Source organism: Elephas maximus, chromosome 1 (assembly GCF_024166365.1).
Source record: "Elephas maximus indicus isolate mEleMax1 chromosome 1, mEleMax1 primary haplotype, whole genome shotgun sequence".
NCBI classification, from domain to species: domain Eukaryota; kingdom Metazoa; phylum Chordata; class Mammalia; order Proboscidea; family Elephantidae; genus Elephas; species Elephas maximus.
Window position 1 is genome coordinate 155,062,472 of NC_064819.1, and position 72,089 is coordinate 155,134,560.

Below are 72,089 nucleotides of genomic sequence, written 5' to 3' on the forward strand. Positions count from 1 at the left end.
CCGGACGGAATTCTACCCAATGTGTGATTTATCATTGTCAGAAATAAAAATTGCCTTTGCATATCATTCTACCTCCTTATTCTATCACATCAGCTAAACTCACAATCCCTCTTTTACTCTTCCCACTTCTATGCTTTATAAAAACTATAGTGGGTAAGCATTTTTCTCTATGCTGGCCCCCAGTAAGTTGAGAATATATATGGCAGTTGGGATAAAAAAAATACACAATTCCATAATGCTAGCAACATCTGCACATCTCAGCATCTTTGCGGTGACATTGAGCTACCCAAGGACCTGCCTTTGTTCACCCAGCTGTGGATTCCTTGCCAGGAGGACATTCCACCACATTAATCCCACTGACGGCCTGTCTCCGTAGATGGATTTTTAATCCATTGATTTTTTAAATTACTTAATAGCTCCATTGATAACCATTATATAATTCCATATTTGATAGCTCTACATAGTTTATATTCTTTAAGAGGTACTAAAGTTAGAGACAGTTGTAATCATAACTTTATAAATTAATAAAAATATATATGTGTTAACACCTTTCAAGATATACCACACATTAATTGAACAATATTCATGTTAATAAAGTGGTTAGGGTACGTTTAAACTCATTAAAACTCAGGTTAACTGCTGAAACAATTTTATGTCTTATCAAATAAGATAATGCTTTCTCAGTACACAATGACTATTAGACGTTATGAAACATCTACTCCTAATCATATCTGTTAGCAAATATTGGTTATGTCTTTAGTATGACCGTATACTAACAGACAGAGCCCTGGTGGCAGAGTGGTTAAGAGCTATAGCTGCTAACCATACTGTTGGCAGTTTGAATCCACCAGCTGATACTTCGAGATTCTATAGGACAGTTCTACTCTATCCTATAAGGTTGCTATGAATTGGAATCGACTTGATGGTACTGCATTCTGTTTTTTTATTAATAGACTAGAGAAACCTATGTCGCCTAAGACAAAATCTATATACATGACTCTGGCTTCTCTTAGTAGAAAACTTGGAGGGAAGAAGAGTAGTAATAGAAAATGCATTCTGAGCAGATGCTGTAGCTGTGAATAACAAAGAGACTCTTTTGAATGCAAACATATTTTCTTTCAAATGTGGTAAAAAATGTCACAGTTGGACTGAAGTCTTGTTAGCTGTTGTGTCAAATTGGAATAATGTTCCTATCAGACACATCTTATTTTTTAAAATATGTATTTTAACTGTAAATGTTGACAGCCCATATTTTCAATTGGGCAATAGACTAGTTTCACAAAAGAATTTTAAGATTCTTCAGTAACACAATTTTTATTGCCTCTAATTTCTAGATATCTAGTAACAGATTTTCTGTATGTTTCTTCAATGCCTGTTTAATTAATATTCCTATTTTTCAATTAACCAGAAGGAACCAAAGTTTTGACACATATCTGGCTCATGATGATGGTAGAAAACCTCATAGGTGAGAGATAACACATGTGAGAAAAAGTGGGAACCAAGCATTATTTATTCTGCCACCAGTTCCATATGCGATGACTCAAAATTTATTAAATTTTGATGTAAAGAGTGAAAATTGGAACCACTGATTGTTATTTTAAATTTTGGAAGCAATTGCATGAAGAGAAGAAATTGAGATTTGTTAAGTATTTACAAAGTACCAGAGCTGTTCTATGTGCTGTGGGTACATTCTCTCTCTTCATAAATTTAAGTATCATGTGATTGATCTCTATGGTAACATCAAACATGGACATGCATATTGAGTTCAGGGAGTAATTCTCGATGGTAAACCTAATGTGAGAGTGTATCTCAATGAATCAGCTGTATCCTTGCTACAGCCTTCCTTTATTATCTTAATTTTGTGTGAAATTTGTCATTTATTCTTTTTAACTTTGGTTTCCTTTCTAGTTATGAGACAGTTTTGTTCTTTCAAACTATGACTAACAACATGGCAATATAAGCCTTTATAAAGGCTATGCCTTTATGCGCAAAGAACTGAAAATGTTCTAAAATAATTTTTTACTGTTTACTTATTCAGTGTTGCATGGGCTAGTGGTCAGAAAGTCCTGGAGGACACAGGTAGTAAGTTTCCTTCTGCTGGTCCTGAGTTATCAGAAGAAGGCCGCTGGGGAGGTATTTTCCTAAGCACTTTTTCAGAGCTGAAACAGTTTTTATTGAATGATTAGAACAAGATCAGCTGATACTGAATGAAGTAGTTCTAGTGCCTTTCATTGCTTCTTCAAAATTCCTTTGCTTGACTTTACTGACACCAAAGCTGAGAACGCAACTCCCTGCCCATTCTTTTGTTCAGCATACAGATTGAATAGGTATGGTGAAAGGACACAATGCTGACGCATACCTTCCCTGACTTGAAACCACTCAGTATCCCCTTGCTCTCTTCAAATGACTACCTCTTAATCTGTGTACATTTTCCCCACGAGCACAGTGAAAGAGTTCTGGAATTTCCATTCTTCTCAATGTTATCCATAATTTGCTCTGATCCACACAGTTGAATGCCTTTGCATAGTCAATAAAACACAGGTAAACATCTTTCTGATATTCTCTGCTTTCAGCAAGGATCCATCTGTATATATATATTTTATATATATGTGTGTGTATACATATACACACACACACATATATATATATACATATTATATACACGTATATATACACATGGAAACCCTGGTGGCATAGTGGTTAAGTGCTATGGCTGCTAGCCAAGAGATCGGCAGTTTGAATCCACTAGGCGCTCCTTGGAAACTCTACAGGGCAGTTCTACTTTGTCCTATAGGGTCGCTATGAGTCAGAATCTACTCGATGGCAGTGGGTTTGGTTTGGTATATATTCACATATTTGAAGCATCAAATTTTATATACATACATATATATACATATATATGTGTATACATATATACATGTAAGCCTTGATGCGTCAAATGAAATAAATACGATGCTTTAGAATTAAATACTTAAAAGGCATATATTTCCATTACTCTTCAGGTTTTCTCTGTGAGACAAATCCTTCTCAAGGATTATGAGACTGTCTTGAAGCCAAACGCAACGAAGTATAGAGTTGTTAAAAGGAGCTCTGGTGATGCAGTGGTTAAGTTCTTGGCTGTTAACTTAGAGGTCAAAGGTTTGAATCCACCTGCCGCTATGTGGGAGAAAGATATGGCAGTTTGCTTCCTTAAAGATTACAGACTTGCAAACCCTATGTGGCAATTCTATTCTGTCCTATAGGGTCACTATGAGTCAGAACCAACTTGATGCCTTGAATAAAAATTTAAATTAATAAGGAGTCAAAACTTAAGCCTGGTTTTCTGATTTTATTCCTTATAATCAACTTTTAGGGCATCTGATATTTATTATTCTGGGATTTGAAAAGAGGAATAATGAGAGGTATTGTTATTACTATTATTACCACAATTATTATTTGTGGAAGCAAGGTATATTGCACTGTTAGGTCAATGTTTTTTCGCCAAATCTGCCTAATTTTTGATTCTCAAATGCTTATGTGTCTTGAAAAAAACTTTGCATTGCTTCGATTCTTAGTTTCCTCATCCGTAGGGCTTTTAGGATTTATTAATTACATAGAGATTTTATGTTTTAGTAAGATAGGCCATTTTATAAGTACATCACGGCCCATTTTATAATTATTAAATAAAGCAATAGGTGTAAAATGACCCTCAAACTCTAAAGGGTTATACAAATTAAAGATCGTATTTTTGAAGGTAGATTGTAGCCAGAGTAGAGAGGACGTTAAATATTTGGCTTGCAACTGTTGACTTAATTTGTTGGGCAATGGTGAACCCCTGAATATTTTAGAGAAGGCAATTTAAAAAACAAAGAATTAAATGTATGACCTTTAAAACCATAAAACTGTTAGAAGAAAACATAGGGGTAATGTTTTGGGACCTAGACTTTATTAATATTTTCTTAAGGACTGTTGATGAATGATTTTCCAAAAAAGAAGTCACTTGAAGAACCTGTATTGAGTTCATATATAAGGGATTTGGTTTACAATTTTAACTATCAAGGTTGGGATCTGACTGGTAACAGAAGACAGCATATTTTCTGCTGTGATTTGAAAGGCTCTATAATAATCTTTCAGGTATTCTATTCAAATGAAACTCCCCTAGAAATTATTGCCTTGCTGCAGAACTACTTCAAGGTCTAACTTAGAAAAACAAGTTGTTCTTTCTATTGCTCTGAAGTGTCTTCCAATGTTTCCTGCATGAGATGACCACATTTAACCTATAGGTATAGCCACAGGATTGTGGAGTATAGTAAGAAATGTAGCAAAGGTTAGTAGTAGCTACAGCAGAAATGATGTCACCTCACTGCCAGTGACAACTGTGTTCAAGATTCATCGTTCTTACAGGTTGAGTTTCCCCCCTTTTACCCACACAGATTCACACATACCCTCTCTTCGATGAATCTTCTCTTCAAAATTGCGACATTTTTCTAAGGCAGGCTGCATATCAAGAGGCATGTATGACCCAGTGAGCTATAAAACATAATTCCTCTGTAATGGGAGATGTTTCTTTAGACTCTGATTTATTGCTGGCTCAGTAAGTTAGGGAAAGTGGTAATAAAAGGCAAAAATGAGCCACGTTTTCACATATCAGATAGTCAACTTCCATAGACTTCTGTGTCCCTCTTCAGAGATTTTTCCCCCTCTTTGAAACTCTTGCAGATACAGTTTTTAACTGTGTTGTATTAGCTTCAGTGGTAACCCAGTGAGGGTCGGTCTGGAACTGCCTTTTGGATTGCAAGAGAACAGAAGTTAGAGTCAGACTAATAGCATGCAGGAGTTCAGTGTTTTCACTGCTTTGAAGCCTAGCTGTCAATTTTTCTTAAAATACACACGTACATATACTGCCTTGGGTCCTTTCGCTGCCTGATTAATCTGACTCTGTTCCTTGAGGCCAACACATGCCGCACTTACCCTGTTTCTAGCAGCCAAGCCCCTCTGGTGTTACCAGAACGATACCTGCTTCTTTCCTGCAAACGATTGTGATGATTGAGAAAGTTTTATAATAGATGATTTTTGGGTTCCAGACCTCCTGTCAGATAATGGAGTCAGGAGTGTGGGGCTGCTGCAGTTATTCCGTATCAATGCTCTGAGTTCAAATAAAGTGTCAGGATGACTAAGTACAAGGGATTTGTGGAATGCTTTAATGTTGCCTCATTTCAAATCACTTCATAAGCAGCCTGGTAATGAGCTCAATAAATTCCGTTGGAGAAGGGGGAAAAAAAAAAGAGCCCTGTATTCACTACAGAAAAAGTAGGTTGCTATTTTATAATTAGGCCTCTGGGCTGGTGGGAAGGAGCCTTATTTCCTGTTTGAAATCCACTTTGTTAGCTCTGTGATGTGGAGATGGCTAAATGAGTATGAAATATTATAATTAAAGACATCACAAGCTGTTTATCTTATCAGCAGTGTTTTTCCTTAAAGGCTGCCTCCTTGACCACTTGTGTATTAGAACCGCTTTTTTCCTGTGCTTTGCCAATTGTAACAGACAGAGGTTTATCTGGCTCTAAGGGGGAAAAGGAAAGCTATGAACAGCAGCTCAGCAACCAGAAGTTGCGTGAGAGCCCTCAAATTGCCTTTATTTTGCCTGGATCAGGTATTCTTTTCATTAGCTGTTATAATTTGTTTGTTTATGGAAATAAATGAGTTTATAAAACTTGACTGCACCTGGTGAGAGCGTCAGCCACATGCCGTCCAGGGCCAGGCTGTGGGGTGCTATCTGGGACTTCTTGCCAAGCACTGTGTTTTTGTTTCAAGGCTAACACAGAAAACCAATCCCCCTTTGGAAAATGAAAACTGGTTTATTATCGATTGGCTGGAAAGCAAGTGGCCAGATCTCTAATCTCAGCTGTGATTTGAAAGGCTGTATATTATGATAATCTTTTGACCTGCCAACTTTCTTGTTTTCATTCAGTAGTAGGATGGTGAGTCCTGCTCTTCTATAATAGACTGAAATGATGATTCTCACCAGGTTCTGCTGAAAAGGTCTGGATAGTAGTTTTTTGCCTGGTAAGCCATTTGGCTGAGCTGAAAGATCAAATCATATATTTACAACACCTTGCCTAAGTGTTGGTTTTTTAAAAATCCCTGCTCTCTTAAAAAAAAAAAGTAAAAATGCAGTACGCACGCTAATACATGCATAAGGATGGACTGAATAAGTCTGGACATTCAGCATTGGTTGGCCCTTGGCACGATGGTAGAGGATAACAAGGTTATTCTTCTGAATTCATTGACAAAACTGCCTTGATCCTAGAATCTAGAAGTCCTTTCTATATTCACGCTGTCTGCACAATTTCCGCATCAAAATGCTTTTAAGAAAAAAACCAAACTCTTTGTCATCAAGCCAATTCTGACTCATAGTGACTGTATAGGACAGAGTAGAACTGCCCCACAGAGTTTCCAAGTTGCAGTTGGTGGATTAAAACTGCCAACCTTTTGGTTAGCAGCTGAGCTTTTAACCACTGCACCACCAGGGCTCCACTTTTAAGAAAGTATGTGATAAACTGTTTAGGAAATAGCGGTAAGCTCAGTCACACTGGAAGTGTTGTGGTTGTCTGTTAGGTGGTGCCCAGGGCCGGTGCTTATGTTGTACTCTTTTTGTAGTGCCCCAAAACATAAAGGGTGAGTGGAGAGGAAAATTCAGCCTTGCTCAGTTCAGAGTCCCTGAGTGGCACAGATGGTTAAGTACTCGACTACTAATTGAGAGGTTGATGGTTTGAACCTACCTAGAGGCGCCTCGGAAGGAAGCCATGATGGTCTGCTTCCAAATGGTGACAGCCTTGAAAACCCTATTGAAGTACAGTTCTGCTGTGCTACACATGAGACTGTCATGAGTTGGAATCAAGTTGACGACAACTAGAATACCTGGTTCACCAGAACTTGGACCTTAGGACGGGTTTGGATTTGCCTGGAGGCATTGATGGCTTTTTCTAATTCACTGGGCATAGAAGATACCTTTGCAGAATATGCTCAAAAGTACCACATGGGTTACGGCTAGGTTCTGATTTATCTCCCTCAAAGAAAAAAAAAAAGAATTTTGAATCAAAACCTTTCTGTTATTATAGTGGTTATTTGAATACTCGAGCTCCTGCAATAACCTTATGCAGGCCCAAACTATCTTTGCTTGCACACGTATTAAACAAACATTTACACTGTTTGTACAAAAACCCAACATGTAAGCCAATGAACTATAGCAATATTCCTTTACAAGCGTCAGCAAATTTCTCTGTAAAGAGCTGGATCGTAAATATTTCAGGGTTTGCAGGCCATGTGGTCATTGAGGCCAGTACAGCTCTGTCTTTGTAGCACAAAAGCAGCCACAGACAATATGTAAATAAATAAGCATGGCTGTGTTCCAATAAAACTTTATTTAAGAACGCTGAAATTTGAATTTCATATAATCTTCACATGTCACTATTTGAAAACATAAAAACCATTAATAGATTGCAGGCCATACCAAAACAGGCTGCGGGCCAGATCTGGCCCGTGGGCAATAGTTTCCCAATCTGTTCTACAGTAACTTTCAAGAAAGGCCTCTTCCCTTTCTGGGGATCAGGCGAGGGCAGGGGCCTGGATTTCTACTCAATGAGCCTTGTAATCCCACCAACATATTTTAAGACATCATCAAATTATCAAAGGAGGAAATAATGAAGATATGGTATGTTGAAAAGCTTAGATTTCTTTAAATTTTATACCTATAGAGTTGTTTTTAGAGGTCAGTGCTAGTTCAGTGGTAGAATTCTCAGCTTCCACGTAGGAGACCTGGGTTTGATTCCCAGCCAATGTACCTCGGGCACAGCCACCACTCCTCCATCAGTGGAGGCTTGAGTGTTGCTAGGGTGCTGAACAGATTTCACGGGAGCTTCCAGACTAAGACAGACTAGGAAAAAAAATCTGATGATCTACTTCGGAAAATCAGTCAGTGAAAACCCTATGGATCACAATGGTATGTTCCTGTTGTGCGTGAGGTTACCACGAGTTGGGGCCAACTCAACAGTGGCTAACAACAGAGTTGTTTTAGGAAGTAAAGCATGTTGAATATTACCATTGAAATGCAAGACAAAATGACCACCAATGGAGGTCTACCTATTCAGAAATCATGCTTATTGCCATACTACTGTTGAGTCCTGCTTGATGTCAGCAGGATCCTTTTACTCATTCACTCGCTAATTGATTGAGCAAGTATATACTGAGCTTTTATTTGCAAAGGATCCATGAGATGCTGAAAATGGGGGAAAATACAAATCAAGGGAGGCAGGGATGAACCAAAGAATTCCCTGGAGCAGGGCGTGTCAGAGGAGGAGTGGTACAGCTGCAGAAGGCTGTGGAACCGCCACCCACAGATGACCCTGCTTGTGGGTTTGCTCTGTGCGCAAATGTGGCGTGTACCTTAGGAGGAGTAGAGGCAGAGCCCCAAGTGACTGCAGAATCTAAGCACCAGCTCAAAGCCACCCACAAAACAGAGCTTTCAGCTGTGCACGTGGGCCTTTAGCCACAGAAACTGAGTTCTTAGTAGTTCCATCTTCCAGGATACTTTATATGCATATTTGTGGATGAACATAGACTCACATCTTTTTCTCTTTCCTCCCGAGATTTTTATATTTTTAACAAGTGCCTCTTTCCATCTGTAGTTGATTCATTACTTTTTCTGCCATGCTTGATGCATTCTTTATTAGTTCCAAGACAGCTCCTCTAAAAGAACACCCTCATTACCCCCACCCCATCACTGCCACCACCTCACATGTGGGAGAACTCTCTGAAAGAGAAATTTATAATTGCACCTTAATTTTCCAATGGAAACATTAATTGAACTGAAAAAAAGATAAAAGCTAATGTGACTTATCGTAGTCATCAGGAACTCTGGCAGTTCTAACAGAAACGAAATGCATCAGGAAGAAAAAGTTATTCTGGCTCCAAAGTGCCAAAGCATCTGGATGAAACACGAGACATAAAACATGCAGCCAACTGTCCAGATATTTTGTCTTCTAAATGACAAATGTGTTGTAATTATTAATTTAGCTGCCTTAAAACCTACTTTAAAATCTGTTAGAATAAAGCAGTGACATAAATGTATTAACTTCCTTTAAAATTTGTAGAGGTCTTTACGTTTTCAAGTATTATATTCTATATTTTACCCAAATCTTGCCACTACCCAGTGCAATGGTCACATTGATTCCATTTTACAGGTGTGATGACTGAGGATCGACCCATGAAGCTCAATTAGCAGGCAGGCTCCATGGAAGCTGAGATATCAGTCCACGATTCCAGCTGTAGGTAACAGATTCTTTCAGTTATACTGTATCATCTTTACATTTGGCAAAATTGCACTAAGGCTGCCATCAACTCCCCATGTGAGTGCGGCTAAAGAAACTAAGCTGCGTAATCTATAGTCTTTGGGGAATTGCTTTTATCTGCAGATCCTTTTGTTGAGAGTCTTACCTCCTCACTTCCTCTAGTTGCTGCCTGATGTTTCTTTCTCCCAAGAACTCCAATGATAAGGCATGTGTTTAAAGTTTTCAAATATCAAAATGTTCAGCAAAGCCAAATGTCTGGTATGGTGTTAAACGGACACTAGCCTTTGCATTAGTTGTAATAATTCATCTTTATGGGCAAATGGATAATTATCGTGATTCCTAATCAGACAGATAGACCAGCTTCATATTTGATGTCCATGTGCCAAATAAGTTAACATGACACAGTTAAAAATCTGTCACAGATCATGTATTTGGTTAGTGGCCTGTGAGGGAAACCAAGTGGAGCTGATCAAGACCCCTTCAGAATGGGGTACCCTATGCACCCTGTGTGAGAATGTTTATTTTAAAGGAGGAAAACATGTTCGTGAGAATGTGGTGATGCTTAATTGCTTTCCAAATCTAGAACAAATATTTACCTAGAGAAATTCTCTAAGACGTTAAGACGACTGTTCTTTCTCATGAACCAGAGAAACACATCAAACCACAGCCATTTGTAGGCTGTCAGAGCGCCCCAGCTGATTAGCACTGGCGCTTTCATGGACCTTGGTGAACCTCTACTGACACCCTCCATGCTAATATTCTACAGCCTTTCTTTCCTCTCCTTTACAAACTTAGACAAACAAGATAAAAAACTTAATTTAAAACAATGGCAAACCAGGTCCAGGGATAATGCAACATGGGGTTTTCTCTGTTTCCCCATCTTGGACTCTACTTCCTCTACTGGAAGCCCAAGAGATTATGGCTGGTGAAGGCATGAAGTTAGATAGACATTTCTGTTTAAGTGGAGAGGTTTTCTGAGGAAAGTTGATATTTTATTTGTTTAGTCATTGGTTTGTTCAACATATGTCTGCCTGATTATTACATTGTAGCCATCGTGCTAAGAGCTGGTGGTGTGTCTACCTCCACCTACCACCATATCCCCTAAACTGAGCAAGCAAATCATAGACTAGTGGGACAGACAAAGATAAGTTAAACAGTTAAGATAGAGTGTGACAAGGACTGTGATCAAGGCATGTAGTGGGCATTCTTAAACCGTTACCAGTTACCAGTTGCCATCCAGTCCATTCCAACTCATGGTGACCCCAGGTATGCCAGAGTAGAACTCTGCTCCATAGGGTTTTCAGTAGGTGATTTTTCAAAATTAGATAACCAGGCCTTTCTTCCAAGGCTCTTCTGAGTGGACTCAAACCTCCAACGTTTTGGTTAGCAGCCAAGCACATTAACTGTTTGTGCTACCCAGCAACTCCTATTAAATCATTCGGGGCGGGGGGGTGGGGTGGGAATCTAACCTGACAGAGAGCAGACAAGTCTTCTTGGAAGAGAGAAACACCTATACTCTCAGTTTGGGAATTCTAAAAGTCAATGCTTGTGCTTTAAGCCTCTCACTCTTAATCTAGGGCTTCCCAGTAAGAGTGGCACATATGCTTTTTCTCTCCTCTGTTGTTCCATCCCGGCTCTCTCAGATGCTGTGACCCTTTGCTCTCGATCCTGCCCATGGAGCGGCAATGCCTCCAAGTTGTCACTACCGATGTTGGTCGAGGGTGCAGTCACTATGGCGGTGACTCATGCTAGAGCTGTTGCCTATGCAAATGACCAAAAACACCCTTTCTGGCCCAGACGGACACCGATATTGATCTAGCACACACTTCAGCAGTGAATAAAGCCTGCAGAATTGAATTGCTCAAACCACTTTGTTCTGTGTTTGAGCCTGCTGCAACGTTAGCTCCAAACGACCCCCCCCCCCGCCCCCCCGCGCCAGTCACGCTGCAGCTATGCATAGGCAACAAGTCGGAGAAGCTGTGTGCTCTGGCTTTTCTGGCTTTCTCACAGAGGAAAGGACTCCCTGCGTTTTTGGCGAGATGTTTCTTCTCCTTCGTATCCCGCGGCACCTGGGCAGTGCAATCTCCTCCTGTTGCCGTCAGAAGAAAAGGCAATAAATACAACCCTCAGTTCTGACCCTAAATTATGTCTTTGGACATAATTTGTGTGGCCTGATGCCCCCTTTCCAAGACTAAATTCTTTCTCAAGACTGCGCCTTAGTCTCTCACGTAAATAAAAAGCTAAGGGCTCTGTGAGCCAGTCCTCTAGATCTGCCCAGCCATATCATAATCCTCCTGAGAACACAGCTTAGAATGAAGGAGATGTGACAAAAAAAAAAAAAAAAAAAGGAGAAAAAGCGCGGGTGGCAGACACACGAAAAAGTTTGCATTGATGGCGGAGGATTCACACCCTCCTTCCCTAACTTAACCCTCACACACCCCACCATTCCAGTTCCCTGGCTCAGCTTCTATAACGCTCTTTTTATCCCAAGGAAAGAGATACAGAACTTCTAGAGGAAACCCATTCGTTTATAATCTTTTTGTCCCCGTGGGTCCGAGCTGCCTTTAACCTCATGAACAAAAAGAAGGCTGTGTGGGATTCCAGCTGGCAACGCATCCTGAAGAGTGATAAGAAAAGCCAAGGGCTAGTTTGATGAAGACACACACTGCTATGTTGATACTTTGAAAAAAGAGAGCTGTCCCAGGACTAGAAAGGAAACCAAACTTAAAATGAATAAATGATAAATTACCCACAAAATTAAGGTAATAATGCAAGGCTTTAGCAAGAGGGATAGAAATGATTTACTGAGATGGGTGCTTGCATTAGATTTACTGCAAAGAATGATAATGGAATTTAGAATAGCTCAATAGTTAGCAATACATTTTTCCTTTTACCATAAAACAGGCTTGTAACTCAGCATCAGTGATTTCTTTTATATATTTATATGTTTTTGTTCCTGGTCCTTTCTACTTCCAAATATCTAGAACACCTGGCTTGAGTGACTCCTCTCCTATTAGAAATGACTTCTTTTAGATTCAACTGAAAGTAATTCGGCACATTTTGGGTGTACAATAAGGATTTGTTAAATTATACTGAACGGTGTGTGGAATTATATCAGTTACTTAGCTTAAAGCCTTGGACTTGAAAAAGGAACAACACAACAATGACTCTGTTCCTTGAAAAAGGAACGGATCATTGTAGCTAAGCAATATTTTAGTTGTTAAATAGGGGTATCAAGCTTGGTCATAGTTGCTGTCTTTCCATTAGTTCTCATTTTGATGCTTCTTTTATGCTGTGGGTTATCTTTTTAATACCTCCTCTGGGGAGAGACTTTTCTTTAGCATAGTATCATAATAACCATCGAGGTGGCTTACCCAGGATTTCTTAATGCTCAGCTTACCCAGGAATCGTAATGTGGCAAGTATCACTTGGGAAAAGCAACTGCATTTAGAAATAATCTACTATTACATTTTTAAACCTGTTATTAAGGTATATTGATAATATTGTGTCATAGTCTTCCTTGGGAACTGTAATTTCTGATAAACAGAAAGATCATTTCTTTTATATAATTTGGAATTTTTTTAAGTTTTTTAAAAATTATATCTAAATTTCAAAGGCATAGTTTTATAATCGCAAAACTATTTGTCCATTTTCAGCAGTATCCTGTTTGATTAAGCTCATTAGCTTTATGGGCTAAAGTCATTGTAACTGAATTAATATTGTATAAATATTTATTATTTCTTATCAGCTTCCCTTTCAATGTATTCTCTCTCTCTAACTGAATACTTCACTATTAAAGAAACAAATCCAAACACAGTTTTCATCATGTGAAGTATATTGCACGGCAGACTATGTATTTTTGTTGTACTTCAAGTTACGTTTTTATTCTTCGTTTATTCCCAATATGATTTTTCTTTATACCACCATTCTTTAAACAATATATACTTTTATTTTTTTTCACCTTCCTCTCATTCTTCAAAAGCTTTGAAGCAGCTTACAATAATACATACTTCAATAGGTGATACATACTCCGTCACTTTGCAAAGTCATTAAGAATCAGCCAAATTAATTCAATGCTGATAAATTTTGAGAAGATAACAAATGCCTTTTATACTTGTGAATTTCAGCCATCAATCATTTTGAGTTTTTCGGTCACTATGCCATTGCCCCCATTTTTTTTTTTTTTTGCCACTGAGATAAGAAATCACGGTGGCAGGCAAGAGGTTTGCAAATGGCTAATTAGAGCCAATTCCTGATTATCCATGGGGGAGTCCTTGCTGGTTATCTTCTGGAAATCTTGCTTTCCAGTTCTACTGACATTCAGACAGAATGGGCTATAAAGTCATTTGCAGTTATTACTCAATACCTTTTGTCTAATTTCCCTTCCCCATGTAGCCTATCACCCAGCAGGAGATCTTTTATAACAAAACACTTAATTAATACCTCCCCCAAATCAGTGAAGGTGAAAAACAAAACAGCGAAAAATAAATTAAAAAATTAAAAAAACAAAAACAAATGTGGCATGCTTATAGCCTTTCACCTTGATTCATGATTTATTTTTCCTTGTTTAACTTGAAGCTTCTTGCAAAGCACACTGAAAGCTGTGGCTGTTTTCTAGGCACAGCAAAATCAAGCTGCTATATTCAGTCCTGTTCTTGGGGTCCCACTGTCCTGGCAGGATCAGGAGACAGTGACTTTGGGAAGAGATACTGTGGCTGCCGCCTGTGCCACAAAATCCTGATGTCCGTGAGAGTGTTTAGCTGAACGTGTGTGTATGTAAGAGTATCCATTAAAGAGAGCAAACATACCTTATTAGTGTATGTGTGCATGTGTATATGGATGTGTGAAATAGATAAAATACAAGAATCCAGTTCAGTGCAATCCATGCCCCACGTAGGCAAATGATGAAGACCTACATTTTCCTGTATCCTCACCCACTACATGATGCTTGTGTCTTTACAGAAGTAGAGCAGATAAAGCCCACTGGATAAGTGTAAATCTGTATTCCCTGATGCCAGAATACGATTCCTCAGATGAATTCTATTTTTTCCGTGCAGCTGTTAAGCTTTTCTGAATAAGTCACGAGGACATTCTCATGACTAAAAGATAAGCTTTTTATTTTTAAACGACTATTTGTACCCCTAACTCCGCCCATGACAAAACCAGACTGTTTTGTGTTTCCCATCTTGACAATATTGCAGAGTGGCAATCAGGAATTTCCCTCCTGTCCCCGTGGAAGCTTTTACTCGCAGGACACATTGTTGGTTTGGATGCTGTTATGGCTGCTGACCTCCTCCCCCTTGTTTTGAGAAGCACCATGTGACCCTAGAAAGGCAAGGCTTTAAGTATGTTTCTACTTCACCTGTGAGAAGATCTAATGCATTTCATCATTAGAGTCCTCTGGATATATACAATGAAAGTAGGGGATCTGGTTAGCGCTGGAGGCAAAGTACTACTAACTCATCCCAAAAGATTGCTTTTTGATTAAGGGCCTCTTGCTATAAGGAGCTCAGGCTTTCTTGCTGCAGATATGAACTGCTATTCTTGTCTGTATAACCTAACTTGAACATCTGATTTTTTTTAAAGAAACAGCAATTATATTAAGGAGTCCCAATGTGAGGTAGAATTCCTTAAAAATTTCAAATAGAATTCAGTAAGTAGACTGAAGGTTATGCCGTAAGTATTAGGCAGAAATTCATATGGGCAATGGTGGTGGTGGTGGTGGGGTAGTTAGGGATAATTCTGCCCAAAACGTTTCACAGGTATATAGGACCTGTTAAAGATAATTCGGACTTGAAGTCTGTTCTGCTTTAAGAAAATGAAAGGTAGTCAAATGTGTAGCTGGGCTTAAAAAATAGATATATTTTTCTTCCTTTTCACATACTGTCAAGAGTTAAAATAGCTTGCCCTTAGGTTTGTTAGGGGAGGAGGAGAAAGTGAAAGGGAGTAAGGGTAAGCCTAGGGCAACTATGTAATTTATTGTCCAAACTAGGACATTTTTGGATTTAAAGGTGCTCTATTAATAATTACGCTGGATAGAAGGCATAAATCGGGACTCTCGCAAGCAAACTGGGCTCTTTGGTGACCCCTGGGAAGTACAATTAATAGGGCTTTATGTCTCTAGTCTTGTAGCCTTGCTGTGACCAGGAACTCACAGTGGAAGCACCATTTCTATTGATGGCTCTTTTATTTTTTTCAAGGTTTCTGATCATCAACTGTCTGTGGTGTAGGCAATCTCAGTTACGCTTTGTGGTAGGATAGGATTTCTGTTCTGGGCATTCTGTTATTAGATTAACAAGCATTTTATTGTTTCTTTTGTACATGGGCTTTTCATGTTTGGTATAATTGGAATGTGAAAAAAGAAAATGTACTTAAAAGGACAGCTAAAAAAGATAATCAAAGCCCATTATTTGAATTATCTTTAACTCTTGGCTATCTTTTGTTGTTCCGAGCCCATCTATCTATGAATCCTAACCCTTTTCTTAATATAATGATATTATTTTCTCATTTTTACTGGAAAGGAAAAAAGGCAGAAAGAAATTTGTTGTGACTGTTTTATAAAAATCCTAGTGATTTCTCTTTCATAGTAAGGCTTTTTCAAGAATGGAATGTTTGATAACTTTAGTACATAATCTTGGTTTAACATGATAGTCTTTGATGCTTCTCAAACAAAGTTTGAATTGGTAGAGATCAGATTTGAAATAGGTTGATTGTGTACTAACATTAGGAAAATACACTTTTTAGTTTCATTCATCATTTCTAAGTGCTTTCGGATGGCAGCTTCTGTCATGCCTTTATTAAAATAAGACTGCTTTGTAAATGACAAAAATGTTCACTTGAGGAAAGAGATCAGGCTAAATTGCTGATTTGAAATATCATATAGTCAGATTTCCTGCAGGCATTTTGGACATATCATTCTTGGTAGGAGAGCAAGGAAGCCAACCAACAAACCCAAACAACTAGTGATATCTACCACTTATTAAGAGTTTACACAATGTCATGCCCTGTGCTAAGTGTTTCATGTACATTGCCTCATTTAGTCCTCACAGAAATTCTGTTACAGGTATGTAAGGGATGGAAAAAAAAAAAAAAATTGAAACTCCCACAAGGTAAGATACCTGACCAAGTTCACAGAGCTAGTCAGTGAGTAAATGAAAATCAGACCGAGACTATTTTAAAGTGGTACAACTATTTACTATTTATAAGTGAGAGGATGTAAGTAAGATTTTTTAAAGGCTAAAGAATGCCTTTTATAAATAATTTTCTGTTGATATTATTTAATACAAAATTTATACTTTAAGTATTGGCTTTTTAGCAATTTTTAAAAATCATTAAGTGAAAGACGAGCTATATCACTAAAAATTGCACTTTTAGCTCATTCTTTAATTGCACAAACCTCTCCTCACTTCCATTACATAAGACATCTCCCTGTGATACTCCAAGACTAGGTTTAAAAAATACCTCTCAGTTCATTCTTTCCTCCAAAATGGCAATTCACTATTCATCATCCCAGTCATCTGTCTTTTTTCATAGGATCCTGAAAATTCCTCTTTCTTCAAAATCGATCAGCTTGGTAACTTCCATGAATACGTGAGTGTTGAAGTACGTTGACTGAACTGGATCATACCCATCCAGACACTGGTCTAACAACCAATGCACCATCTCCTATGTCTCATGTCTGCCCTGCCTGAAAGAAAACTGGAAATCAGAAAGAAAAGTAAACGTTTGATAAATTTCTAAGTCCTATTATAGAAAACGGAACCCTGCTGGGATAGTGGTTAAGAGCTCGGCTGCTAACCAAAAGGTCAGCAGCTCGAATCTACCAGCCACTCCTTGGAAACCCTGTGGAGCACTTCTACTCTGTCCTATAGGGTCACTATGAGTCAGAACCAGCTTGACGGCATCTAACAACAACATTATAGAAAATAATAAAAATGTATTGATGGCACTTGGCACCATGGCTCATGCATGTAATGCCTTTCTGTGAACTGCAAAAGGTGCCCCTTCTGGGCAGGATAATTACAGAATGATGCTTCCTCTCCAAGATGGGGACCTGATGTGTTTCCATGACTCCTCTCTCTGCCCTACAGAGGGAGAAGCCCTGAGTCATGTGCTCCTTGGTGATTGTTCTGAGGGCCCTGGTGTCTGTGAGGAGAACATTTTTAGATTTTATATATTAAATAAGGAAGATACAGAAGAAACCATTTGTCATACAACATCAAAGAATGTTTATTTTTAAAGCCACCTTTTGCATTATTTGTATTTTGGAGAATAGTTGACAAACAGAGTTACAGCGTTGCTAACAAGCATTAGCAACAGAACTGGCATCATTCAGACCTATGTTCAAATCCCACCTCTACTACCATTAACCACGGGAACTTGGATGTGTTTCTTAACTTCTCTGGCCTTGATTTAATAATCTAGGAATGGGATAATAAAATTCTACCACGGGGATTGTTGGAAAGGATTAAATACATGAATGTAAGTTTGTGGAGAATGCATTCAGCTTAGAATGTGAATATGCCCAGCTTCTGGTTTTTAAGAATGTGATTATATTTAGCATATCAATAAGCATGATTAAGGAATGACTGGGAATAGCACTATTATACAATAACCAAAAAAAAAAAAAAAACCCCAACCCACTGCCACTGAGTCGATTCTGACTCATAGCGACCCTATACGACAGAGTAGAACTGCCTCATCGAGTTCCCAAGGAGTGCCTGGTGGATTCCAGCTGCCAAACTTTTGGTTAGCAGCCGTAGTAGCACTTACCCACTGCACCATAAGGTGGTGAAAATATTTTCTAAATTCTAGCTTGACAGTTTATATCACTTCATGGTTTGTATCATTTTTTTTTCTCCTTTTAGAAACTGAAGAATGTGAGTCCTAATATTTCTTTATGATGAATGTGGTTTGTTGCCTTTCTTCATGTTTGGAGTAAAGATATTTAGGTGGAAACTGTATTGCCTATGTCGGAATTGAATCTAGCATGTCAGTTACACTTAATAAAAGAAACCCTTTTAATAAATATCTTCAGTGGACATTGTGTTTTAAAATGTAAAGGTATTGGAACATTTGCTGGGGAATCTGCTTTTTGCTTGTAAAATTCAATTCTGTTTGTGGTGGGCACTTTACTGGGAAAGTAAAGTTTCTGTTACATCCTTCCTACGGGAAAGCCTTCCGATGGCTTGTGGAGCTAATGACATGGCCGAGTTACACACGGAGTTAAATGATTGGAAATTTTTCTAAAAGACTGCCTTTATGAAGCTGCTAATAAGCTAATGCCTGTTTTCCATTAATGACCCGAAAAACAAGAGAAGTCTGTGGCATTTCAAACAAAACCATGTTAATTACAGTGTTTCTTCTCTCTTTTACGTAGAAGAAACTACCTCTACGATTAGGGTATGTACATCTCTATTTTATGTGTACAAAATACCATGAGGATTATTTTCTGGGTCTTCTTTTGAAATTAAGAAATACACTAATAGAGTAAAATTATTTAACATTGATTATGAATAACATATTAGATAAATGGGGAAACTCACTGAAACTAGCAATGCAATTCTTTTATTAAAATAACGGGAATAAATTTTGCAGTAGTGTCCTATAACCTGGGTATAGTTAATGCTGACAGTATTATTTTATAAATACTATAGTTTGCTTATAGTATAGTAACCATAGTATTATTTTATAAATATTATTGTTTTACATTTAACCATATTATTTTATAAATAGTATTGTTTCACATTTGGCATTAGAGAGCGTGTGGGTTGGAGTTTTAATATCAAAGGCATTTCTTACCTTCTACACATACATTTTCCTACATTCACGATTCTAGTATAAATGGTGTGTAAATGCAAGAATAAAAGACACTGTTGGGTTTGCAGGAGACTGAATTAGATTTGCCTGGATGACTGGGATGGGGCTGTCTCCGCAGTTCTCTGTAGCACAGCTTGCCACTCAGGGAACCTCTGTCAAGGGATTATGGAGCTTTTTTCAAGCTGTCTGATGAGGGACTTTTGACTTACAACATCTAGGTATTGCAATGCCTTCTTCTCGTCACGGTTGCTAAGAACACACAGCCTTTTGTCAGGCTACTGAATGTTTTAATTCCCAATGCAAATCTGGGTGACATGTTTGTTACCTTAGCGGGTATACCTGACAGATCCTATTCTGAGTTTTCCAGGAGAAAAACACACGGCAACACATTTGTAGGATATCAGTCCTTTTATGTGAGCATGCCTTTTAGTAATTGGAAAAACCATTTCAACTGGAGTTGACTTGATATCAGAATAACTTGCAAGTTGTTTGTATAATTCCTAGGGTAAGACCATTTTAACAGATACAGCTGTGAGTTATAAGAAAGGTTTTATGGGTTGCATGAAGCAGTAAATAATAGCAAAGGCAAATAAAAATAAAACTTTCATCACGCCTTTGTTAACCTTTAGAAATATATTCATTGAGAGTCTGAGTTACTTACACATATGTGTACAAAATGTGTAAAGAATTACCGTGCATTCATTCAAATAACCTATAAAACAGAACGATTACATACACATGTTTCTGAAACCATAAGCCATAGATGTTCATAAAAATACCCTGAAGTATATTTAGTATTCGGTGCAAAAATAGATATTATAAAAGCTTTGCCTGAGATTTAAACTTCATCTTTTATTTATAATGAGACATTGCCTTTAGCCACCAATATACAGGTTCAAATTCACGTTACTTGGAAGTGAGGAACTTACCTGAAATGAATTGTTGGTCACAGTTCTTAATGATGTTATAGGCTTGACTGTATACAAAATGTCTCCAGATAATAAAGTTCCTTGAGCCTAAAAACAGATTTTTAGATCATATTACACTGTGCCCAGGATTACCCATTTCTGTTTCTAGAGTTAAAGGAAATGGAGATGTGCATTAAACTGTTTTTAAAACTGTTTTAAAATTTTGTTTAGTACCACAACAAAAATTCTAAAAACATGTTTCCCAACTACAAAGTGCTAGTATTTGCAAATATTCAGCGGTATCCTTAATTCCTTTTCTTTTTTCATTCCTTACATCCTTTGCTTGTTTTTGTTTCATTCTTATGTGCCTTTGTTTTGAATTTATTATCCCCAATTTAATATTTACTATCTGGGAATGTTCTATATATATAAATGTAGGAAGAGTTAGTAGTATAGAATTTCCAGGCAGGAATAGATCAGAATACATGTATCATTTTAATCCTTTCATTGAAAATGTAAGAACCCTACTGAATTTTTAGAGCATTTTCATCTTAATTTGAAGAAATTGTCATCGGCTCAAATAATATGTTTAAATTTTTCTACTCAGGAGCAAAATTGTGATAAAGTATTTAAATTTCTATTTGCAGCCCTTACTGCTGCCTGTAAAAAGGAGCTTGCCTTCTTTCAATTTGCAGGATATGAGAATCTATTTTTCTTTTAATACACGCTCGAGAAAGACTAAGTACCTTGCCTGATTGCTATAGGAAAGAAGGATCTAAACTGTATACATTTATTGAAAGAGTTCTGAATGGTGAATTGACTAGGGGTATTTTCCTTTTTTTGACTGTAAAATATTAAGATGTATTATTCTATCAAATTATTTGCCATTGTGAAGATTTAATGAGTCACTGAAGAAACACCTTTTGAGTTATTAGTTTTTTCTTTCTTATTACGGGGTCACTATGAGTCAGAATCGACTCAAGGGCAATGGGTTTGGCTTAGTATAATGTAACTGCGGAAGGGTTCAGGTATATCTCGATTAATGTGTTTCTATTTCAGTACCTAAAAACAAATGTGAGATATTGGAAGGGTCATGTTCACATTCTGGTTGACAATAATTGCATAGGAGTGATACCTGCTGAAGAGGTGTGGGCTCCACCCCAGAGCAAGGAGAAGTGGGGGCTGGGGGGAGGGAGAAGCTTTAAACAAAAACTTTAACTGTAAGAGAAACAAGGTTTCCTTTGGGAAATTACTCAGAATGCAATACAAGCATATTTTTCTAATTAAATAGATTAGTTTATGCCTTTGGCACATAAAAGAAAGTCCTTAGATTCACAGCCTCCTGAGTTATAAGTATTTCCCAGGTTAATTCTCTGGAAATTAAATTTGGCCCTGTTTCTTGCCATTTCGTTCTCTTTTTGTCTACCCCCTTTTCTCTTTTCACCTCCAGTTTATTTCCTTCTCTCTCTTTATAATCCGTTCACCTTTTTCTTTCTCTTCCTCAGATGCTCTACCGATGGGAATGTGACTAACGCTAACATTCCCCATTCCATTTTTGCCCCCTGCCCCCACAGCCAGAATGTGTCACGTCCATAGTCTGTGTTCTTGTAAGATTCATTTTAGCCCATTTCATATGCAAAGCCCTTAACTGTCTGCCTTGAATGACAGCTGATTGTCCATATACCCATCCCGCTGACTGCACTGTGAGCATCTTGAAGGCAAACGGAACATTTTCTTTCCTGTCTTCCAACCCCTGACAAAGGGCTTTGCACAGAGAATCCTCTCTAAAGGGGCTGAACTTAATGTTTGTGGTTAAAGTCTTAACAGGACGTAAACCCTTAAAATCTGGGAATAATCATCTTTCTTTTTTAATTCACAGCCTTTTTCTTTTACTTTCATCTTTTTACACCCACCTCCTAATATCCTGTTCACTCACTGAGATACAGAAGTGCCACTACAGAGAGGAGTAGAGCCTTCCGTGTGTTTGGAATGCGTCTCCAAACTGCGTTATGCACAGCGTGTTGCAGACGCAGGGGGATTCGCTGGTCTCCAGAAGAGAGCTGAAGAGAGACCAGGGCTGAGAAAGAAATTGTATTGTACTAACAAGCAATCACTGGGAAATCATTTTAAGATTTAGACAATAATTTCCCAGCGGTTGGCTGTCTAAAAAGAGGAAAAAAAAAAGTGTTTTATACAGAATACCAAATAATTCCGTATGACAATGCAAATCAAGTTTGAATGCCAGAAGCGTAGAAATTAAAGCCCACTCAGCCATTAGGTTGTCTGTCTTGATCAAGAAGGCGTGGAGATTTGTTGCCTCAGAAAAGCAACGTGGAGGAAACATAGAAAAGGAATTTGAAGGTGAGAGGCTTAAAATAAGAGCATCTTGCAGTTTGTTCCAAATGACAGCCACTGCAAGTCAGTAATGTAGTGTTAATGTATGACTAAAATGGGATAAGGTAGACAAACTGTTAGATCAGGTTTTGCTATTTAATATTGGAGGAAATCATCTTATTAAAAAGACTAAAAGAAGGCGCCATTAGGGTCCTGAATAACATGGCTTTATGAAATGCATCACTTAGAAGCGTGGTTTGTGGCTTGATTTTGGATGACGCTTTGGCATACATAAAACAAATTGCTTTGAGTATTGTAACACACAGTTCCAAGGTCTCCTTTCTTTGGTTTGGATTTTACATAAGTGGTTTCTATATTTGTGCCTTTACTGGTGGGAATTCATTTATAAACGACTGCAGTGGACTTTTTGACTGTCATTTTTGATGAACTTCTTTTCAGTTCATGCATTTTTTTTCTGTGTCATGAAAAGTTTCTTTAAATGCATATTGTAACAGAAAATTGCATCAAGGAAGTAGGCTTGAATTAAGGTTAGATACAGAAAAAAAAAAAAAAAAAAACCCTTTATTTCCTCCTATATTTCTTAACCCAGTTGGTAATAGATACTGGTTTCTTTGGTAATATTGCAAAATAGTCTGAGTTCAAAGGAAATTCTACTGAGAAAAAGTAAATGGAAACTTGTACCTTATAAAAGAATAGTGCGCTTTCCTAAAAGATACACATTGACTAGAGGCTGAGCAATTGGCTAGACATCAAGGCCAAAGTCAGAGACTCACATCCTGTACTATCGGTTGACCATTTTTAGAAATAAGATGACCATAAGGGGTATCTTCTAGTGTCCTTGTTTATCACCAAGGGGCATAGGAGCTACTTGGAAAAAAAAATAATTGGCTCTTCCCCACCCGCCCCCCACCTCTCTACCCTCACTGGACATCAGGAACCAATCACCTTGCGTTTGCAATGATCTTTTTCTTCCACAGCTGATTCTATTTATACCTTTGCTTAAGCTCATTTCTGGCTAAGCTTGGACACACTACACCAGCCTCTCAGCAAATTCAAGACTCATCTCGAGTCAAAGAAACTTTAGCATTGTGGGTAGACTATTTATTTTGAGTAGATCAATAAGGCAATATATCATGTATACAGCTCTACATAGCTACTTACTTTCCATAGGCTCCATAAACAACCTATTTGCCACTAAGGCTGTAGCAGATATCTGTGCACATCAACCCAGGGGTGGGGAGGGGGGAGCTATTCAAGTCTCACTTCTTCCCTGAAGTCTTCCCCGGCTTCTCTGTTTCATGAGATTTCTTCCCGTACTGAAAGCCTATGGTAACGCATTTGTTTTCTGTAGCCCACAATTTAACATAAATAGCAACACATCCTTCAGCCAGAGGTTTGACTTGTAGCACAAAGACATATCTCACAGAGCTCAGTAGCTTGATTCCAGAGGAGAGGTGCATATTGTATACAACTCAAGGCAGTATTTATTCAGTGCACGTATTTATTGAGCATCTACTATATACCACAGCAAAAGTCCTGGGGATGTAAAAGTGGATAAGACTTTTAAAGACCTCACTGTTCAGTGAGGGGAATGGATTTATAAATAAAAAATGACCTTCTCTACAAAGTGATATGTTGAGCCATGTATGTATATGTGTATATGTATGTACACATCTGTATATGGTGCAGAAACCCTGGTGGTGTAGTGGTTAAGTGCTATAGCTGCTAACCAAAAAGGTCAGCAGTTCGAATCTGTCAGGCACTCCTTGGAAGCTCTATGGGGCAGTTCTACTCTGTACTATAGGGTCACTATGAGTTGGAATTGACTTGAATGCAAAGGGTTTAGCTTTTTGGATGTATGGTGCAGGGGTAGCCCAGAAACCAGTCTGATGGATTCTTGCTGGATTGAGAAAATAGTGTCAGGGATTCTCTCTGAATAGTCTTATTTCTAGGTTGGGCTTGGAGAATGACAAGGGCATTTGTTGTCTTGTTTTTAAGTCAGCAAGTAAAGGAAAAGACATTCAGTGCATAACCACACTGGTGTGAAACAGCAGATTGTGTATGGAATCTATGTGGGCCTCTAAATTGATGAAATGCAATTGCAAGCCTTAGAATTGATGGGAGAGAAAAACCAGGAGATGAAGCTAAACAGACCAGTGTGGCCACGAAAAGCCTTGCTTGTCATGCCAGGAAACAGCGGTTTAGAATTAGCATACTCACAATGAGAGCAGCCAGGGATGACTTCTGACAAGGTGGAAGAATGCAAAACCCCTGTACAAAGTGAGTAAAGGAACCTTGGAAGTCCTGAAGCCTGGGGCACTTAGGGTTGGTGATCCTGCTTCATTAAGAAAAGGAAAAATTGTGCGCAACAAGCTATGTTTGTAAAGTTAGGGAAGTGTGTAATAGAGTTTAGAGTTCCATCAAAGAGTGAATATTAGAAAAAATGTTTTTTGATGTTAAAAGAAGTAAGTTTTAGTTTATAGTTGTATGTATTACCTTACACTTCGACAAAGCCAGCTACATTATGCATCCCTATAATGAACGCTATTTTTTCATGTCTATGTTTAAAAAAAAAAAAAAAATTTTTTTTTTTTTTATGTTTGGCTGGTTTCACCATTTAGAACTTAAGTTTCGTGTTGACATGTACCTCACCTAATACTTGCCTACATCACTGAAGACAATGTTAAAAATATTTTAGATCTTCAATAAAGATTTAAGGGTTGTTTCTAGAACATGGTCCAGCACCTGTGTACTGCCTCCTGGTTCTGTGCTGAGTTATTTTTGGAAAGTCTGGGGACTTCACTGAAACCTTCTGTGGATTTTCCTACAAGGAATAAACCCATTAACTGTCATTATTTTGCACAATAATTAGTTCCAAGGAAGCTAACTGGAAGAAGATGACTTGGTATAGGGGAAAGGGAAGGAGTGTCAATTTATGACTCAGAGAGCCTCAGGTTGGAATGCCAGCCTCCACTCACAAATTGGGTGGCCTCCGCCAAAATGCAACCTCCATGGGCCTCAGTTTCTCCTTGTGTAAACAGACACTAATTATATCGACTCTGCAGAACACTTACTTACAATAAAGATTATTTTTGTAAAGTGCAAAGGGTACTGCCTAACACAAAGTAAGCATTTAATGAATATAGCTGTTATTGGTATTTTAAAATGACACTTAAAACTATTATGTTTTTAATAACATCTCAATGGCACATGAGAGACTTTTGAGAAAAGATGAATAACATTAAAAATAATTCACAAATTTTGGACCCAGAATACCTCCATTATTTTCCTTTTCATCAGTAACATTCTATACCAGTGACATTTCACTTTGCCCTTAGTCAACAGTCCCCCAGAATATTCTGAAATAAGATAGGATGCATTTTTACATTTTTTTTTTTTTGGAGTTTTTTTAGACTTTCGATTATGGCAAGGCTGGTGTAAAGTGAAGAAACAAAAGACAAAACTAGCATAGTAACACTTTAAAGTACAACAATGGAAACCAGTGGAGAAGCAGATAGCTTAGAACACAGAGAGCTGATGGAGAATGCAAGATCTGAGTGAGAAAGTATTGACTGCAGAATCAGTTCCTGGAATCTACATACTAGAACAGCAAATTTAAATATATTTCTTATTTTCATTATTCTTTTTATAAATTCAAAATTTTATAATCATGTTTTCCCTCTTTTGTTCCTACGCCCCGCCCCACCGCATGTTCATGTAGGAACACAAGGCACTGTTTGTGAGCAAGATTTACCTTTTTTAAATTTTTTGGGGGGGGCAGATCTTATCAGTCTAAATGTATTTTTATGTCGCATTTCTAGAAGTTTTTTTTTTTTTTTTTTTTTTGGCACTGATGATTAAGAAATGGCAAAATGACACCTGAAATTCTTTCTCCTGGTCAAAAGGAGCAAAGCACATATTAGTAGCAACGGCCTATTTTAAATCCCCTTTTTCTTTGTCTGTCGAGCTGTCTGTAATCATCAGAGTGGAAAATAACTTTGAAAGCTCCAGCTCAGAGGAAAAAAAAAGGAGTTTTAGTGCCTCAATATGGCCAAAGGACTGGCAGTCAGGAAGGCTGCCTTTTTAAAAAATAAGTTTTACCCCATGTCTGCAAAGTTCTGCAAAATGTATAACCACATGGTGTAAATCCCTGCTTGGTCTGCTTGACCTGCAGCTTTTCAGACAAGTCACATGGATAGCTAGGGAGAGAGGAGGTGTTCATCAGGAGACAGGGAGGGTGAGAGAGAGAGAGAGAAGGGAAGGGGTGAGAAGGAGAGGAGAGGGGAGATGATGGGAGGGGAGGGGAGGAGAGGAGAGGGGAGGGGAGGAGAAGGGAGGGGAGGAGAGGGGAGGGGAGGAGAGGGGAGGGGAGGGGAGGGGAGGGGAGGGGAGGAGAGGGGAGGGGAGGGGAGGGGAGGGGAGGAGAGGATTGTTAGAGGAAGAGAGGTTTATTCTAAGCCAAAAAATATGAAATGCTTCTGGTCTAGGGTGGACTCAGTTTCATCAATGACCCTGGTCTATTTGCCTCAGCAAATTCACCATGTATATTTTGTACATGAAAAATGGTGCTTCATGTTTGCCCTGGTTTACAATTTCCCTTCATGGTGTTCATTCTGTCGCCTATGCCAGACACTGTGAAAATGCCTTAAAATTCTTTACGGGCTTTGAAAACTTTTTTTACATGTTGAACTTAATCTTTTCCAGCTTCTTTTCTATTAAGGTTGTGTGGGGGTTTCAGTTATTTTTCTTTCCCTTTCTTTTCTCCTGCTGCTACATTTGTAGACACACTGTCTTGCTAGTTTCTAAGATGTGATGTATTATGCATGTCATTTCTAGTGGATTGGGCTGGGAAAAGCAAAAATGAGATGGTGAGCTATGAGAGGTCATATACACTGTGGAACGCCCACTGATGACAATGCTGACTGACTGCAATAGACGGTCTAGAAGGGGGTGGCGGGGGTGGGATTTAGAAAAGAATGTTCCTTTTCTTTTATCCAGGAGCCTGAATGAAGTGCAATCTTTCTGTTTGTTACCGTGATGGGTAATTTGAAGCACTTCCCTTTGCCTGAAGAAATTTGCCATTCTAATCAAAATCTCGTCTTTTTTCTACAAACCATTATAAGATACTTATGAAAATAGGCAGATTCAGATTTCCTGTTTGAATTTTTGTCAGCTTTCACTTTTATGCTCATTTGCAGAATCACATAACTATGAAAGGCCAATTAGCTCTCAGTCCCCAGAAAGCGACAGAATAAATTGCTTTCTTCCGAGCAAATCAAGAATAATATTGTGGGTACAGTGCAAAAGTGTCCACCCAGAGATTTTGGTTCATTTTATCAGTCTAATAGAGTGCTTTGCAGCCTGTCTTCAGTGACTCATACCCCTAGTATCCACTTTCCTGTCAGAGATCTTATATAACACTTCTCTACTTCCATGCTAAGATAGGATAAATCTGTAAATTTGACCAGTGTATAATTGGTCAAGATACTTAGTATGGAATGGATCTCCTACCCCAGCCAAAATTTCTTTAAGTCCGATCACGGAATTCATAGAATTCTCTTTAGCAGAGTTGACTGTCACCAAGTTAATATCCCTTATTTTGTCATAATTGGTATCTGAGTTTTCTTTCCCAAAGAGTGTGGCTAGGATGATATTGCTGTTACTTGTGATAAAAAAAAAAGTTGCTGTTGAGTCAATCCTGACTCATAGAGACCCTATAGGACAGCATAGAACTGCCTTATAGGGTTTCCAAGGAGCAGCTGCTGGATTCAAACTGCCAGCCTTTTGGTTAACTGTCGTAGCTATTAACCACTACACCACCAGGGCTCTGTTAATTGCAATTAGCATACCAAAACCAAATCAGTTGCTGTCAAGTCAGTTCTGACTCATGGTGACCCCATGTATTGCAGAGTAGAACAGTAGAGCTATTTTCAAGTATGTGACCTTTCAGAAGCAGATTGCCAGGCCTTTCCCCTGAGGTACATCTGGGTGGATTTGAACCAACAAACTTTTGGTTAGTAGTTGAGCATTTAATCTTTTGCAACCCATGTTGTTGTTGTTGTTAGGTGCTGTCAAGTCGGTTCCAACTCATAGCGACCCTATGCACAACGGAACAAAACACTGCCCGGTCCTGCACCATCCTTACAATCGTTGTCATGCTTGAGCTCATTGTTGCGGCCACTGTGTCAATCCACCTCGTTCAGGGTCTTCCTCTTTTCCGCTGACCCTTTACTTTGCCAAGCGTGATGTCCTTCTTCAGGGACTAATCCCTCCTGACAACATGTCCAAAGTATGTAAGTATGTTTTCCTTCCTTCTAAGGCTGTACTTCTTCATTCATTCTTTTGGCAGTCCATGATATAGTCAATATTCTTCACCAAAACCACAATTCAAAGGTACCGATTCTTCATCGGTCTTCTTGTTCATTGTTCAGCTTTCACATGCATATAATGTGATAGAAAATACCAAAGCTTGGGTTAGGCGCATCTTAGTCTTCAAGGTGACATCTTTGCTCTTCAACACTTTAAAGAGGTCCTTTGCAGCAGATTTACCCAATGCAAAGAGTCTTTTGATTTCTTGACTGCTGCTTCCATGGCTGTTGATTGTGGATCCAAGTAAAATGAAGTCCTTGACAACTTCAGTCTTTTCTCCATTTATCATGATGTTGCTCATTGGTCAAGTTGTGAGGATTTTTGTTTTCTTTATGTTGAGGTGTAATCCATACTGAATGCTGTGGTCTTTGATCTTCCTTAGTAAGTGCTTCAAGTCCTCTTTCAGCAAGCAAGGTTGTGTCATCTGCATAACGCAGATTGGTAACGAGTCTTCCTCCAATCCTAATGCCCCGTTCTTCTTCATGTAGTCCAGTTTCTCAGATTATTTGCTCAGCATACAGATTAAATAGGTATGGTGAAAGAATAAAACCCTAATGCACACCTTTCCTGACTTTAAACCAATCAGTATCCCCTTGTTCTGTCTGAACAACTGCCTCTTGTTCTATGTACAGGTTCCTCATGAGCACAATTAAGTGTTCTGGAATTCCCATTCTTCGCAATGTTATCCATAATTTGTTATGATCCACACAGTCAAATGCCTTTGCATGTCAATAAAACACAGGTAAACATCCTTCTGGTATTCTCTGCTTCCAGTCAGGATCCATCTGACATTAGCAATGATATCTCTGGTTCCACATCCTCTTCTGAAACCAGCCTGAATTTCTGGCAGTTCTCTGTTGATATACTGCTGCAGCCTTTTTTGAATGATCTTCAGCAAAATTTTGCTTGTGTGTGATATTAATGATATTGTTCTATAATTTCCACGTTCAGTTGGATCAACTTTCTTGGGAATAGACATAAATATAGATCTCTTCCAGTCAGTTGACCAGGAAGCTGTCTTCCATATTTCTTGGCATAGATAAGTGAGCACCTCCAGCACTGCATCTGTTTGTTGAAACATCTCAATTGATACTCCATCAATTCCTGGAGCCTTGTTTTTTGCCAGTGCCTCCAGAGCAACTTGGACTTCTTCCTTCAGTACCATCAGTTCCTGATCATATGCTACCTCTTGAAGTGGTTGAACATCAACTAATTTTTTTTTTTTTTTGGTATAATGACTCTGTGTATTCCGTCCATCTTCTTTTGATGCTTCCTGCATCGTTTAATATTTTCCCCATAGGATCCTTCACTATTGCAACTCGAGGCTTGAATTTTTTCCTCAGTTCTTTCAGCTTGAGAAACGTTGAGTGTATTCTTCCCTTCTGGTTTTCTATCTCCAGCTCTTTGCACATGTCATTATAATACTTTACTCTGTCTTCTTGAGATGCCCTTTGAAATCTTCTGTTCAGTTCTTTTGTTTCATCAATTCTTTCTTTTGCTTTAGCTGCTCAATGTTCGAGAGCAAGTTTCAGAGTCCTCTCTGACATCCATCTTGGTCTTTTCTTTTTTTCCTGTCTTTTCAATGACCTCTTGCTTTCCTTCTGTATGATGTCCTTGATGTCATTCCACAACTCATCTAGTGTTCAATGCATCAAATCTATTCTTGAGATGGTCTCTAAGTTCAGGTGGGATATACTCAAGGTCATATTTTGACTCTCGTAGACTTGCTCTGATTTTCTTCAGTTTCAGCTTGAAATTGCATATAAGCAATTGATGGTCTGTTCCACAGTCCGCATTTGGCATTGTTCTGACTCATGGTATTAAGCTTTTCCACCGTCTCTTTCCACAGATGTAGTCAATTTGATTTCTGTATGTTCCATCTGGTAAGGTCCATGTGTATAGTCACCATTTATGTTGGTGAAAGAAGGTATTTGAAATGAAGAAGTTGTTGGTCTTGCAAAATTCTATCATTCAATCTCCGGCATTGTTTCTATCATCAAGGCCGTATTTTCCAACTACTGATCCTTCTTTGTTTCCAACTTTCACATTTCAATCACCAGTAATTATCAATGCATCTTGATTGCACGTTTAATCAATTTCAGACTGCAGCAGCTGATAAAAATCTTTTATTTCTTCATCTTTGGTCCTAGTGTTTGGTGCGTATATTTGAATAATAGTCGTATTAAATGGTCTTCCTTGTAGGTGTATGGGTATTATCCTATCACTGACAGGGTTGTACTTCAGGATAGATCTTGAAATGTTCTTTTCGATGATGAATGCAACACCACTCCTCTTCAAGTTGTCATTCCCAGCATAGTAGGCTATATGATTGTCTGATTCAAAATGGCCAATACCAGTCCATTTCAGCTCACTGATGCCTAGGATATCAATGTTTATGCATTCCATTTCATTTTTGACGATTTCCAATTTTCCTAGATTCATACTTCATACATTCCAGGTTCAGATTATTAATGGATGTTTGTGGCTGTTTCTTCTCATTTTGAGTTGTGCCACATCAGCACAGTTTGTTTTACTGTGGGGGCTTGTGTGTTGCTATAGTGCTGGAAACTATGCCACCGGTGTTCAGATACCAGCATGGCCACCCATGGAGGACAGGTTTCAGCTGAGCTTCCAGACTAAGACAGGCTAGGAAGAAGGACCCGGCAGCCTACTTCTGAAAAGTATTAGCCAGTGAAAACCTTATGAATAGCAGTGGAACATTGTCTGATATAGTGCTGGAAGATGAGCCCCCCAGGTGGGAAGGCACTCAAAAGATGACTGGGGAAGAGCTGCCTCCTCAAAGTAGAGCAGACCTTAATGACATGGATGGAGTAAAGCTTTCAGGACCTTTCATTTGCTGATGTGGCAAGACTCAAAATGAGAGGAAACAGCTGCAAATATCACAACTTCTAGGGACTTCTAAGTAGGTATACGAATATATTTAAATGTCATCTGGCTGGAGAGCACAACATAACTGCAATTTTTAGAATTAAGCCACCTCAAAAATGATTCAACGAATTATAACTTCTTCAAGGTACTGCTCCTCTTGGACATGCATACATGATGAGAGTGGGATGCTGTACAGTGATGGGTTAAGTCAGAAGGCTTGGAGTGCTCAAACTCTGCACGTTCCAAAGAATGGAGTGGCTCTTGTCTGGTTCCTGGGAGAGAGCCTGGAAGCCCTTGGGTTATTCTGCCTGATAAGAGTATCTTGGTATACTGCGGACTTTGGACCACAACAGATAGTTTATGCTAATGATGTGAATTATGGCAAAAGCTTATGTCTGTTCTCCTGGGGCCCTGGGTCATGCTGTGTCAGTTTGACCTCTAGAGGAACTGGGGCCTGCTTACCTAGGGTCAGTCACGTGAGTGTTCTATGACAACGTAACTAATCTCTAATAAAAACTCAGGACGCCAAGGCTTGGGTGAGGTCCCCTGGTTGGCAATACTCCATACATGTTGTCACACAGCATTATTGGGAGAATTACATGCTGCTTGTGTGACTCCACTGGGGGAGGACAACTGGAAGCCAGAGTCTGATTTCCTCTAGTTTTTGCCCTATGTGCTTTTTTCCTTTGCTGGTTTTAATCTATATTCTTTTACTGTAATAAACCATAATTATGAATAGAACAGCATTTTTAAGCTCTCTGAGTACTTCTTGTAAGTCATCCAAACTGAGGGTGGCCTTGAGGATCCCCGACACAGATGTGAAAGTTGCTGTCTTTCTCCATATTTCTCTGTTACTGTTCTCCATTTCTTGAGCACTTCTCCCTCAAGTTTCCCAACTCTACTATGTGTGGGAAGCTCAGGGCACCCCAAGAAAAATAAACACAATTTTTCTTCTGTTGTGATGCAACCACTGGGAACAGGGCTGTTAAAGCAGCTCAAGAAGAAGGCAATACTCAGTCACAATCAGGTCTAGATTCAAGGTAAACTGTATTACTGAAGAAACAATGCATTTCTCTTGTTTCTTACTCTCAGGGTTTTCTCTGAAAGAATCCTTGCTGCATATTCATCGTTACCAGCAGTCTTACTCTTGGTGCCTTAGATGCAGAATAACAAGGGGCTAGACTTAGAATTCATGCCCAATCATTTTGTTTTAAGTCCATTTGATCTAACTGAAGGACAATGAATTGCTAATTATTTCATGTTCACATGTGGCATAAATAAATTGTACTCAGTCAACGCTATTAAAATGAGTAACATATTTATTTACTATAACTGGGTACTTAGGCTACAAACCAATTTTTGTTGTTCAGGAGAATGGATGCAGGATATTTGAGGAGTTTTCTTCCATATTCCTCTGGTGTTACACACAACCTTTGTATTAATATCCAATGAGTTTGACATGATTAGCGCCATTAAAATGAATTCCAAAGGGATTAATGAGGACTTGCTACTTGTATGGAACAGTTGCTGTGCAGAGACTGCCATTGAACAATTCCAGGGTGGCCTTGTTTTGTCAGAACTTCAGGATTAGAGATATTAAATAAAAACATATGTAAACTGTTATTAGATTTACATTCTTCCCACTGTTGGAGATGACATTGCTAACTCTACAGTACTACTGGGGCTCACTTAATCTAGCAGTCGTTTCAGACAGCACTTCATAAAAAAACAATTATTGAATTAATTATGATGTTTCCAGTCCAGTGTTCCACCTGTAAACTCCTCTCCCAGTTGCCTTGTAGAGGTAAAACGGAATGATTTCACAACCTATAAAATATGTGGGCCTCTTTTTGCTGTTGTTATTATTAAATTTCTGACAAGAACTCTACTGGTAGAGAACATATAGTGTTGGTGTCATTATGTTCTGCTCTGGGGAAATAAAACCTTGTCAACACACCAGGAGATAAGTTCATTCAAACTCAGTGCCTACCTTTCAGCTGTCCTTCCTTGAAAGGGCTCCTTCGCATACCCTCCCACATAAATTCAAAAATTCACTGAATGTTTTCTTCCTCAAGTTATTTTTAACTACATCAGAAAAGGAAAAAAAAAAAGAACTCTGAAACTTGAGCATGTTTATAAAAAAGAGAAAAGTGTTTAATCTTCTCAAATTCTTACCGGTTTTTTTTGTTGCTGTTGTTGTTGGGGGGAAATGAAGGTTTTAAGTTATATTTTCCTTTGGTTTGTTTGTGCTATTTTTCAAAACTCCACAAGGTTGATCTGGGCACCTTCATTTCTAAAGTTTATATTTAAGCAGATTTCTAAGAAGTGCAGTACAAATGATGAGAGAAAAGAGCCACAAAGATGGGCCAGTCTAGCAAAGAGCAGTTTTGAGACTGAAATATATGAGACTGGGGCACAGTAAGTTTAGGCACACACAAATAAGTGTCTTTATTTTTTATTTTTATGCAGTGGAGAGCCTGCAGCAGCTAAGATGCTGTATCAAGCAGCTCAGGGTTTTGATGTCTGAGTTTTTCTCTTGCACTTGCAGACCCAGAGAGCAATCACAATTCAGTTTTATAGCTACAATATGGTTAACACTTACCCTACTTACCTGACAGCTTAAGGTGTAGATCAAGTATCCATTCATCCTAAAAGAATGTGTTACTTATTTTAATAGCATGGGTTGAATGAAAATAAATTGTTCCAATGCGGGGACTGCATCTGAGGGTAAGTCACACATACTTGTGGGAATGTGATGGGGAAGGTGTGTGTAAGGAAACTTCAGGAGCTAGAAGAATCACACAGTGAATGAAGAGTTGTATTTTCATTTCAAAAAAGACAGTAGGGATCAATACTTTGAGTGACTTTTTGAAGAATTCAGTTCAAGGTAACCTTTGAATAATAAATGACTTAGTGGACAGCAACCCTTCGAAAATGAGACTTACTACAGTATAGGAACAACAATCACACGTATCCTGGCCAGCAACAGTTATCAATTATAGTTGGGATCCACAGCCACAGTTCTCTTGCGTTATAGAGGGATGCAGCGAGGCAACATTACGGATTCCTCACACCATTCTTAATGAAGTCCAGTTAAAAAAAAAAGTCATGGCATGAGGGGTGTTTTTTTTTTTTTTTTGGCAGGGAGGGGGTGTGATAGAGCTGTTCTATGTCCTGATTGTGGTGGTGATTCTACCAATCTTGACATGTGTTAAGACTTGTGGAAAAAAATTCACACCAAAAGAATCAAGTTTACTGTATGCATAAATCAAAAATGAGAGCATTGATGGTTCAGTGGTAGAATTTTCACTTTCCATGAAGGAGGCCAGGTTTTGATTCCCAGCCAATGCACCTCATGTGCAGTCACCTTCTGTCAGTAAGCCTGCATGTTACTGTGGTGCTGAACAGGTTTCAGTAGAGCTTCCAGACCAAGATGGACTAGGGAGGAAGGCCTGTTGACCCACTTCCAAAAATCAGCCAACGAAAACCCTATGGATCACAATGGTCAGATCCACATCCAATCATGGGGATGGCGCAGGACCAGGCAGTGCTTTGTTCTGTTGTGCACGGAGTGGCCATGAGTGGGGGCTGATCCTATGACATCTAACAACCACAAAATAAAAACTAATATTGCCAACAGTTATAATTAAGTTACAGTTTAGTTCTGTTGAATGTCATAGGATTAAAAGAGGGACTTGATTAACACATTAATATAAAAGCTAAAAGAAAAAATTCAAGTCATAAGATGGCAAAAAAAAAAAAAAATGTTAATTGAGTCCGTAAAGTTATTTGTAAGGATACTACATCCCCCTTGAATGGAAACTGACTCCCCAGCCAACCACTCAAACTCTTATAATGTGATTTCAACCCACCTTTTTTTCAGGCTGCAGCTCCCACTACAGGCCCCAAATCTTTCATCCACAATCCAGAGCTGTCCAAAATTCCGAGCACTTAGTTTTTCTTTTCCGTAAATTATTTGGTGACAAAACCTGATCTGAAGTGACATGCATGCTATGCTTTTTATGTCCTTTTGTATGTGGCTTAGTGTGAATATTTGCATGTTTGTTATTAAAATACTACTGTTGTGTGTGGTTACTAGGTACTCCTCAGAGCTCACAGGGTTTGTTTGAATATGTGCTATGTTTTTTTTTTTTTATGTGAATCATACTCCTTTTCTAAAACTTGAAAAACTCTGAATCCCAAAATATACCTAGCCCCAAGGGTTTCCCATTAAGGATTATGGATTGTACTTTCAAAACATTGGTTCTGAACAAAACAGATGGCACTACCTATTTCTACTGGCATTTTTCACGTGTTTATTATGCTTTAGCACGTTTGTTAATATCGCTGCCTGCACCCTGGATGTACGATTCTCTTACCTCAGCCATGTGAAAGCCACATTTTAATGTTACAGCCTCCAAGATGCCTTCGTTATATACCTCAGCTGGGTTTGCCAATGTGCCTTCTCTGATTCTAACCCTCTTATACCTCTTTCTAGGTTATAATTTTTATGTAGTTTTATTATTATTATACTTTAGGTGAAGCTGTACAGAACAAACTAATTTCTCATTAAACAATTAGTATACATATTGTTTCATAACATTGGTTACCAACCTCAAGACATGTCAACACTCTCCTCTTCTCAACCTTGGGCTCTCTATTGCCAGCTTTCCTGTCCCCTCCTGCCTTCTAGCCCTTGTCTCTGGGCTGGAGTGCCACTTTAGTCTCGTTTTGTTTTATGGGCCTCTCTAATCTTTGGCTGAAGGGTGAACCTCAGGAGTGACTTCATTACTGAGCTGAAAGAGTGTCCAGGGGCCATACTCTCAGGGTTTCTCCAGTCTCTGCGAGCCAGTAAGACTGGTCTTTTTTTGTGAGTTAGAATTTTGTTCCACATTTTTCTCCAGCTCTGTCTGGGACCCTCTGTTGTGATTCCTGTCAGAGCAGACTGGGGAATTTCTAATGTATTGAATCCAGTGGCGTAAGATCCCAATAGCGTCAAAAAAAGAAAAAAAAAAAAAAAAAGAAACCCTGACATTCTATATTCTGCTCAGTTCAGCCTTTTGTTCTGAATCCTAACAATGCAATCAGCAACTTTCACTCCAGGAAGGGAGATTGTAGATAAATTAATGAGAACGAAGTTAGTATAGGTCCTTCTTAACAATTTATGGCAAGTAAATTAAAATCACCTGTTGGTCCAGAGAGTTAGCATTGCTGGCTCTTTACTCAAATCCTTCAGGATTAGTTTAAGCTTGGAAGAATAATAGGTATAAATAAAAATGCATTTTTTCATCTCTCATTACACAAAGCAAAGTTATAGAAATAGTTGAGAATTCTCCTTTTTTATTATATTTGTTATTTTACTATTCTTGAGAAGTGGGGAAAAGTAAAATATAAGTAAAGAGGGTATGAAACTCCTACTGCTATTGCTCTATAATATGTGCACATGTTCAAACATGGACTGTCCCATTATCAATCAATGAAAAAATTGACAGTCGAATGTATTTTTTGGTAACGATTTATTTTTTACTCTGTACTTAGAAAGTTGACTTCAGATCTCAACTGAATTCTACTCTAGGAACCAGCTAGATAAGAATTCCAGTGTACCAGATGGTGTACCAATCGCTGTAGTTAAGACACTTTAGTGGTCTCTGAGAATGGACCAAAACAGTTGATCTTCCCAGCCTGTCTTTAAAGAATTAGGGATTGCACCAAGAGCTCTCAGTGCAGCCTAGGTTGCTCTGATGAAAAGTCAGAGACATGGAGTCGCAGGAATAGAAGATCCTTGACTTGTGTTTGGGCCCAGCTATTCCTAGATGGAACCACTTAATCAGAAATATTTGGGAAGTTTGCTTCTAAGGAGCAGTCTGGTTGTACCTCCTCCGAGACAGATTTGTTCATTCATTTGGCAGTTCATGGTATGTTCAATATTCTTTCCCAACACCACAATTCAAAGGCGTCAATTCTTCTTCACCCTTATTCATCATCCAGCTTTCATATGCATGTGAGATGATTGAAAACGCCATGGCTTGGGTTAAGCACACCTTAGTCCTCAAGGTGACATCTTTGCTCTTCAACACCTTAAAGCAGATTTTCCCAATGCAGTGTTTTTTTTTTTTTTTTTTTTTTTATTTCTTCACTACTGCTTCCAAGGGTGTTGATTGTGGATCCAAGTAAAATGAAATCCTTGACCACTTCAATCTTTTCTCCGTTTACCATGATGTTGCTTATTGGTCCAGTTGTGTGGATTTTTGTTTTGTTTTTGTTGAGGTATAATCCATACTGAAGGCTGTGGTCTTTGTTCTTCACCAGCAAGTGCTTCAATTTCTCTTTACTTTCAGCAAGCAAGTTTGTGTCATCTGCATAACACAAGTTGTTAATGAGTTTTAGAATTACAACCATTGAAAACCCCATGGAGCACAATTCTACTCTGACAAAGATGAGGTCGCCTTGAGTTGGAATCAACTCAGTTGCAATGGGTCTGGTTTTGTGGATTGGGACATATATGAAGGTTCTGCTTCTCCACTAGCCTGTCAGTGCTCCCAGACTTATTTTATTTCTCACTTGTCATGATTTCTAAAACTTTTACCACAAAATGTGGTTAGTCTAGGTCCCATACAAGACTGTGGGTGTTCAGTTTACTGAAGAATAGATAGAATTCTACACTTTGAGTGTTTTGAAGCCACACTTTCACCATAGTCTTGTAATTTTGTATAGTCTTGCATGGTCATTGAGGGCTTCTCGCTCTAGAACTCTGTTTATACAACAGGATATGCCTTATCTTTAAGGAAATATCTTGGACGTGGGTTTTTATATAGGGAATAGAGATGGGAACAGTTGTCTGACAGATCAAGCAAGGACATATGGAGAGGAATACCAGCTGGTGATTGGTACCAGCAGTGGGACTATGTTTTAGCTCTGTTTTCTTCTTCTCAGGCAAGCCTTGCAGTCCTGGGTAGACTGACATAGAAGAGAGGGTCTGAGCAAAAGAAATTCGATGGAATGAGAGGAAGGGTAGAACCATTCCAGAAAAAGATTGTTATTATTATTGTTAGGTGCAAAAGAGTCAATTTTGACTAACAGTAACCCCATGTAACTGCCCCATAGGGTTTTCTAGGCTGTAATCTTTATGCTATTAGATTGCCAGGTCTTTATCCGGCAGAGTCACTGTGTAGATTAGAATCACTGACCTTTCAGATAGCAGCTCAGAGCTTAACCACTGTGAAAGATTAACTGTGCTAAATCTCCTGAGACATTTAACTTGGGATTCCAAATTCTGCCTGTGTGAGGACAGGGCTGATCTAAGAGCTGAATATTTAAGACAAGTGTAAACTGACAACAAATTGCACTGTCACTAGCCACTCACTGAGCACTTGACATGTGGTTAGTCTGAACTGAGGTGTGCTGTGTGTGTAAAATCACACCATGTTTTGATGATTAAAAGAAAAAACAATGTGAATATCTCACTAACAATATTTTTGATGGATTATATGTTGAAATGATATTTTGGATATATTAGATTAAAATATATGAATTAATTTCACTTCTTTCTATTTTTTAATGTGGCCACTAAAATTTTTAAATTACATGTGTGTTTTGCACTCTGTTTCTATTGGACAGTGCTATTCTATATTATGGAAACCCTGGTGGTGCAGGGGTTAAAAGCTACAGCTGCTAAACAAAATGTCGGCAGTTTGAATCCACCAGAGGCTTCTTGGAAACTCTACAGGGCAGTTCTACTCTGTCCTATAGGGTTGCTATGAGTCAGAATCTACTTGACGGCAACGGGTAATGGGTTATTCTATATTATGCAGAGTTGAAGCCACAAAAAATCAGATACAGCATTCAATTTCTTTTAATCACTATTTAAATTCTCCTGAGTCACGAAAATATGCATAGTTACCATTTGTTCAGCATCAAGTATTTTCCAGGTTTTTTATAAACGCTATTTCTAATCTTCATAAGAAGCCTCACAATAGATATTATTATACTCATTCTTCAGATGAGAAAGCTGCTGCTTAAAAAAAAAGCAATAAAATATAAGAGTGACTATGTATTGACTGTTTACTCTGTGCCAGTCATTGTATTTATTACCTATCAATAAATTTGTATATTATGCCAATTTTACAAATGAGAAAAATGAGGTTCAAAGAGGTCAGGCAATTTGCCAAGGTCACACAGCTACATGTAACTAAGCCAGGTTCCAGTGTGGGTCTGACTCCAGAGCAGGGCTTCGAACTGATTCATTCTGGTTTCACCCCCTTCTGAGAATTTGCATTTCCAGCCCAGATATACTGAGTCAGAATCTACATTTTACCAAGACCCCCAGGTAATTCTTATAGATCTTCAGGTGATTCTTAATGTATACATAAGAGTCATCTGAGGAATCTAGTTAAAATGTAAATTCTGATTCAGCATATCTGGGGTGGAAATGAAAACTCTCAGCAGGGGATTGAACCAGAATGAACCAGTTTGAAGCCCTGCTCCAGAGTCCCTGCTCTCTCCACCACTTGTACTGATGGGCCATTGCATAATGTTTTCTGAACATGATGATTTAAGAAGCTGTAATACAAGCAGATGAAGTGACGGGCTTTAGTTTCATCAAATATGGGGTTACCATTAGTCTGGCACTGCTTGAAGTAGAATTAATGTTGCCCCATTTCCACTGCTTATCACATAGAATATGTCATTTGAGGCTGTAAACATTTTCTGTGCCTTAGCAGCCCCCTTGGCTGAATTAAACACTGATGAAAAAGCCCATTATGGCCTCACCTTCACTCTTCATGATGGGGCAGCTCTTGCAGATATTCAGCCATTCTAGAATATGGTGCCACTATGTGCAGGCAACGGAGTGGTGGTGCTAACACTCTTGGCTGTTAATGGCAATGTTGGAAATATTGGAGGTTTGAGTTCACCCAGAGGTGCCTCAGAGAGAAGCCCTGGTGAGCTACTTCTGAAAAAACATCCGTTGAAAACCCTGTAGAGCACAGTTGTACTCTGATACATAGTCACCATGGTCTGAGTCAACTGGACAAAATTTTTTGTTTATATGTGAGCGTCATAACAGCAGCCCTAAGGAAAAATGTACCTATTGATAAACTAACCCAAATAACTGGCATCCTCTGAAGGAGGAGTAGTGCAGGGCCACGTGTTCCAGTGGAACACTGTACTCTGAGGGGCCTTCCAGGGATGGTTGTGGAATGTGCAGTTTTGCTGTATGTTCATTAGAGTGGAGGTGTCAGGGAAAGGAATAGGCTTCTTGCCGCTCTGGGTAGGACAGTCAATGATAAAGTTGAACAATAAAGGAAATGTGTCTTTACTGTGGACCCAGGTTGGTAGAGCAGGATCGATTGCTCCATAATGGTATACAAAATACAAATAAAAAGAGTAATAGCAGACACTATATGAATACACGCCACGAGCTGGACTTTGTACCAGATATTTTACAGATAGCACCTCTAATCTTCACAGCGACCTTGAAATGTAAGTACTACTATCTCTGTACTACAGGTGAAGAAACTAAGATTCTTAAGCTGAAGACATTGACAGGCTAAAAATGGTGTTTCCAGCCTATTTGGCTTTGTGAAACTGTTTCTGTTTGTTTAGTCAGTGTGATTGATTCTACAGAAAGGAAAACTTTGAGATAGTAGAAATTTTAATGGATATTTATTGTTTTTCCTTTTCTGCCTGGTAGTATAATGCCATTTTTATAATTGCCTGAAAGTCAGAGTACAAGCTGCCTGAGTTACATTGAAGATATTACACAAACAAGTTTCAAAGAAAATTTAGTTTATTTTCCCTCTCCATATTAAATTATGGTATCTGTATACTTCATGAATCTTAGAAGTGTAAAAAGCAATAGAAATTAAACCTCAGTCCCCCATTCTCACCTGCCTTAGTTATTATGTGCAAAAATATACTCTACTAAAAGACCATCTACTTTTACTAAATTTTAATTTTTTCTAAAGAGAAAACTGGCAAATAGAAGAAAAACTTGAAATATTGTTTAGAATAAAATGCATGTAAGGAGTTAAATACTAATGTTCTTAAAATACCGCTTATAAGTAGCTACATGATAAAATTGAAGACAGATTGGTATGTTTTAAAATGGAAGGCTAGTCCATAGACAGCATCAAACTAAGCAACTTTAAAATAAATGGAACTCACAAATGTTGAAATACTGCAGTAAAATTACATGTGGGAGTTCAAAATAAATCCTTTGGCAGATATCTAAACCCCAAAAGTGACAATTATAACATATGAAGAACAAATGTAGGCTTACATACCATAAATTAAATTACTTATAATGTGAGTTGTACAATATTATAAAATTTGCTTTTCCTGTGGGTTGTAAAACGTACTTAACAGTGTATACATTTAAGTCTTATTTACTATAAAAGATGAGACTTTGGAGCCAAGTTTCTGAGGTTTCTGGTGGGGTTAACTGACTTCGGCTAAAGTTAGATTCCACTTATTTGTCATTGCAGAGACCAGTGCAGCAGAAGGGCTTGGGGGTCCAGTCTCACGTTAAATCCTTTCTTTTCCAATTTCCAGCTTCACTACTGATGGCAAGTCACTTAACCACTCTCTTCCTCAATTGGTTGAAATGAAAAATGGGTATGGTATAGCTACTTTGTTGTCATCAGAATTAAGTTAAATAACTTAAATGAAACCCTAGAAAAACAGCAAAAATGTAAAAATAATGTTAGTTTTTTTTTTTTTTTGGAGCAATTTACTAAAAAGAAAGTAAATTAAGATGAATGGGAAGCCACCAAGTTTTCTTCTTATATTTTTTGTTATAAATAAATCCCTAGAATAACTTGAGATATACAGCATTATTATGACTATAAGCTATATTAAAAACCTTCTAGAATGTTTGTCTTCAATACACCAATGTTTATTGTTGTTGTCAGGTGCCATTGAGTCAGTTCCTGCTCATAGTGACTCTCTGTACAGCAGAATGAAGCACTGCCTGGTCCTGTACCATCCTCACCATCATTGCTATGTTTGAGCCCATTCTTGCAACCACTGTGTCAGTCTATCTCCTTGAGGGTCTTTCTCTTTTTCACTGGCCCTCTAATTTATGAACCATAATGTCCTTCTCCAGGGACTGATCCCTTCTGATAACATGTTCAAAGTAAGTGAGATGAAGTCTTGCCATCCTTACTTCCAAAGAGCATTCTGACTGTACTTCTTCCAAGACAGATTTGTTCATTCTTCTAGCAGTCCATGGTCTATTCAATATTTTTCACCAACACCATAATTCACAGGTATCAATTCTTCTTCAGTCCACTTAATAACATTGGTAACTAATTATGTAGTGTTTTCATTTGTATAAAAATGCTTTGTATTTTAAACTCTTGTTTGTAAATTGTTCCCTTACTAAAGTATAAGCTATTTGAGGGCAGGATTTCAACTAATATTCTACTATAACACCTCATAGAGTTCCTAGTTCACAATTTATTTTCTTAGGAAAATAAAACTAAAAATAAGTGATTTGGACTCTGTTTTCCAAAGAAAGTTGTCAATTATTTACTTCTCTTTAATAAATCTCCGTTGTTTGTGAAATTAAGCACCAGGCTGATTGACGATCCTCTGGAATATGGGTTCACAGTGGCCTTTCACACATTCTCTCTCACTGCTGTAAACTTAGCCTATTTGCTGCAAGGAAGGACTGTGCACTGCTCTGCTACTATGCTTCATTCTTAAAGGTCATCGAATCTTTCCTTAGATTCTTCCTTGTCAGGAAAAATCCTATCCAATTGTTACCTGTTGAAATCCTACCTTATTTTTCTAAGCACGTCCCAAATTAAGATATCACATTTTGTTTTTTTCTTTCTTCTCCGAAACTTCATTGCACTTTGGTTTTATCTTTCCTACAGAATATACATGGAAACCCTGGTGGTGTAGTGGTTAAGTGCTACAGCTGCTAACCAAAGGGTCAGCAGTTCAAATCTACCAGGCGCTCCTTGGAAACTCTATGGGGCAGTTCTACTCTGTCCTATAGGGTTGCTATGAGTCGGAATCAACTCGATGGCACTGGGTTTTTTGGGTTACAGAATATACAGATTGCATATACCTATAATGGGCCTTAGAGATAATTATCGAACAAATATCATAGCCTACTAAATACATAGAATGGGTTTGCCTCTCATGACAAATTATGGGTATTACTATCAGAACAGAACTCCTGCAAAGTTGTTCCTGAATTCATCCTCATACCTTCAAGTCTGAATCTGTGCATCCTTAGTGTTGTCGTATGGAGCCCTGGTGGCACAGTGGTTAAATGCCCAGCTGCTAACCAAAAGGTCAGAGGTTTGAATCCACCAGCTGCTCCTCAGGAGAAAGACCTGGAGATCTGCTTCTGTAAAGATTACAGCCTTGGAAACCCTAAAGGACAGTCCTACTGTCCTGTAGGGTCTCTTTGAGTCGGAATTGACTCTATGGCAACAGGTTTGGTGTTTCTGTTTTTTTGTTGTTTTTAGGTGCTGCCGAGTAGCTTTAGTTCATAGTGACCCCATGTAACAGGGTAGAACTGCCCCATGAGATTTCCTAGGCTGAAATCTTTATGGAAGTGGATTGCCGGGTCTTTCTCCCAGGGAGCAGCTGGGGGATTTGAACCACCGACCTTTCAGTTAACAGCCGAGCTCTTGACCACTGCGCCACCAGGGCTCCTGTGGATTCTTAACTCTGTTGTAACACTCCTTATCAGATAGAATTGAATCTCCTTGCTGGTTTTCCCACCTTCTACCAGTCAGGGGTCTCGTGCATGTCTTTTATTGCTTTACACACACACCCGTACACAGTGCCTAACACAGAGAAGACATTTCTGTAGAATCAGTAAACGCATCATCTAATCATTGAATCACTCTTAAAATCAATTTCTCATGAATCTTATGCCTCATGAATCTAACTGAAATGAAAAATAATTAGATCTTATGCTAGATCTGGGTGTGCTTCTTAAAAATGCAAGAAACTCTTGTTCTTACTGTTTGTTTCCTTTCCCTTCAAAATACAAGGTAAATTTAGCTGATCATCCCAGAAATCCTCTGTATTCCCTTAGTAATTTTTGCCCACGCATCTGTCAAGCAATGTCAAGAGAAAATGTGTGTGCTTGAATGGGTGGTGGGATCTACCTTTAGAAGGGTCATCAGAAGCAGTGCAACCTGGCAAAATTTGTTTCTACACATGCACAGAAATATCCTCATTCAGTGACTGGATTTTTCTTTTCTTTTTTGTCTTCAGAAACATAAAATTGTTAAATTTTCTGTAATGAGTAGATTCTGTTTGTGGAAAGAAAACGTATTTTTTTGTGTAGTATTTAACGGCATGTTTTTTTATGTACCATGGTTTGTTTATCCATTCATTTGTTGATGGGCACTTAGGTTGTTTCCATCTTTTTGCTATCATGAATAATGCTACAGTGAACATGGGTGTGCATATGTCTATTCATGTGACTACTCTTATTCCTCTAGGCTATATTCATAGGAGTGGGATTGCTGGATCCTCTGGTATTTCTACTTTTAGCTTTTTAAGGAAGCACCGTGTCATTGTCCAGATGGTTGTACCATTTTACATTCCCACCAGCAGTGCATAAGAGTTCTAAGCAACAATAAAGAACAATGGTGAATCTGCGAAATATCTCACAACGTGGATGAATCTGGAGGGCATTATGCTGAATGAAATAAGTCAATCACAAAAGGACAAATACTGTATAACACCACTATTATAAAAAAAATCATATAAAGGTTTACACACAGAAAGAAACAATGTTTGATGGTCACTGGGGAGGGGAGAGGTGAGAAGGGAAAAATACTAACTAGACAATAGATAAGTGGTAACTTTGGTAAAGGGAAAGACAGTACACAGTACAGGGGAAGTCAGCACAACTTGACCAAGACAAGGTCATGAAAGCTTCATAGACACATCCAAACTCCCTGAGGGACTGGATTACTGGACTGAGGGCTGGGGACTATGGTCTCGGGGAACATCTAGCTTAATCAGCATAATGCAGTTTGTAAAGAAAATGTTCTACAACCTATTTTGGTGAGTAGCATCTGGGGTCTTAAGAGCCTGTAAGCAGCCATCTAAGATACTCCACTGGTCACCCCATCAGGATCAAGAGAGAATTAAGAAAATCAAAGACACAAGGGAAAGATTAGTCCAAAGGACTCATGGACCATAACTACCACAGCCTCCACCAGACTGAGTCCGGCACAAGTAGATGGTACCCAGCTAACACCACCAGCTGCTGTGACAGGGATTACAATAGAGGGCTCTGGTCAGAGATGGAGAAAAATGTAGAACAAATTTCTAACTCACACAAAAAAGGCCAGACTTACAGGTCTGACAGACACCCTAGAAACCTGAGTATGGGCCTGGATACCCTTTTAACTCAGTATTGAAGTCACTCCTGAGGTTCGCCCTTCAGCCAAAGATTAGACAGGCCCTTAAAACAAAATGAGACTAAATGGGCACACCAGCTCAAGGGCAAGGACAAGAAGACAGGAGAGCAAGAAAGCTGGTAATGGGGAACCCAAGTTTGAGAAGAGGGGAGTGTTGGCATATCATGGCATTGACAACCAATATCACAAAACAGTATGTGTATCAACTGTTTAATGAGAGGCTAATTTGCTCTGAAACCTTCAACTAAAGTGCAATAAAAACAAACAAAACATTATCCTTCTCACTTAACACCAAAAGAGAGAAAAAAAAAAAAAGAAAATTTTTTTTTTTTGTTTTTGTTTTAGAAGATGATTAATAGAATCAATAACACTTGGTTGTTGTTGTTATTAGGTGCCGAAAGTTGGTTCCATCTCACAGAGACTCAATGTACAACTGAACAAAATACTGCCCAGACAAAACACTGCTCAGTCATGGGCCATCCTCGTATTTATTGTTGTGCTTGAGCCCATTATTGCAGCTACTGTGTCAATCCACCTCGTTGAAGGACTTCTTTGCTGACCCTCTTTTTTACCAAGCATGGTGTCCTTCTCCAGGGATTGGTACCTCCTGATAACATGTCAAAAACATGTGGGATGAAGTCTCGCCATTCTTCCTTCTGGTTGTACTTCTTTAAAGACAGATTTGGCCATTCTTTTCACATTCCATGGTATAGTCAATATTCTTCATCAACAGGATAATTCAAACGCATTAATTCTCCTTTGGTCTTCTTTATTCATTTTCCAGCTTTCACAGGCATAAGAGGCGATTGAAAAACACCATGCCTTGGGTTACAAGCACTTTACCCCCTAAAGTGACATCTTTGCTTTTAACACTTTGAAGAGGTCTTTTGCAGCAGATTTGCCCAAATGATGTGTTGTTTGATTTCTTGACTGCTGCTTCCATGGATGTTGATTGTGGATCCAAGTAAAATGAAATCCTTGGCAACCTTAATCTTCTTTCCATTCATCATAATGTTGAACATTGGTCCAGTTTTGAAAGTTTTTGTTTCATTTATGTTGAGGTGTAATCCATACTGAAGGCTGTGATCTTTGATCCCCATCAGTAAGTGCTTCAAGTCCTCTTCACTTTCAGCAAGCAAGACTGCATCATCTGTATATTGCAAGTTTTTAATGAGTCTTCCTCCAATCCTGATGCCGTGTTCTTCTTCATATAAGCCAGTTTCTCAGATTATTTGCTCAGCATGCAGATTGAATAAGTATGCTGAAAGCATACAACCCTGACGCACACCTTTCCTGACTTTAAACCATGCAGTATCCCCTGTTCTGCTTGAATGACTGCCTCTTGATATATGTACAGGCTCCTCAGGAGCACAATTAAGTGTTCTGGAATTCCCATTCTTCTCAATGTTATCCATAATTTGTTATAATCCACAGAGTTAAATGCCTTTGCACAGTCAATTAAACACACGTAAACATTTCTGGTATTCTCTGCTTTCAGTCAAGATCCATCTGACATTAGCAATGATAACTCTTGTTCCGGATTGAATTTCTGGCAGTTCCCTGTTGATGTATTGCTACAGCTGCTTTTGCATGATTGTCAGCATAATTTTACTCATGTGTGACATCCGTAATACTGTTCAATAATTTCTGTATTTGGTTGATCACCTTTCTTATGAAAGGGTACAAATATGTTGACTCAATATTAGGAGACAATGTGATACACAAAAGAATCTTAACTTTTGTGAATTATTTGATTAATAAAGAAATAAGTTTCTATCTCATTATTTTTCACTTACTTTTAGATCAGATATTAAAATTTAGGTTTATTTATAAATTTTAACTCTGTATTTGTTTCTGATTTTATTAGCAATCAACATTATGGCTCTGAGAAATGTTCTTATTAGAAAAATAATTAGATTTTTTTTCTTTTAGATTTTAGATTAGACTTTGTATTTAGATACACTTTTTGTTTATAAAGGGCTTCACTTTGAATATTTTATGAATGTGAATTGTATTGTTTCACTGAGTGATCTTACAGCAAAAATTTAATATTATGCAATAGGTTCTTGTCTATGTTAAAATATATTTTTACAAATAGAATCATTTTAATGCAAGTAAGTTCACTCTTTAACTCTTGGAAGGAAAACTTATGAAGTATATTAAAATGTTATAATATTAAAAATGAATAACTTACTTTATCTACAGTGCAAATTTAGATTTTGGTTGTAATTTGTTCCAGAAGAAGACCCTGAGTGTTGTAAATTAGGTTTCTTTTGAATTATTTTATGGTGCAGTTCATTATGGAAACCCTGGTGGCAGAGTGGTTAAGTGCTACGGCTGCTAACCAAAGGGTCAGCAGTTCGAATCTGCCAGGTGCTCCTTGGAAACTCTATGGGGCAGTTCTACTCTGTCCTGCAGGGTCGTTATGAGTCGGAATCAACTTGACGGCACTGGGTTTGGTCTGGTTTTGGAGAGTTCATTATGAGAAAAAAAACTCGAAAACCTATCCAGTTGCCTTTGAGTTGACTCTGGCTCATGGTGGCCCCGCTTGTGTCAGAGTAGAACTTTGTTCCATGGTGTTTTCAGCAGTTAATTTTTAAGTGGATCACTGGGCCTTTCTTCTGAGGAGCTCTGAGTGAACTTCTAACCTCTAACCTTTTGTTTAGCATCCGAGTGAGTGAACCCTTTGCACCACCCAGGGCCTCTCAATATGAGAAAAACAGAGTATTTCTTTGTACATTCAACTCAATTTTGAAAGGCTGAATTTTCTGTATTGTGATTTATTATTGATCTGTTAGTTACATCTTCTAGTAAATTTACTGCTTGCTACTTATTATTATTTCAACTTCCTGGTTTCTCCTCTCAATACTACCCCTGAAGAAGTGTGGTCTAAAATAAAAAGGTGTAAATTGTGAATTTCATCATAGATCTTTATCTAAGATTGTTAAAGAATGTAGTTGTTGCCAGTGTGTAACATAGTTGCTATGGAAACTAGAAATTAAAGAAAAAGACCTGATCCCTACTTTTTGAGGGAATATATAAAAAATACATGATGTTATAGATGGTAAAAAATAAGTTCTTCAGTTAAATAGAAAGCAGGATCAAGCCTTATATTGGGAGTCCTGGTGTGGTTGGGTCTTGATATTGGGAGGTCAAGAAGAACATCACTACTGTGTTCTTCGAATGTCACTGATAAGGTGACATTTAAGCAGAAACCTGAAAGAAATTAAGAAGCAAGTCCTGCACGTATCTGGGGCAAAGATATCTAGGCTGAAGAATCAGCAAGAGTAAATATCTTGAAGATGGAGCAGAGTGAGTGGGAGAGCAATAGGTGGAAAGGGGAGAGGTGTGCCACATGGGCACAGCACAGGGAGTCTCCTTGACCTATGTCATGACTGATTTTTAGTATGAGTGAGATCTGAAACCAGTGTCTGATTTTGAAACAGAGAAGTGTCAGGAACTGACTTACAATTTAAATAGATTACTTCATTTGGAATAGATTGTTGGGGAACAGGGGTAGAAACAGAACCCAGTTGAGCTACTGCAATTATTCAGGTGAACACAAACCCAAACCAAACCCATTGCCATTGAGTTGATTTTGACTCATAGTGACCCTGTAGGACACAGTAGAACTGCCCCATAGAGTTTCTAAGGAGCGTGTGGCAGATTTGAACGCTGGTCCTTTGGTTAGCAGCCACAGAACTTAACCACTATGCCACCAGGGTTTCCTTATTCAAGGGAGTGAGAGATAATGGTGATTTGACCAGGGTAGTAGAGATAGCAGTAGTGTGAAATGTTCTGCACATATTTTGAAGGTAGAGCCAATAAGATTTGGCAAACTGAGGATAAGGAAAAGAATAGTATCAGACTCCTCTTTGACCTGAGAAATTGGAAGCGTGGACTTGCCGTTTACTGAGATGGAGACGATTATCTGTTTGTTTAGGGGATGATGGGAATCAGGAGTTAGTTTTTGAACATGTTAGGTTTGAGGTTCCTATTATATTTCCAGGTGGAAATGCCAAGTAGGTAATTAAAAATATTAATTTGGAATTCAGAGAGGAGCTCTGAGCTAGAGATAGAAATTTGGGTGAAGCCAGCATATAGAAGAATGTAAAGTTATGAGACTAGGAAAGAATGCTGAAAGAGTGAGCAGTAGAGAGAGGAGAAAGAGGAGGACTGAGAACTTAGTCATGGCTTTCCAATGTTTAGAGGGAGATGAGAAGGAGCAGCCAGTGGGGTAGGTAAAGAAACAAAATATGGCATTTTTTTCTGGAAGTTAAGAAAGTGTTTCAAGAAAAAGATGGTAATTAAATGAGTCAATTGATTAAAATAGAGACTGAGATTTGACCATTGCTTACAGCAATGGAGGCTTAAATTTTGACGTCGACAGGAGTTGTGGAGAGGTAAGAGTGGTTGGAGTACATGCAAAAGTGAATGGAAAGAAACAGATTGCAAGTGGGAGCATAAGTAACTCTTTTGAGCAAACTCCTATAAAGGGAAGGAAAACGAGGCAGTTAAATAGATATTTTTCTGGGAGGGGAGGTATAATTCCATGTTTGGTTGATGATGGGAATGATTCAATAGAAAAAGAAAAAAAAAAAAAAACACTACAGAGTTAAAAGGAAAAGTTACTGGAGTGGTATACCTGAGTAGGCAAGGATTGGCAGGTTATATTTACAAGGAGAAAGAAACCAGAAGAGTTTGCCTTAGATAGGGACATGGAGAGATCATCTACAGTAACAGGCTGGAAATCTGAAGTATTTAGTTGCCAAATGTGGTGGTTGGAGCTAAGGAAATTGGAAGCAAGACTATCAGGACAACGTAAGGTCTAAAAGGAAAGTGTTGGAGATTGAGGAAGGAGATGCAGCTATGTCATCCAGGAGAAAGTAAGAAGGAATGAACTAGGGAAATTAGGATTTTGGGGCAGCACTTGTTTGTAGCAGACACAGCTACCTGGTCACTGAAATCCATGTTCTCTTCTTCTTCTAGGGCACACAAACTGCATTTCCCAAACTCCCTTGGAATAGGGTGTGGCCCGATGATTGAAAAGTGAGAGGAAGTGAAGCATTCCTCATCTAGGCCATGCCTCAACAAACTTCCTATGAACACTTCTCCATTCTATCTTCCACTTAGAGAGATTCTCTCCCTGGGCCTTCTCATCTAGCTGCTGCTCCTCCTAGGGCTATGTAGTGGCTGAGCACCTAGAAATTTCCATGGCATGCTGGATTCAAAAACCTGAACACAGACGTTTATACCAGCTTTATTCATAATTGCCCCAAACTGGAAGCAACCAAGATGCCCTTCAATAGGTGAATGGATAAACATATTGTAGCACAACCATCCAAAGGAGTATTATTCAGTGATAAAAAGAAACGAGTTATCAAGCCATGAAAAGACATGGAGGAAACTTAAATGCATATTGTTAAGTGAAAGAAACCAATCTGAAAAGGTGCATATCATTTGATTCTAGATATGTGACATTTTAGAAAAGATAAAACTATAGAGACAGTACAAAGATCAGCGATGACCGTAGATTCTGGGGCAATGAAGGGAGGGATAAATAGGTGAAGTGCAGGGGATTTTAAGGGTGGTGAAATTATTCTGTATGAAACCGTAATGGTGGATATATGTCATGCATTTGTCAAAACCCATAAAACTGTACGACAAAAAGAATGTAACTTAACTGAAATTATGAACTATAGTTACTAATGTATCAATACTAATTCATGAATTGTACTAACTATATCACACCAATGTAAAATGTCAATAAAATGGAAAACCATGTTTGGGGGTGAGAATATATAGAGAACTGTCTGTACTATCTTCTCATTTATTCTGAAAATATAAAATTCTACCAAAAAAAGTCTATTATTAATTTTTGAAAAATCCAAGTAACCTAAACTGTCTTAATTACTACCGATGTGACCATCATCATTTTTTATGTAATTTTGAGTGTGGGACTCACAGTCTCAATTCCTCCTTTATTAACTGACACCTATACTAAATGCTTGTCCTTAGCTCAGTTTTATTTGCTAGGAGATGATACATCATGAGATTAGCTGCTTTTACTTCAAAGTCATGTTCCTTCTTGATTTATGTGTTGAAATGGATCTGCTGTTTGCAGGTGAAAAGCTAATGGACTACATACAGGATTGAAAACCCCTCCAAAATTTAGAATTCTGGAAGTGCCTATGCATCTGAGGAGCACACAACCAATTTCCCTTTCAGGTGTTACATTGTCCTTAAAAAGGTAAGCCAACAGAGGACATAATATAAACAGATGATTCTTTTGATGAACCATTCTCTATTCTGTCTCTTCTAGTATAGTAGCTTGAAAAACACTTTCAGTCCTCTCTTTCTGCTTTAAAAAAAAAAAAAAAAAAACTTGTGAGGTTTATTAGTTTTCCCACTAGGCTGAACTGAGCTAGAGACAGCTGCTGGGCTAATAGCAGAAACAGCTGGTTGTCTTTATTAGTTCAGTTACTGCACCTACCAGTCTGTTCACCTACAAACCAACAAGTTTGATCCTTAGATGCAAATGCTAAAACAGAAACTAAATCAGTAGAAAAGCAAAAGAAATGAAAAAAGAAAAGCCTCTCAACTCGGAAATGAATGAGAGTAAATACGAGGAGGTGGTGGCATTTAGAAAGCAATTGCGATACCGGATGAATCAGGCTATGATTATCAAAAGAAGCAAAAAGAAAAGTTCCCAAGCTGGTTAAAGCAAATGGGTGTATTTTCAGACATTTTGTACTGCCTTTTGTCCAGGTGGATTAACACGTTGGCATACTACAGCCCCTGGCAGCACTTTTCCACTTACATTTTTCACCTGTCACCGTACAATTTGTTTCAGACTTAGCTTTTGGAATTAACTTAAAACGGATTCTGGGTCTTCCAGGAAGGGACAAAAGAGAGAACCAGCTGACATGAAAGTCACTACAAATTATTCCCACCTGTAACTATACTATCCATGTCCCTTTTTCTATTTACCAAGCTGAGTGCTAAGTACAGCCAAGTCCCCTCTTCACATTTGCTTTATAAGGGCAATAAAATGCTTGTTGAGCTATTAGCACTCACTACAACTAGAGTTTCATTAAAGAGAATAGATACAGTACCTGGAAACATCAGTCATAAAACTCCATTCAGAGCACAAATAGGGCTTAAAAGAGGCAGAAGGGCAGCAAAAAAGAGAAGATGGTGCACCGCCATTAGGCTGGGGTTGGAGGGGGAGCAGCAGAAAGGAACTGAAGCAGAAAATTAAATGGTCTGATACTGACTTTGAATAATAGCTTTGGGTGACCCCGTATCTTACCACTGGAAGTGTGCACATATTAAAATCCTCCAGTTGTGATCAATTTTCTAGGTGCTAGATATTTTCCCTTCTCTGTATGTGCCATTAGGTGAGTAGGAAGAAGCAAGTCATCTAAAAAACTCTTGGAGGCTCTGCATCCATTTTACATCCTTTGTGCACTCTAGAGATTTCCTCTCCTTTCATTAACTCTTCCAAAAACTTTGGCCCTCGTGTGGGTCCTTCACTCATCAGAATCTAATTATTGCCATCCATTGTGGTTCAGCTGCCCAGGCCTAGCCCTCTGAGATCACCACATGGGAAATCAGGGCTGTGGAGGTATTTGTTAGCACTGCCAGAAGCATCTCCACTGGGACGATATTCCCCTGCACCCCATTTTTATTAAAACGTCTTTTGTTTTAAAACTGTTCACACTTTTCTGTCTTCAGTTATTTTCAACAATGGTCTACCACAAACTGAACCCCCATATTAATTGCTGAACCCTAGCACTTAGGCTTCGGTGTCTTATAATTCCTTAATTCCACTGATGAAAGTGTTAAGGTAAAGACAACCCCTAGTGTCACTTTACATGTTTCAGATGTAGACATTGCTCATCCGTTCTTTTTCTATTTAGAGGAAGAAAGATTTTTCCTGAAATAATTTCTCTTGAAGATAATTTTAAAAATAATAATAACTCAAGATCTTCCTGGGGAGAGAAAATACACTTTTATAGAGAAGTATGTAGAGAGAGACCCTTCCTTGGATTTTTGCTCTTCAGTGTATTGGACAACACTGTCCAGCACTGTACAATTAACATCTAGACCAGAAGCTGAAACATTCAGGTTCAAACATTGTTTTATTTTAGTAATTTTTTATCGCTTCCTATTGGATTGGGCTTACAATGCAAAGAAAATGTTTTCTCTATATTGGGATTATTAGTAAATAAGAAAATGCTAAGTAAGTTATTTAATTATTCAATCCAAAAAGAAATTCTATAATTTTTTTTTTTAAACTCCCAAGATGCCTAAGTGATATTCTCCCAATTGTCCTTTTTCTTCCTTCCACTAGGTCTAGAACCATCAAGTATATGCCATTCTCCCCTTCACAGATAAACTTCTAGGCCATGGAAATAGCGACCAGGCTCCAAGACCCCTTTATGGTGCCTGATTATTTTGCCCCTGAGTGACTTTAATTAGTACCTACTGGATTAGTTTCTATTGTTGCTGTAACAAATCCCCACAAAGCCTTAGTGGCTTAAAACAACACAAATTTTTATCTCACAGTTCTGGAGATCAGAAGTCTGAAATGAGTTTCATGAGGTTAGAATCAAGGTGTCAGCAGGGCCGCGTTCCTTCTGGAAGCTCTAGGGAGAATCTGTTTTCTTGCATTTTTCAGCTTCTACACAGCCTACCCACGTTCCTTGATTCAGGGCTTTCTTCCATCTTCAAAACTAGCAATGGCTTGTTGAGTTTGCCTCATGCTGCTGCCATTTCTCTGATTCAGACTTCTGTATCCCTCTTCTCCATTTAAGGACCTTATGACTACTTTGTGCTCACCCAGATAATCCAGCTGCTGCTGTTGTTGTTGCTGTTAGGTGCCTTCTTTCAAGTCAACTTCAACGCATAGCAACCTTATGCATAATAGAATGAAACATTGCCCCGTTCTGTGCCATCACCACAATTGTTGCTATATTGAACCCACTGTTGCAGCCACCATGTCAATCCATCTCATTGAGGGTCTTCTTCTTTTTCATTGACTCTCTACCTTACCAAGCATGATGGCTAACAATCCGGTATAATCTTCTTATTTCGTGGTCCACTTATTACAAAAAAAACCCAAACCCACTACCATTGAGTCAATTCTGACTCATAGCGACCCTATAGGACAGAGTAGAACTGCCCCATAGAGTTTCCAAGGAGTGCCTGGTGGATTTGAACTGCCGACCTCTTGGTTAGCAGCCGTAGTACTTCACCACTACGCCACCAGGGTTTCTGGTCCACTTATTAGTAACATTAATTTCCTTTTGTGATTAACATAACATAACATAACAAACGTAAAGTAACGTAACGTAGCATAGCATGGCATAGCTTAGCCTAGCGTAGCGTAGCGTAGCGTAACGTAACGTAACGTAACGTAACATAACATATTCACAGGTTCTGGGGATTAGAACATGAATATCTTTGGGGATGCCTTATTTTGTTTACCAAACCTACACTGAGTCTTATCTCTTAGAGGCCTGAAGTAAAATAGGGGTGAGGTTAGCTCCTGAGAAATTTCCAATTACATGAACATGAGAACTGTATTATTTGAAGTTAACTGATATTCATAAATCATATTATCCATTTTAAATTTATAATAATTTCTCCCTTAGTTTCATGTTTTTGTAGATGTGTCATAATTTTGGACTTGTGACTCAGTGTGATGTAAGAGAAAGAATATGGACTTTGGGATCAAAAGGACCAGTACTCACATCCTAACTTCCCCACTCACTGAGCCTCAGTTTCCTCTTCTCTACAATGTGGACAAAGATCTACCTTGAGGACTGTGGAGTGGACAAAACTATGCACACAAAGTTATGTATATAAAATGTTGCATACATCGTGTTAGTGAATATAGACTCTAGAACTCACATGAAAAGTACATGAAGCATGGTAGGTCCTTAAAACTGAAAGAATAAGAATGAGAAGAGAGAACTGGAGGACAATAATATGAAAGGGACTGGATCCATAATTGCTGACTTTGATAATAGAGGAAGGGGGCCATGGACCAAGGAATGCAGGTGACCTCTAGAAGCTGGAAAAGGCAAGGAAACAGATTTTTCCATAAAGCCTCCAGAAACAAATGCAGGTCTGCCCACACCTTGACCTTAGTCAGGTGAGACCTGTGTCAGACTTCTAATCTATGGGGCTATAAAACAATAATTTAATGTGGTTTTAAGTTGCTAAATTTGTGGTAATTTCTTATATCATACTTACAATATCTATATCTAAATTGCTATGGTAATTTATAAGTTAAATAGCTTAAACAAAATTATTATTACATAGTAATGAGTTAAAGATACATTTTGCATTAATGTTCCATTAAACACTATTCTACTATTATTTTATTTAACACATTTTTCCAAAATTATATATTTCATAGATAAGGTTTTCATAAAATTATACATGCCTCTAACCTTTCATACCACATTGAGGTATGATAGAAAACTTTAAAGGAGATTTCACAGCAAATGTATTAAAGTGCAGGGCAATGACATTACAAAATTGTACACAAAAATCTTTATTTCAGATCCTAAAACAAATGAAAAAATTACTACATTTGACCAGGGCAAATGAAGATCAGGTTTTTCATATGTGAGAAAAACATCAATTTACTTTTAAATTTACTTGCTATCTGTGTCTATCAAACCTACAGCCTGAGTTATCGAAGTTTAAAGTTTTAAAACTCTACAAGGATTCATAAAAACTCAGGATACTATCTCAATTATGCTCATTCTGCCATTATGAGGCAGGGAGATAGCGTTTGCTGAAGTTTACTCCATCTCACTAATCATTCTGACATCACTGTCAACTAGATGGAAAGTATTTTGGGAAAGTCAACATACCGCCAACCCCCTCCAAAAAGGGGCAAATGAAGTATCAGGACTTTGTATATCAATCAAGGTCATTGCAGAAGGCTGGGCAGGACAGAAGGCAAGCCTGCATCTGTGAACGCTAACACTTGCATTCTCTGCTTTGCCTAACTGCAGGGTCTCCTCCATTAAATGTGTTCTTTCTCCAGGCTCTCACATAATAGTCTCACTGCTGTCCCTTCCCTTTTACTTTCCACTTCAAAAAAGACAAATAAGGACATGGAGGGAATGTAAGTGAGAAATATTTCAAAGTCAGTTTTCTGCTTGTCATGGGCTAAACCTGTCTCTGTGCTCCTGAGAGAGACTTGCTGGAAGACTGAGGTTTGACTTGAACACTTAAGAATGTTCCAGAAGTGTGCTTTGTAGCAATGCCCCTGAAGAAAATGACTGCTTACTCTGTGAGCTGCTGTGAAGCAAGGCAATACACACAGAGAGGCATCGTTCATCTTCTGGCTCCAGGGGCCTTTCCCACCAGCCTGTTTGACATATAAAATTTCCCCTCACTTGGTGGTAAACCTGCCTGCTGCTTCCTCTGTAAGGGGAAAAGAGGCTAGAGTTCTGTAAAGGTGAAGTTGTTACTTTTGTAAAGAAAAGTACAGAGGATCGAATAGAAAGAGAAGTAGGAAGACGAGAGACAAACTAAACTCGTAAGGAATGAAACATAAGGAAAAAAACTGAAATCTTACCTAGCATCATACATTAAAAGGGATTATTGTATAATCTCACAGATTTTAGGGACCACATTTTTGAAGCTAAAGGTTGAGCTACCCCAGTAAAACTAGGTCTCTAGAAAAAGGCTTGCTAGAACTTCTACTTGTACATAGGCAGAGTATAGCAACTCTGCCTAAAGTGCTTTTCCTGCAAATATATTTTTCACTGTTCCGATCACTGAACACAGGCACAGACAGAAGGCACTCAAGGCAAGTATGTGATTTAATGCTTTTAAACACTGATTGCGTAATTAAAAAATTCCTTGTCCATAGAATCTTTCAACCTTCAAAGTCCTTTCACATCTCTAACCACATCCTGTGGTGTAGGGATGTTGACATAACTGTGGAAGAACGCTAGTTTGCCTCTATAAGACTTCTATTCATTTCCTGGAACTGTTACCTGACAGATGTTCTTTTCTCTTATCTGAACTTCTGTATCTTCATCTGCACAAACGGTGGTTATAATTGGTAGGGTTCTTGTGAGGATTAACTGAGGTGACATACAGAAAAATGTTTAGTATACTCCTAGAACTTAGATGTCCTCTAAATATTAGATTTCTTCCCTCTTTTGTCTTTCTGCTTTGCTCTTACTCTCCTTCTTTCATTATAATTATCTTCCTATTATCATTTCTTCTTAACTTTTCCCCCATTTTTTAACTTGTAGCTTGATTTCTGAGTGTCCTGAAAAGGTTAAAGTAGCTTTGGTTGCATAGTGGTTAGGTGCTTGGTTGCTAATCAAAAGGTTGGCAGTTTGAATCCACCAGCCTCTCTGAGGGAGAAATATGTGGCAGTCTCCTTCCACAAGGGTTACAGCCTTGGTAAACCTATGGGGCAGTTCTATTCTGTCCTATAGGGTCGCTATGAGACAGAATTGACTTGACAGCAGTGGGTTTAGTTTTTTGGTTGGACAGGCTTAAACTTGTAGGCTTACTGTGTGACCCCTAAAGAGCTATTCTCTTTATGAATGGCTCTCTTGGGAATAGTTCACACGATGGCCATCATAGTTGGTCTAAATGTAGGTTACCACAGAGATCGCCCCAGTCTTTTCTTGCCTGTCTTGATTTGGGAGTAATTGCCTGAAATAGAGAAGCAACAATACAGAACCAGAAAGTTCTATGGCTGTAGCTTTGAAAGGACTTTGATAATAGTGCGAGACTGGGCGGGATAGCAATCTCAAAATTTTCTATTTAATTCTCACTGATAGCAAATGAAATAACTCCCACGAAGGCCCTATGGGGCCCATTCTTTTTTTTTTTCCCCAAATTAAATGATGAATATTTCTCAAATGCCTAATATGTGCTAGAAACTGGAGACAGGGTAGTGAGTAAAATAGATACAATCTCTATGTTAAAGTTTAGATAAGCCTAAAGAGTTTATAGAACCCTGGGTTTGTCCTAAGAGGAGTTTATACCAAAACGTGATATAGATAATTATTTAAAATGAAGAGAACAGGACGTGATTATTGGTTCCTCAGGAAGATGCCTTTAATTGGCTAACATCTCAAACATTCTATGGATTAAAAAAAAAAAAAATTGTATTCTATAAAAATATTACCATTTTTTTTAATTGAAACATGAAAATATTATTTTAATAGCTAAGTCAAAACTAAGTTGTGGGTGGGATGTGCCTCATATTTCCTTTCACAGAAGTTAGCTCTCTTCAGAAAGAGGTCTTCCAGTCTCACCGTCTCATTTTTTTGTAAAGAAAGACCCTTTGAGGATGAAATTCTACCTGATTACTCATTGGATTAGTGGAAAAATATGTTTTTGAAAGTGTTTTTATTTTTGTTTTTATATTTACTGGAGAACTTTAAGATGTACCAAGGAATAAATTGCAGACACTGGATCCTTTAGGGCACTGGGCCCCTGTTTAATGAAGAACTTTGTTGAGATGTATCAGTCAACATTGTTTTAATCTTCTATTTTATGATAAGTCAACAGAAACTAAACCAAGTTTTCAATATTCCCTGAGCATACTTCAGGCATGTGGATGACTTATATATCTTAAGATATCTTTCTACCTTATACAAATGTACTTGATGCTATTTTCTCACTCACTGTAGAATAAAATGTTAAAAAGTTTGTGAGTCTTTGCAATTTTGCTATCTATTTCTTCCTGGTTCTATATAACATTTAGTGAGCACTAAAGCCTAAAAGACTTAGGCAATTCAGTTTGAATAACCACTTATAAGGGCATATGCTTACTCAAAATAACTGAGCCACTTGATTCTGCAAAACGAAGTTGAAAATCTCTGCTAAGAACAGACTCCTATGAAATAGTAAGTTGACTTTCATTTCTATCCTTGGATTTTTTTTTCCCAGAAAATTACATTTGTCTGAATATTTCTTTACATAAATATTTCCTGTTTTTAAGAAATGACTAGAAACTCATTGGGGTAATTTAAATACCCTTCTACTAGATTCTGAGGAGTTAACTCTTTATGCCGTATCCCATCATATGGTTGAAAGTTTCTCTAGAATTTTCCTCCACTCATACATGTGTTGCTAAAATAATCTAAATATTTTGTATAGCTAATAAATACATATAATAATACTATAATTTGCTTCCATATCCTTAGTATACAATAAGATATAGTTTATAGTAATATACAATTATCATGTATCATACTTTATATGAGCATTTCAAAAATATTTATTGAATGTGTCTTATGTCAAGCATTGTATTAACTGTGGAATTAATTCTGGTGAACAAGACAAACATGGTTTATAGAGAGAAAGTGTTGCTATGAGTCGGAATTGACTCGACAGCAATGGTTTAGAGAGAAAAGACCATAAACAAGTAAGAAAGCAAACAAGCAAAACATCAAGCAAATATATTTTGGTGTTATAAATGAAACAATATGTAGAGATGGAGAATAATGTTGCTGAAGAAGACTGCTTAGAAAAGGCACCAGAGAGGATCTCCCTGGTTTTCAGCTGAAACATACAGGATGAAATGAGAAGGAACAAGTCATGTGAAATTTCTGATGTGTGTGTGTGTTGAAAGTAGATGGCTGGACAGTAGGGTATAGTGTTTCAGAGAAAAAAAGCAAAGCATCTAGGAAATGTTTAAAAGTAGGAAAGGAGCCAGAGGAAAAAGGCAGAAAGAAAATGATAAACAGGGTGATTGAGAGATGGGCCAGAAAATGATTAGGCCAGGCCATAGTGAACATGGTAAGGAGTTTGCATTTTATCTGATGTTCAATAGGAAGCCATTAAGAATTTTAAGCAGTGCAGAGTCATGATCTCATCTACATTAAAAAAAAAAAAGAAAAAGAAAAAGATTATTCTGATTGTTATTTGCAAAGTAGATGGAAGAGGTAGAAGTAGATATTTGGGATCAATATGAAGGCTATTTTGGTGGCTTGGACTGGAGGCTGCAGTGGAGCTAGAGAGAAATAGAGGAGTGTCTATTATTCTATCTTCTTCACCTTTTGGGTAAATTCTGTTTGCCAGTATTTTCTAAAACCTGAACACAAAGTGTTCCATCTCTGTTTAGGATTTCCTCCCTTTATTTATTGGCAACTTTTCTTCTTTCAAGCCTTCAATTCAACAAATATTTATTGAGCACCTATCATGTGCCAGGAATTGTTCCAGGCATTTGAGATAGTTCAGTGTTCAGTCCATGTGAAGCTTATATTATAGCAAGAAACAGAAAATTAACAATAATAAAAAAAAAATGTGTATGTGTGTGTGCTTGCATTAGAAGGTAATCAGTGCTGTGAAAAAAAAAAGATAGAGTAGGCTGAGGGTGCGTGCATGTTAGGAATGGTAAGAGTGCAGGTTGTAACTTCAAAGATCGTGGTCATCAAGAATTGTTTTGAGAAGGTGATGTTTGAGCAAAGAGTTGCAGAGGTACATGAAGTAGCATACGTCTTGGGGAAGAGCAGTCGGGGCAGAGCTAAGGGCCAGTGCAAATATCCTAAGGCAATGAGGTGCCCGTGTTTCTGGAATATTTGTGAAGAGGCCAATGTGCCTTAAAGAGAGTGAGCAAGGCAGAAAGTAGTAAAAGATGAAGTAGTGGGGGAAGGAGAGAAGAGAGAAAAATGAGAGAAGTGGAGAGGGTGATCATGTGGGGGGTCTCTTTCACTATTGTAAGGTCTTTAGCTTTTTCTTTGAGTGAAACTGGGAGTCAATGATTCTTCCTTCTCAGAGTCAGGGAATGTAATAGGTAAGGAATACCCTGGGAATGGTGCTCCATCACTGAATGCCCATTAAGGCCATCTGTCCCAGCTTCTCTAGGAAGCCTTTCCGATCACCTCCGTCCTCTCAGGACTCACAGCATTTCTTCTTGGTATCACTTGATTTGCCAGCCCCTCATAAAGTTCTTTTTTTTTTTTCATAAAGTTCTCACTACATCTTTTGCTTTACACATTTACTTAGTATTGTCTTAAATTTCTACAAACATTGTACACCTCTTGAAGGCAGTAACTTTGTGATCCTTCTCAGTATGTCTGCCTTGCACGAATAACTCAATGAACATTTTTTAAATGAATAGGGCGTCTTGACTCTATAGAAATTTCAATTTCCACAATGCAAGAGATATCTTACCTAGAACAAAGAACAAAATGAATGTGCCATCATCTTGAAATGTGTGCCTACCAAAAAGTGATATCGTACTATTTTGTTTCTTCTCTGTTATAAGCAAGGAGACCTGGTGATGCAGTGGTTAAAGCTTGGATGCTAACCAAAAGGTCTGTGGTTTGAATCCACGAGCTGCTCCATGGGAGAAAGATATGGCAGCCTGCGTCCGTAAAGATTTATGGCCTTGGAAACCATGTGGGGCACTTCTACCCTGTCCTGTAGTGTCACTGTGAGTTGCAATGAACTCGATGGCAGTGTGTTTGATTTGTTGTACGCAAACATTTTCTGGTCGTTTATAATTATTGAGCTTTTTTGTGAAATGAAAATTCTTTGCTAGCCAACCAGGTTTCATTTAATCACATTAACAGGCTACTAATGCTCACATTCCTGATTGTTCCTAGTTTGCCCTTCAAATATAATATTTATTAAATAACTGTGCCTTTAGTTAAGATATAATATAATATTCTTATAATCTATCTACTATATCCGTAACACGAAGTTTTATGTTTTACTACTGTATTTTCCTCAATCATATATTCCACGAGAGTTTAATATTTTTGTTTTAATGAGAAACTGGTGAAAATCAAGTTACTAACATGATTTGCTGTTTTACTCTGAGTGCATCGTATCAGAAATTTCAACTACATGTCAATCCTATGTCTTTATCATAGTTTTTCTTACACAACATCCCATATTTGGAGAGTCATTCAAGGCCCATTGGGAAAGGTTAGAACTATAATTAGACCTTTTCTCTAGACACTTGAGCAATGGAATGCATGAAGGTTAGGGACAGTTTCCCATTAATTGCTCCCTTGTGGTTTTACAGTAAAGCCATTCACTTATGTACTAGGGCTGCTACCCATAGCATCCTTGCACTGACATTTGAAGCAGTGATTAGAATGTCATTGCTTTCCAATACTTCATTGTTATTCAGGGGGCACCTTCGATGTCTTTCCTCTCATGCTGCAGGGATCACAAATTCAGACACACAAAAAAATCATCTGTTTCTTTATAATCGGAATAGGCCTTTTGAAAGTGGGTTTGTTCTGAATACAGTGTTCATACTGGACTCTGTTCAGCACAGTGTCACTGTCTTGTCTTTCAAACTAATGGGAACAAAGCAAAATCATCCTTTATGTGCAAAGCAATGCACCCTAAGGGCAAAACATCTATCAGCATGAAAAATAGTCAAGTAACAACTAAGAAATTGAATTTTGTGGAAGCTCATGGGTTTGATTGTATGTTGGAGCCAGCACATTGCAGTGTTAGTTTTCTTGAATCTTTAAGCATTAGCGTTTCTTTATTCAAATATCTTTCTTATCATATATACTGCCTGATTTCAACTATTTGGTTTGTCCTGTCAGTATTTGCTTATAACACAACTAATACTGAGATTTACTGGGCTAGAGAGTGCAATTATCCTTCTGTCTCGGGAATGAATCACGACTCCAAAGTCCTGCTCTTTCTCTATCCTACTTCATTCGTTCTTAAAAAATTCTTCACCATGGATAACATGAAAATATGTTTTAGTGAAGAATGCTACCTAGTCTTTTTCTCTCTTTTTCTCTCTCCTTTGCTGATTACCTCTTAATGTACCAGTGTTTATGTGACTATGCACATACACATATACAGCTATGTGTATATATACTATGAGTATAATTCGATTCCTTTTGTTTAACTCTTGTTATATTACAGATTCTGTAGAGTGAGGTAGTTTGTTATTTCTGTTCTTATCAAGACCATTTTAGAAATTTTCTAGAAAAGAGAAAAGAAAAAGATTTTTTATGTGCTTCGCCTTAATGTAGATATCTGATAAATTGCATTCTCCTGTGAAAAATTACTTCTCTGCCACCAGTAGTGGCTGAACAGTAGTTGCAAAATTGAAATGATCATGGATGAAGCTCTGTGGTGTGGGGTCAAGGGAAGTTAGGAGGATTATTAAACATCTGAAAAGCAGGACTGAAGGCAAAAGGTCCTCAGAAGTGAGATTATTGAGGGCATAGAAGTTGGAATGGAGACAATATTTAAGTTTCTGAAAGTTAGAATTCAGGTTAAAAAAAAAGTTCACAGTCTTCATTGGCTATAAGACAAGAGAAAATGAGCATAGAGTTTTTTGGTTAATATAAGATTTTCCTGTAGTTCAAGTTGAAAAGTTATTGAAATTTTGATTTTAATTAATGACTTTTGGAAGACAATTGTGCTTGTTGAAATTATTTTAAAAACTCACCTCATAATCATAAGATAAAAGAAATCTCATTATTTATGAATGTATTTTTTATTTGGGAAAAAATAGTAGTCAGCATTAGGGCTCATGAAAGAAGATTGATTTTAGGGTTCCTGGGAAAACAGAGATAGGGGATGCAATGACCCCTGTAGTCATATGGATATGGCCATATATTTTGCAAACTATTCCCCATAAAATAGAGAATGAAAAAGACCTGCTAGTTATGCAAAGAGCTGAATGAAGGGGACAAGCTTACCACCCATAAGGTGTAGATGAAAGAGAATTGATCATTGGAGGAGGGTGGACCAGAAAGAGAGTGAAGTAGGGGGTAAGGGGCTGGAGAGTTTTAAAAGGTGAGAAAAGAAAATGGGCAATAAAGTCTAAGAGAAATGAGAATTTTGGGGGATTACATTATTTTCTTGTCAGTGCTCAGAGTTTGTGCAAATATGAAAAAGGAGGATAGGGCCTTAAGTACAAAAGTGCTTATTTTCTTAAGGAAAAACACAAGGTTGATTGATATTGAGTGTATAGGCTTAGAACGAATGTTCCAACATGAAGACTCAGTGGCTATGAAAAGGCAAGCCTAGAAATTTGCACCCTGGGTGGTGCAAAAGGTTAAGTACTTGACTACTAGCCAAAAGATTGACAGTTTGAATCACCCAGAGGTGCCTTGAAAGACAGGCTTGGCAATCTGCTTCTGAAAAGTCAGAGCCTCGAAAACCCTATGGAGCAACTCTGCTCTGTACCTATGGGGTCACCATGAGTAGGAATCCACTTCATGGCAACTAACAACAGCAACAGAAATTTGGAAAGTCTCTGGGCCCGGGTGGCACAGTGGTTAAGAGCTTGGCGTTTAACCAAAACGGCATGAGTTTAAATTTACCAGCTGCTCCTTGGAAACTCTATGGGGCAGTTCTACTCTGTCCTATAGGGTTGCTATGAGTTGGAATTGACTCAAGGGCAATGGGTTTGGATTTTTTTGGTTTGAGCCGTTTAGGACCATTTGATCTTCAAACCTGGAGAGAATAGCTATCCCTGTCTTACTTGACAGGATATATTCAGACAAGGAAATGATATATAAGAAGCATTTGGTGCTGGAAGTGAAATGTTAACATTTTTTTACTCAATGTTTATGTATTGAGCTACTCCTTGATGCGCACGTGCTATTCTAGGTGCTTGGAATTTATCAGTGAAGAAAAAAAGCCAAAAATCTTTGTCTACTTGGAGCTTAAATTCTAGCTTAAGCATCAAGTAAACAGTAAACATAATGAATAAGTAAATTACACAGTATTTAGAAGGTAATAAATAGTACTGAAAATAGGAAAGTAAAACAGATGAAGGGGATAGAGAATGCCAGGTGTGGGCTCAGTTTTCTGTATTAAATAGGATGGTGAGAGAAGTACTCACAGAGAAAGCATGATCTGAGCAGGGATTAAAAGAGGTAAGAGATGTTAGTTATACGGACATTTATGGGAAGAGAGTTCTAGGCAGAGGGAACAGTCAGCACAAAGGCTTTCAACAAGGGGTCTCTGAAGAGCAGCAAGGATGTAAGTGTGACCGTTGCCAAACAAGATAAAGGAAGAGAAATAGGAGGCAACATTATAGGTACTTTCTCAAAAGTTTTAACTTGAATCAATCTTTTAGCTATTAAACTATTAGAGAAAAACATTCAGAGAATCAAATGTTTTAAAATAAAAAGTTCACTGGTAAGCCAGAAAATCATTTTTCAAACTAGAATTACCTAGTTAATGTTATGATATAGCTTATTTCACAAAGATATGAGAATATAATGCTTTGTAGATTCTAACAAGAAATCGAGTTGATAGATGCTGCCCCAAATGTTTTATGTTTACACTCACTGGTATACATGCATTAATACTTTCAACTTCCTCATACTTAAATTCTGATGTTCCACACTCTAGTTTATTAAAATAGCATTTTTTTAACTTAAGGATTCCCTCTACATATTCTTTCACTTAGCTGCCTATCTCAACCTGTTTTACAGTTTCTCCCATTTGTAAAGCAGTAAGGTTGTAATTTTCACTCATGTCTTTGTTGTTGTTCGGTACTGTGGAGTCAGTTAAGACTCTTAGTAACCCTGTGTACAACAGAATGCGAAACACTGCCCAGTCCTGTGCCATCCTCACAGTAGTCGCTATATTTGAGTCCTTTGTTGTAGCCACCGTGGCAATCCATCTCCTGGAGTGCCTTCCTCTTTTTCATTGACCCTCTTCTTTACTAAGCGTAATATCCTTCTCCAGGGACTGGTCCCTCCTGATAACTTGTCCAAAGTATGTGAGATGTAGCCTAGCCACCTTCGTTTCTAAGGATCATCCTGACTGTGTTTCTTAGATGGGTAGAACTGCAACTTTATTTTCTGTAAGTGAGCTCAATTTACTCTTTAGTCATTTTTTTTTTTTTTAATTCTTGTTGGCCAGGGGAAATATAAAGTTGAAAAAAAGATATCTTAATCCTGCAACTTTGATGAATTTTTTTTTTTGTTGTTGTTGTTGTTATAAATATTTGAATTCATGCTTCTTTCTCTTTCTCTTTCTCCCAAGGGAAAGGGGAGGTTTACAAGCTGTGTCTGCCCTCCCCATATCATCTGCTGAAATCTCCTCTTCTTGTTTAACTGTTGCCATTCGTCTACTCATAGAACGCCATCTATTTCCCTGCGCTGACCAGGTCTTTCCTTGATAGTGCAACCCATCTGAGCAATTGGGAAGAAGTAATCTCTGCCTTGGGATTTGGGCTTAGTTTTCCATCCCATCACCATCCTGGAGGTTCAAGAAGGAGAAACAGAGAGATGTCCCAAACCCACGTCACAAATCATAACTCTTTTGCTTGCTTCTCTCTCTCCCTACCACTCTCTTCCCACCAGTTTTCTCCCCACCTGTCCCAGGAAGGGTGCTTTACTTCCTTACGAGACAGATGAAGCTGCAAGAACTTAGCATTAAGAATCTTCCTTAATGTGTATCTACAACATTTTTACACAAATTAAGCATGCATTCTATGTTTGTTTGCCAACCGTGCCCTCTCCCGATGAGGCATTTTCGTAAGCGCAGCTAGGCCATTTTTTTTTTAAACGTTGCTGTGAAAAATTAGCATAACGTGCTTATGAAAATACTTCACGGGGGGCAGGGAGGGTGCTGTTGGCAAACAAAAATAGAATACAGTACATTGTTCTCTTAGGTTACCAGCCTCTGGTTCTTGCTGTTTAAGGGGAATTTTCTAGAATTTGGAGTCTCTGGGTGGTGCAAGCAGTTATCACAATTGACTGCTAATTGAAAGTTTGTAGATTTGAGTCAACCCAGAGGCTCCTCGGAAGAAAAGGTCTGGAGATTTACTTCCAAAAAATCAGCTATTGAAAACCCTATGGAGCATAGTTCTACTCTGACACAAATGATGTCACCATGAGTCTGAGCGTGTTACTCCATGGCAACTGGCAATGCTTCTAGAATTTATATCTCTGAAATCTTGGCTCAAAAAAAAAAAAAAAAAGATTTGGCTTTTCACAGCTATTTCAGCTGAAACAATTTTTAATATACATTTTTCAGTTCAACCTTTAACTTGAAATCACCCACTCACTGTATGTTTCAAACTCAATGGGTGGAGGCCTATGAAGAAGCAGGGCAATTTCCCACTGTCGTCGAGTAGATTACGACTCATAGCGACCCTATAGGATAGAAGAGAACAGCCCCATAGGGTTTCCAAGAAGTGGCTGGTGGATTCAAACAGCCTACCTTTTGGTTAGCAGCCATAGCTCTTAAGAACTGCACCACCACGGCGCCTAGAGGGACAATAGATAACCTTTTTTTTTTTTTTTCCATAAAATATATTTAGCTGAATGCTTTGTTTATTGCCAGTGCTCAACAATTAATACTTGTTGCACTAATTGTGTTTCTACTTAATGAATATTCTAAGGCAAAATCACTTTACATTTAATCTCAGAAAGGTAAATATTCTCGCGTAAATAATAGAGTGTCATTTTGCTTTTCTAAACCATTCCAAGATGGAATATTTTCAAGGATATAATTCTGCCAGATTGTAAATGCTTTATAAGGACAGATTGTATGGTTTTACTTCCTTTGATTGAATTACGCCACAGTCTATATACTAGAGTTGCAAAATTATTTATTTCAAGTCAATGTGGTAGGAAAAGAAGCATAGCCTGGGGGGCCAGGTAGGACAGCAGAATTGGCTTAAAATCCTGTTTCTCTCATTAAAAGCTGTAGGATTGTAGAAAACTGTCATGATAAGTCTCAGCTTAATCACTTATAAAATGAGGATATAATGTCAATTTTATAGACGATTTGTGGTATTACCTAAGATAATATATTTGAAATTATTTGTGAATTTTTAATATTATACTATACAAATATCAGTCGGTATTTTTAAGAGAACTAATGACTTTTTTTTTTTTTTAATGACTAGGAGGAATAGTAATTTTTAAAAATCAGGTGAGAATTTATGTCGCTTTAAATGTGAGCTACTTACCATAAAAAAAACCATAGCCTTGGGAAATGTCTGTTTTTAAAAGACACTGATCCGTATCCTTTGAAGATTTACTGTGTCCTCAGCATACTGCAGCGCTTGTCAACTCAAAGGCATGCCACAATAAATTTTTTTTTCTCCTATAGACAAATAGTCTTTTAAGACTATAATAGCTAAAAGAGGAAGAGTGAACAATGGGTAATAGTCTATCCAGAAAAAAAAGCTAATATTCTTGAACTTGAGTTACATAAATTGTATATCAATAAATAGGCAATTGAAGTAATATTTATTTAAAAAATCCTTTTAAAAAATCTGATGGCTTATTGTCTCATTTATTGAGTAGGTTACATACTTAAACAGCATTTTGAAAATGAATTGGGACAAATACTGTAACTGTAGCATATACTTCTTGGTTCCGGTTAATTGAACAACTGAGTGTTATAATAAGATTGTGAGTTAAGCGAGGGAAGGATGTGATGGTTAAACACTGACCTTTTGTTTCAAAAGAAAAGATCTCTATAATATTGTGCCTCACTTTAAATCCTTTTCCCTATTTTGTATTACAGATTTTCCAAATGACCTTTAATCATATATCAAATGTGAAGTTCAAGTTCAAATGAATTATCTTCTCTTGTTGTTAAGTGCCATTGAGTCAGTTCCGACTCATAGCAACCCTATGCACAACAGAAAGAAACACTGCCTGGTCCTGCGCCATCCTTACAATTGTTGTTATGCTTGAGCTCGTTGTTGCAGCCACTGTGTCAATGCATCTCATTGAGGGCCTTCCTTTTCTACACTAACCCTGTACTCTGCCAAGCATGGTGTCCTTTTCCAGGGACTGATCCCTCCTGATAACATGTCCAAAGTATGTAAGACGCAGTCTCGCCATCCTTGCTTCTAAGGAGCATTCTGGTTGCACTTCTTCTAAGACAGGCCCATTCGTTCTTTTGGCAGTCCATGGTATAGTCAATATTCTTCACCAACACCACAATTCAAAGGCATCAATTCTTTTTTGGTCTTCCTCATTCATTGTCCAGCTTTCACATGCATATGATGCGATTGGAAATACCATGACTTGGGTCAGGTGCACCTTAATCTCCGGGGTGACATCTTTGCTTTTCACCACTTTAAAGATGTCTTTTGCAGCAGATTTACCCAATGCAATGCATCTTTTGATTTCTTGGCTGCTGCTTCCATGGCTGTTGATTATAGATCCAAGTAAAATGAAGTCCTTGACAACTTCAGCCTTTTCTCCATTTATCATGATGTTGCTTATTGGTCTAGTTGTGAGGATTTTTGTTTTCTTTATGTTGAGGTGTAATCCATACTGAAGGCTGTGGTCTTTGATCTTCATTAGTAAGTGCTTCAAGTCCTCTTTCAGCAAGCAAGGTTGTGTCATCTGTATAACGTAGGTTGTTAATGAGTCTTCCTCCAATCCTGATGCCCTGTTCTTCTTCCTATAGTCCAGCTTCTTGTATTATTTGCTCAGTATACAGATTGAATAGGTATGGTAAACGGATACAACCCTGATGCACACCTTTCCTAACTTTAAACCAATCAGTATGCACACCTTTCCTAACTTTAAACCAATCAGTATCCCCTTGTTCCGTCTGAACCAGTGCCTCTTGATCTATGTAAAGTTTCCTCATGAGCACAATTAAGTATTCTGGAATTCCCATTCTTCGCAATGTTATCCATAATTTGTTATGATCCACACAATTGATCATATTTGACTATTTTATTGCATAGTCAATAAAACACAGGTAAATATCTTTCTGGTATCCTCTGCTTTCAGCCAGGTTCCGTCTGACATCAGCAATGATATGCCTGGTTCCACATCCTCTTCTGAAACCGGCCTGAATTTCTGGCAGTTCCTTGTTGATAATACTGCTGCAGCCATTCTTGAAGGATCTTCAGCAAAATTTTGCTTATGTCTGCTATTAATGATATTGTTCTATAATTTTCACATTCGGTTGGAACACCTTTCTTGGGAATAAGTGTAAAGATGGATCTCTTCCAGTCTATTGGCCAGGAAGCTGTCTTCCATATTTCTTGGCATAAACAAGTGAGCACCTCCAGCGCCCCATCTGTTTATTGAAACATCTCAATTGATATTTACCAATTCCTGTCAGGTTGTCGTGCTGTGGGGGCTTGTGTGTTGCTGTGATGCTGGAAGCTATACCACCAGTATTCAGATACCAGCAGGGTCACCCATAAAGGACAGGTTTCAGCTGAGCTTCCAGACTAAGACAGACTAGGAAGAAGGACCCTGCAGTCTACTTCTGAAAAGCATTAGCCGGTGAAAACCTTATCTTCTCTTAAACATTACCAATTAATAAAAGTGTGACCATGGTATGTTTCGGAAGAAAAGTTGGGTCATCTACTTCTGAAAATCAGCCAATGAAAACCCTATGTATCACAATGGCCTGATCCTGCTGATCATGGGTTCACCATGAGTCCGGGAAGGGTGGGGGGTGGGAGAAGCCTCAGTGTGTGACTCCACAGAAGCTAACAACAACGATACACATATTTTGGATTTTATTTATGTCATGGCTTACTGGAAACCCTGGTGGTGTAGTGGTTAAAAGCTACAGCTGCTATCCGAAAAGGTCGGCAGTTCAAATCCACCAGATGATCACTGGAAGCCCTATGGGGCAGTTATACTCTGTCCTATAAGGTCGCTATGAATTGGAATCTACTCGATGGCAATGAGATTTTTTTTTTTTGTTGTTGTTGTTCATAGTTTATTGTTTCTCCCAACTCCTGGAGTTTCCAACTCTTTCTTTTTTAGTTGATAGAAGAAACATGTCTCTTTCTCGTTGCTTAAATATCTTCAAAGTTCTTAGTCTTTACAATAATGAAATGCAATCTACTTATTTCTTGAATCCATTATTTGTGTAACTTTTGGTTTTAGAAAGGATAAATATGATGTAAACCTGTATTTGGAACTATTTCGTTTTTTGCATCCACATTGATTGGAGACTCCGTGGTTTTCTTCAGGTTATTTCTCTTCCGGGCTTTTTTAGAAACTTAACCTTACTGAAATATTCCCACTTTACATGGTGGGTGGATGTGATAAAGAGGAGCG